The sequence below is a fragment of the Peromyscus maniculatus genome, chromosome X (genome assembly GCF_049852395.1).
Source record: "Peromyscus maniculatus bairdii isolate BWxNUB_F1_BW_parent chromosome X, HU_Pman_BW_mat_3.1, whole genome shotgun sequence".
NCBI lineage: Eukaryota > Metazoa > Chordata > Mammalia > Rodentia > Cricetidae > Peromyscus > Peromyscus maniculatus.
This window is the reverse complement of record NC_134875.1, coordinates 107474747-107535694: the sequence shown is the minus strand read 5'-3', so window position 1 is coordinate 107535694 and position 60948 is coordinate 107474747. Positions and strand designations below refer to the sequence as shown.

The 60948-nt window shown below is 39.4% G+C and overlaps 2 pseudogenes across 1 annotated transcript; one reads left to right on the top strand and one right to left on the bottom strand.

Annotated features, from left to right (window-relative positions):
- Positions 1-6632: 6632 nt before the first annotated feature.
- Positions 6633-10967, bottom strand: LOC102912347 (claudin-34 pseudogene; annotated as a pseudogene). Its single transcript, XR_013047931.1, has 2 exons — positions 10850-10967; positions 6633-7549 (listed from the first exon to the last, which is right to left on the bottom strand). The product of XR_013047931.1 is annotated as a claudin-34 pseudogene (transcript).
- A 798-nt stretch (positions 10968-11765) lies between these two features.
- On the top strand, positions 11766-13137 carry LOC102912663 (ribonucleoside-diphosphate reductase subunit M2 pseudogene; annotated as a pseudogene).
- Positions 13138-60948: the final 47811 nt, after the last annotated feature.

Here is a 60948-nt window from a genome sequence, read left to right as displayed (position 1 = left end):
TCACCCTTATCCAAGAAAGAGAACATGCAAGAAAATCGAAAGAAAAACTTATGATTGCTTTGTCACTGAGCGTCAGTGAGGCTGATGATTTTCTTACTACCTTTTTGTCCATTGTGAAGTGTATACCAGGGAGAAGACCCTTGGTTTCACAAAAAAAATTATAGAAATTTGTCAATAATCTACTCAAGCTCAGAGGTGGGCCACTAGGTATCTTCTATAATCAACTCAGGAAGAACACTAAGATGTAACATTAACATAGATATCCCTTCTTTGATGTTTTTAAAAATTTCATATACTTGATCATTTTCTTATAACTCCCCAACTTCTCACATAACCTCCCCCACCTTCCTAATTATCCATATTTCTGTTGTCTCCCCGACCCCTCAAGAAAAAAAAAAGCAACCAAACAAAAACCAGCACCCTGGCCAGGGAACCAGGCAGGCTAACTGCAGATCTTCACCTTTTCCTCTGCTCCTCCAAATCCAAATTCTCAGTCACCTCCCCAGATATGGAGACTACCCACTGTGCCCTCTCTCCTACCTGTCACCATCTCCAGTGGCTCATGCAGATCTTCCCATCCTTAGTTTCCTGCCTCCACTCATTACTTTATTTCAGCCCTCAACTCAAGTTGGCATAACCTAGGAATCCTCAGATCTCCCTGGCAAGGTAGGCAGTTAGGTTGACTGCAGATCTGGACCTTTCCCTCCTCTCCTTGAAATCTAATTCCCTACTTTCATGATCAGCTCTGTAGCAAATTATCTGTTGTGGCCTCTCCTCACTCTCTGCCTAAATTCCCAGGAAACTAAACAAATCCTAGTGGACCACCTTGCTTTCTTCCCTCCTGGGAACCCCCTCAGCTCTACTACTAGCCTATCCCCATTCCTCAATATCAGCTCCCAATACCCAGAAACATATTTTACCTGAAACCCCAGGGGCCACACCTATTGAGACTCCAGAAGAATTTCATAACAGGCAACACACAGCCACCATACTCTACTAAGAACAAGAGAGAAAACAGAAACAAAGAAACAAAACACCCACCCACCAAAGACAAGACCAGACATCAGCATCTAGAATTACAATCTTTCCAATCCTAGATGTCCAGATGTCAGCATAAAAACACAATCAATAATAGCCAGGACAAAATATCTCCACTAGGGACCAGCAGTCTTAATACAGCAGGCCCTGGATATTTCAACACAGTTGAATCACAAGGAGAAGACCTTGAAATAGCCTTTGTGAATGTGATAGAGGTCCTTAAAGAAGAAATAAATCCCTTAAAGAAATTCATGAAAACACAAACAGTGAAAAAAAATCAGTGAAAGGATTCAAGTCACCTGTGTGACTGACTGTATGTGGGAGATGTGTCAGAAGCACAGCTATGTCAAAACACATATGTGTAGGGAGAGAATACTTGGTGGGAGTTAGTTCTCTCCTTCCACCATATAGGTTCCAGGGATCAAACACAGGTTGTGCAGCTTTGTGGAAAACATGGTAGATGTGAGTATTATTATTATCAATATTACTAGATAATGCCAAGTTCTTTTCTAATAACTCTGTACCTAGTTACTGTTGCAATGCAAACTAAAAAAGTTTCTGTGCTTTACTTCTTCTGTCTTTGGTCTAGAAAAATGGATCAGCACTCGTTCCTCTTGCAGAGGGCATGGATCTGGTTCTCAGTACTCATATGGCAGCTTATAACCATTTCAGTTCCAGGGGATGAAAACCTCTGTGGGCGCCAAGCATGCTTTTGGTGCACATACATACATGAAATAAAATGATTCATATAATTTTTTTATTTTTTACTGTATTATCAGTTGAAGTAGTTCATCCTGGAGTGAGGCTCTTATAATTTTTAATTTTTATTTCTCCACCTGTTATAAATATATAAACATTCATATGAGAAAATAATTTTAATTGATAATAAATATTTCATACAATATATCCTGATTTTTCTTTCTCTCCTTTGACTCCTCTCAGTTCCTCCCCAGCTTCCCCTCCTGTCCAGATGAGCCCACTTTATTTCTCTCAATAAAAAACAAACAAGCATCAAAGGGATAATAACAAAATAAGATAAAACAAAAACATAAAAATAAGAATAGGATAAATAAAATAGAAGAAACCAAGAAAAGATACACAAAAAACAGACAGACATAGAGACCCACTTGTTTGCATACTCAGAAATATCATAAAATCACAAAACTGGAAATAATAATATTCAAAAGACCTGCAAAAAATAAAAATAAAACACAAAAATGAAAAAGAGAGAAAGGAATGAAGGAAGGAAAGGGAGGGAGGGAGGGAGGGAAGGAGGGAGGGAGGGAAAAAAAAGTTCGAGCCCTGACTTGACATTATGAGACAAGAAGCCTCCAAAGATGCAGATGAATTCATTTTCTATTGGCCATCTACTGCTGGACATGTGATATACTCTTAAAAGTACTGTTTCCCTCATGGGGACTCCCTTGACAAAAACTAGATTTTCATTTGCAAGCTGTTATCAGTAGGAAGTAACTTCTATGTTAGTGATGGGGACATGAATCATTTCTCCTTTCAGCTCTAGGACTCCACCTAGTGTAGACCTGTGCAGACCCTTTGCATGCTCAGTCCATGAGCTTACGTGTGTGTTGATTCTGTTGTGTTTAGAAGGCCTTGATTTCTTGGTGTCCTTCATCCCCTCTGGCTATTACACTTTCTTTTTCCTCTTCTGTAGGGTTCCCTGAGCCCTAAAGTGAGGGATTTGATGGAGACATCTCATTTAGGGCTGAGTAATCTGATATCTCTCACTCTGGCTTTTGTCAGATGTAAGTTTCTCTATTTCTACCCATCTGCTGCAGGAGGAAGCTTTCTGATGATGACTGATCAAGGAATTGATCTATGAGCATAACGGAATGTAATTTTACTGCTAAGTTCCTTTTGTAGAACAGTAATATTTGGTTTTTCCCTTGGTCCCTAGACTATGTAGACTCAGATTCTTGGTCATTCAAGGAGTGTCAGATATAATTGCCACCTCATGAGTGTGGCTTAAATCAAACCAGATATTGCTTGGTTACTCCCATAGGCTTTATGCCAACATTGCATTGCTGTATTTTGCTGGCTGGACTCCATTGTAGAACAAAGGCTTCTAATTCAGTTGGTGTTTATGTCCCTCCTTTGGTAATATGCAGAGTGCCTTCCAGTAGCATTAACAATAGCCTGTAGGTGTAAAGGTTCTGTGTATGCACTAGCTCTACTTTTGTAATCATATAAGTGCAGCATCAGGTAATGATCAGGTATTCACACAGAAATAATGAAAACAAAAATCAAGAAAAAAAAAACAAATACAATTTACTAGACAAGGTGATGGAGCTTGAAACATTATGAGGTTTTGATGTCAAAGAAAAATTTCTAGGGGGCTAGAGAAATGTCTCTGTGTTTAAGAGCCCTTGTTACTATTGCAGAGGACCCAGGTTTTATAGCCACACTCAAAGGGTAGCTAACAACTCTATGTAACTACAGTCCCAAAAGATCTATTACTATCTTCTGGCCTATACTTATAAAGGATGTAAGTAGTGCAAATACATATCTCATGCAGTGTTCCTATACTTACAAAATAATTATACAAATCTTTTAAAAGGATGATTGTTACATTTTATTTTATTTTATTTTATTTTATTTATTTTTTTTTTTTGGTTTTTCGAGACAGGGTTTCTCTGTGTAGCTTTGCGCCTTTCCTGGAGCTCACTTGGTAGCCCAGGCTGGCCTCGAACTCACAGAGATCCGCCTGGCTCTGCCTCCCGAGTGCTGGGATTAAAGGCGTGCGCCACCACCGCCCGGCGATTGTTACATTTTAAAGGTATAGTATAAATAGAAAATGCCTCCTCTTTTTATAAGCTGAACAATGTATCAGAGTTCAAAAAAAATACACAATGCACGCAATGTGTAATATGGCAACTGTATAGAATGGAGATGAGAAGGAGGAAAAAAAACATGCCTTTTCAGATAAGCTTGCATTGAGGTCAGCCACATGATAGCATGCAGCCACATGGTATGATGGAGGAGATTTAGAGAAAGACTCAGGAAGCCTAAAAGTACCAGGGAGCACAAAGCATCTTTAGGCTCAGGAAAACATCCAAAAGAAAAGTAAAAAGATTACGTCTTTGAATCCAGAAAAGCTGGTAGAGCCACTGAACCTCATGGTGGCTCATAGGGACTACAGTGGGCACTAGGTATTCTGAGAAGGAAAAGCACCTTATCTCCAGGTGAACCTGCTCCTCTATAAATGGTCCCTTAACCATGTGCTTGACCTGCCCACCTAGAGAAACTATTCAGAGGAAAAAAAAGCATGCCTCCACCTAGAGTTAGAGTCTATTTTTTTCCTATGAGAGTCCTTTATCTAAAGAGGTGACCTTAAAATTATTTAGAACATGGAATAAAACTAGAGATTAGATACAACTCATTTATACCCTGAAAATCTAGTGACCCAATTCCAATGATCATCAAAACAGGTCAAAGTCTGAACTGAATTTTAACCCTACTCTCACTTACAGCCCTTAGACAAGGAGGTGACAAGAAACTAGAGTTCCCTTCTGGCAATTGCAGGGCTGAGAACCAGGCACATTTCTGGAACTGCAGATTTTAGATTCCTTCCCCTGAGCTGCCTGTCTTATGTCTATCTCATGTCCTAAACATTCCCTGGTTCTCAAGAGGTAACCCCAACTGCCATTAAGGGACTTAGGGCAATGACTGAAGATGATGTCTTACTGATTAGTGGAGTAATCGATGTGGTAGGGTTACCCATTCAGTAGTCCTTAGTAGAAGCCCCATAATTACATTAGCAGTTCCATTTGTATAATAGCCAGGTGTAAGAGGTAAAGGATATTCATAGCCTATGTGTAGACACAGAGGTGAGATGTCATGGTAATAGTTATTAGAATAATAAGCTGTAGGCATGGAAGACAGAACAGAAGGTTGTTTTAATGTTCAAATCAAATTATTAGAATTTCATTGAGGTCACAAGAACATCCATCCAGCATATTTTTCTATGTTTTTTCCCTTTGATCTTTAAGTTTAGACTAGAGAGCAATGAACCCAGGATATGCTTTCAAAAACATTGATAATTGTTGGAGAAGTTACAATCTCAGTTTGAAGGACCCATTGAGCAGTTTCTCCAATAAACCCCAGGATGTGTCCCAATGTGATGCTATCTTGCAGCACAGGAACAGATTATTTTCTTCTTTCATTACAGAAATAAAAAAAAAGAAAAGGAGTGTTTTAGAGTACTGTCCCACCCATTCAGTGGTCCTTATTGGAGGACCAAAAATTACATCAACAGTTCCATTTGTAAAACAGCAAGGTGTAAGAGTGAAAGGATATTTGAAGTCCATATGTAAACACAGAGGTGAGGTAGATGTCATGGTAATGGTTATTAGAAGAGAAGTTGTAGGCATGGAAGCCAGAAAACAACATATTTTTAATGTTCAAATCAAACTCTATTAGAATTTCCTTGATCTCACAAGAGTCTCTGATGGATTCTTCTCCATTTTTTCTTTGATCTTTAAGTTTGGACTTGAAAGTAATGAATCTAGGATATGCCTTGAAAAACAGTGATAGTTATTGGAGAAGTTACAATCTCAGTTTGAAAGACCTCTTTGGCAATTTCTTCAATAAACCCCAGGGTGGCTTCCAATGTGATACTGTCTAGCAGTTCAGGGACAGGTCATTTTTTCCTCTCATTACTGAAATAAAAGACAGAAAATGAAGTATTATTGGGAATCATGGAGTGTCCCAGTGGAGCCAACATACGTCACCATGGAAATTCCCCCTTGTGGATTTTAGACTCATTAGTAAAATAAATGAAGGTTAGTCTCAAATTAAAACTCAACGACAAATAACTATAGTTCAGAACATTATACGGGTATAGGCAAGGTATAAATCTGGGAGCTGTCCAGAGGAGGAGAGTGAAGAAGAGAAGGGAACAAAATAAAATATGCCGTTTGAGGTGAGACTACCGCAGTCAAAGGGCAGCAGGCAGTGACAGTGAAGGGGGGAACTTCAGAGAGTAAGGAGTCCACAGTACTATGGGGGTGAAAGCATATGTAGGCTGGGGTCAGCGTCCCAAAGAAGGTGACAGAAGAGAAGGACAAAGAATTGTTCCACCCTTCTGAACCACGACTCAAGAAGACACTTGCTCAAACAAGTTCACTGTTGCTCTATTCATAATATCCATTCATTGGGAATAACCTAGATGTCTGTCAATGAGTGAGTGGAAAAAGAAAATGTGGAAAAAAACTTATAGAATGGGATATTACTTGGCTGTTAAAAAATGAAATGATTAAATTTTCAGGTAAATGGATGGAACTAGAAAATAATCAATGTAAGGTGACCCAGTCACAGAAAGACTAACATTTTATGAATGAGTGTATTTGCTTATGTAGATATTAGCTGTTAATTCTTTATTAAGAAGGCTACAATCCATAGAACCACAAAGGTTAGCTACAGAGTGTTGGACCAGGAAGGAGGGATGAATTTCCCTAGGAAAGAGACTTAGAGTAGACAGATATAGATGGATAAAGGGAAGGGGGAATCAGTCTAGGTTCTGTTTTGAGCCTTGGATTCAAGAGCAATGTGAGAGATTAATGTACTCTGACACTCACTTCAATATGGATTAAATTTATTATTTACTTTTGTTGACAGTAATAAAACACAGATTTTATATGACAATTCAAATGAGATTTTATTTAATGAAAGCCCATAATCCAAATAATGAATTAAGGAAACAAAAAAAGACAAAAAAAAAGATGAGAAGGTCAACTTGAACATTCTCCCCTGCCACACACACACACAGGCCACATTTGCCATCATTTTGAGTATCTTTGCTGGAGTTTCAAGGTGGTATAAGATAGCAATTTACTTTTAAATTTTGGAACGGGGTGTCTTGCCTATGGCTAAATTTGAAGAAAGGAAAATTGTGCCACTGAAGAGAAATAAAACAACAGATATAATTGCCAGAGCCATGGCACTGCCCATCTTCTGAGTGTCAGGGTGGGAAGGCATATTGAAAGATGGTGGAAAGGCAACCCCCCATTTGCGAATGGTGGATATGTAATTTAATAAAACGGCAAAGTAAATAAAGCTGCTAGCGTTGATATTCAGAATCCCTGAAAGGCTGAATGGATTGCAGATGGAATTCCGCCATACTCTTCCCATAAACATGGTCCAAAGAGCAATAATAGTGGTGATTTTCCCAAAGAGCCCAAGCAAGCTAGACACCAGCAGCAGGTGCTGGTTTATTCGAATATACAGTGGAACAAAGGAGTCATGGTAGTTGTATTGATGACATATTCTGATGTTGCTGGAATTGTTGCCATTGTGGAGAACACAGGCTCTCCATATGCCCACAAAAGCTACTGTAGGCTTGAAAGTCATAGGATCTTCATAGTGCCATATTTGCCACTGAGGGAGCCTCATGGAGATGCAGCAAAGTATCCAGGCCATGATGGTCAAAGCAAAACCTCCCATTTGGCGATTGTAGTTTCTCATCAACATGATGATGACAGCAAATACTCGAGAACTGCAAAGATATACAGGACAAGATAAAGACAGTTATTCAAGACTATGACAGTGTACTTGAGTTTACAGCACTTGGAGAAAAGCATTATGTTTGACAGAATGGGCCTTGGCCTGAACATCTGCTCACTTGGATGTGGTATGAGAAAAGGAGAAATTGATCATGAGCCACGAACAAGACAAAGAACAGCTAATTCAGAAGCTTACTTGTGAAAAACATGAAGCTATTCAAACTGCGCTAGATGAATTTAAATTGGAGGGAGAACTTGTTGACAAAGAGTTATTAGAAAAAATTAAACATCTTGAGAATCAAATAGCCAAAAGTCCTGCCTTTGAATCATCCAGAGAAGATTCCTCAAGCTTAGTTGCTGAACTTCAAGAGAAGCTTCAGTAAGAAAAAGCTAAGGTTTTAGAACAGCTTGAAGAATAAGAAAAAAGAAAGAATGAAGAAATGCAAAATGTTCAAACATCTTTGATTGCTGAACAACAGACCAGTTTTAACAGTTTTAACAAGAGAGAAAATGAGGAAAGAAAACATTATAAATGATCTTAGTGATACGTTTAAAAGTACAAAGCAACAACAAGAGCATGATAAAGACTTGATAGAGTCGCTTTCTGAAGATTGAGCTCATTTGCTTGAAGAAAAGGAAAAAAAAACTTGAAGAAGTGAGTAAACTGCGTGCTAGTTTTATTCCTTTGGCACCTCTGGTTGCAGCCCCAGAGCTTTATGGAGCTCGTGCACCTGAGCTCCTACGTGAGACAGGGAGATCAGCCGTAGGAACAGCAGATGAAGGAAAAGTGGACTTGGCAATGGAGACAAGCATGACGTCTGTCCAAGAAAACCTGCTATCTGAAGAAAAACAGAGGATCATGCCTCTAGAACGGACATTGCAGTTGAAAGAAGAAGAAAACAAGCGGTTAAATCAAAGACTGATGTCTCAGAGCATGTCTTCAGTGTCTTCATGGCATTCTGAAAAAAATAGTCATTCGAGATTTTCAGGTGGGAGATTTGGTTCTCATCCTAGATGAGCAGCATGACAATTATGTGTTGTTAGTCCTACTTTGTATTATCTGCATTCAGAGTCTCTTCCTGCCCTGGACCTCAAACCAGGAGAGGGAGCTTCACGTGCACCTAAAAGACCATGGGTACTTGGAAAAGTAATGGAAAAGGAATATTGTCAAGCCAAAAAGGCACAAAACAGATTTAAAGTTCCTTTGGGGACAAAGTTTTACAGAGTGAAAACTGTTCTGGAATAAAAAAGTATAGTCAGAGAAGAAATCTATATCTGATACCATTTTTCTGATTTGTCCTCTAGTGCTAATAAATCACTCCAAAACAACATCCTTTTTACAAAAGTCAACATGACAGTACACTTCATTGGTGGACTGAACTTACCTTTTAAGTGGATACGTCTTAGGAACAATAAATTCATCAAAATTCTTGACTGAATCGAAATGTTTTTCTTTCCTCCCAAATAACTAGAAATGTGGAACAAACTAGTTAATGTTCTTTAAGGGCAAAGCCTGCACTGTGCTTGTGACTAGCCTCATTACTTGCCTGTTAATAAATATTAGCTGAATAGATACCAGTGTTTAATGAATTCTTAATTCATGGTTGAGCTTCAAAAAAGATATTCATTGTACATTAACTTTTAGAGGTCATTAAAATAATAAAATAGTGTACTTTAAAGGACCTGTACAATTTTAAGACAATAAAGAATTAAAAATGTAAATATGTGTGCCTTTTGAAGGTTACATTTTTTAATCTATTTGCATGATTGCTGGGAAGGGTGAAAAAATTGTTCTGTATCAAAGAGAAACATGTTTATTACAAAAATGTTGTTTGTATCCTATGTAACAGTGAAGTGGTGTTCTGTGGAAGAGAACCATGTAAACTCAGACTTTAGAAGCTGGCACTGAGCAAATGTGCTGGAGTAGCTACTTAATTGGAAATACCAGACACATGGTTTTGGATTTAGAGTCAAGAGAGATACAGGAAAGGGGTTGTGGAATCTCCCACACGGTTAAAAAAAGCCAGCAAAGCATGTTCTGTGGCAGGAGTATCCCTGCATGGAGCTCCAGAGGGGCCACTTTGTGAAGCTGTGAAAGTGAAACCTGGCATGCACTGAAGACCCCAAAATGTTGGAGATGAAAAGCCATGTGATACCTGCCAAGAACTGCAGACAAGCTAGGAAACCAGCCCAAGACAGAGACCTGAGTTGCAGACAATAAGGCTGGAAAGGAAGAGTCATCTATATCCTCTGCCATAGGACATAGAGAGACATGACTTGGAATTATCCTGATGATTTTTTTGTCTTGGATTGGTCCAGTATTTCCCCACTAGGCCCTTTTTCTTCTAATTTGGAATAGTAATACATATTCTATGCCACTGTATATTGGAATTATGTGATTTAATTTTTGATTTTTATATGTGGTTTCAGTTAAGAAATTGCCTTGAGTCTCAGGAGAAACTTTGCTCTTTGAGACAGTATTGAGCCTAGGGAAGGACTACAGGAACTTTGGAAGCTGAATGGAATGCATTTTGCATTTTGAGAATGCTACAAATCCTATGGAGGCCAGGGAATTAGTGTACTAATGTGAAACAGAAGTACCCTCTTATGTTCATATGTATGAATGCTTCATCACTAGATAGTAGAATTGTTTGAGAAGGATTAGAAGGTGTGACCTTGTTGAAGGCAGTGTGTCACTGTGGTGGACTTTGAGATTTTAAAAACTCATACAAGGCCCAGGCTCCCTTTCTCTCCCTTTCCCTCTCTCTTTTTCTCTCTTTTGCTCATTCATTCTCTCTCTCTCCCTTTCCCTCTTTCCTTGCAATTTGTGGATCAGGTGTGAGTTCTCAGCTATGGATTCATTGCTTGCTACCATGATATTACAGAGCAATCCTCTAAAACTGTAGGCAAGTCTCCAATTAAATGCTTACATTCATAAGAGTTGCCTTGACCAATATATCTCCACAGTAATAGAACAGTAAATAAGACAGAAGTTATCTCAAATACCATGGGATTCTGCTAAGGAAGTCTAGGGGGTTCAACCCCACAGAGTCAAAAAACGTAATGATGGTTGCTAGGGCCCAGAGCATGGAGAAATAAGAGGTGACATTTGATAATTATAGAATTTAGCTAGAGAAGATAGAAAGTTTTGAAGGTTTCCCAACACAGCCGTGTATGATCTTTCTGTTGTGGAACTATACACTCAAAATGGTCAGTGGTGAATTTTGATAGGAATAAATTTTTAACCTCATTATTTAGAGTACACAATAAAGATAGATGGAAGTTCTACTAACCAGAGATGCTGCCGTCAAGTGAACTGATGGTAGGTGATGTAACAGGACAGCCAGCTTTAGAGACCAGTGGAGCTGACAAGGAATCTGCTCCTCTCATGTGTCTTCTGAGGCTTCTTGCTGACTTCACAGTGAGCTCTGGGCTCTTGGCCTTTTATTGGCTACTTCTAGTTCTAAGAATTCTATTGTGTCATCAAATTCCAAGCCTCACTTGATCTCACCTACCTGTTTTCTGTCACTAATGTTTGAGTCTTGACACTGTTGGTGGGGTGGGGGGAGACTGTGGCATTGTCTGTGCTCTCTTTTGTGATGTACTTTCTTGTCAACATTTGCAGGATTTGCTGTTTACCAATGGGATTCCCTCTTCGTGGTCTTTATATACCTGACTGATTCAGACCTATCATCAGTTGCTTTCCCTTTCTCCCTCTTTGAAGAATAGTTTCTATCCTCTGTCATTGGAGGAGATGATACTTTAGAAAATTCATTGCCACTTAGAGATGCATTTTATGTTGGAAGTATGTGGTTTGCTTTTTGAATGTACATTGGGTTACACTTAGGAGATTATCTTGAGAATTGGGAAAGACTATGATCTTTGAGACCTTGTTGAGATTGTAAAGATATCCAGGGACTTTTGAAGTTGGATGAAATGCATTAAGCCTCATTATATTGTTGCAAAGCTCATGGAAGTCAGGGAGTGGAATGTAGTGGTGTGAATGAGAATGGCCACCATAGGCTCATGTGTAGAAATGCTTTGTCCCTAGTTATTGGAATAACAGATTTGGTATCAATGTTCAAAGAAGTACCCAGCTAATACATCAGAGATGTGTAGAAAGGTCCAGGTGAATTTTACAGTCAATGAGAATATAGCTGCAATGAAAGGGAAAAACTCCTCAAATATATTTACAAATTACAATGAATAAACAATTATAGTTTGTGGTATAGAGTATTATAGAGCAACTTTGCATTGCATTGAAATATACTGGGGCCCCAGGTTCCAGCTGCCTCACTCTCCTCTCCTTGCCTCAGCCTCTGCTCTTTCTTGCCATGCTCTCCATCCATGTCTTGCTCGCCACCATCACAAACCAGCAGCAGCTGAAGGTGTTGCCATTGAAGCAACTCAGCCTGGCTGACAAGGAGAACATGCCCCTGATCCTCAGTGCGACCCGTGTCCTGGCCAGCAAGGAAGTGAGGAGAATCTTATCGGACCAGGCCGAACTGAAAAGTAAAGTATCTACTAACCCCAGCGTTGAGGATGAAACGTTGGAAGAAAACCCCCACTGCTTTGTCATCTTTCCCATCAAATACCATGATATCTGGCAGATGTACAAGAAAGATGAGGCCTCCTTTTGGACGGCTGAGGAGGTGGACCTTTCCAAGGATATTCAGTACTGGGAAGCTCTGAAACCCAGTGAGAGACATGTTATACCTCATGTTCGGGCTTTCTTTGCAGCAAGTGACAGCATAGTCAATGAGAACTTGGTGAAACTATTCAGCCAAGAAGTTCAAGTCACAGAGGTCCGCTGTTTCTATGGCTTCCAAATTGGCATAGAAAATATACATTCTGAAATGTACAGTCTCCTTATTGACACATTAAAGATTCCAAGGAGAGGGAGTATCTCTTCAATGCTATTGAAAAGATGCCTTGCGTTGCACTGGGGACAAAGGGGCTACATATGGAGAATGTGTTGTGGCCTTTGCCGCCGTGGAAGGCATCTTCTTTTCTGGTTCTTTTGCATCAATATTCTGGCTGAAGAAGCGGGGACTTATGCCCGGCCTTACATTTTCCAATGAGCTTATCAGCAGAGATGAGGGCTTACATTGTGACTTTGCCTGCCTGATGTTCAAGCACCTGGTACACAAGCCATAGGAGCAGAGAGTAAGTAAAATAATTATGAATGCCATGAGGATAGAGCAGGAGTTCCTCACGGAGGCCTTGCCTGTGAAGCTTATCGGGATGAACCGCAATCTGATGAAGCAGTACATTGAATTTGTGGTGGACAGGCTGATGCTGGAGCTGGGGTTTAACAAGATTTTCAAAGTAGAAAATTCATTTGACTTCATGGAAAATATTTCACTAGAACGAAAGACAAACTTCTTTGAGAAGCCAGTGGGCGAGTACCAATGGGGGCGATATCGAATTCAACAGAGAATTCTTTTACCTTGGATACTGATTTCTAAGTAAACTGACTGTGCTCTTTGCTGATTTTCCTCCCCATGTCATAAAAAAAATCAGCAAAAAGACAATCAACTGGCTATACCATAAACTGTCATTAAATTTGTTAACCGGTCAGTGTCCAAAAACTGTGTGGCTACCTCAGTCGGTGCTTTTTTTGCTAGTTGGGTCACTAGAAGAAGAAAGGAAGTTTAACAACAAAAGGTACTTGATTTCTTATGGGAGATCCTGCCCTTGGTCACTTTTGGCCTCAAAGCACCACCAGCATTGATCTAGGCTTTATGAGAGGCCACCCTCCAGCAAGTAGGATTTAAACATTTAGTTGGCACAAGGCCATTTAAAGATGTCAGCCACATTCACTGCTTCCTGAGGACTCCATAGAGTTTACTTAAGTTTGTAAATAAAACCGGCATTTTGCACACAGTCAAGGAGGAAAGCCTGGTTTATTTCGTTTCTAGACCAAGCACCAAGTGTTCTATTTACCACTGATGGCAGCTGATTAAAAAGTGACTAAGGGGCTGGAGAGATGGCTCAGAGGTTAAGAGCACCAACTGCTCTTCCAGAGGTCCTGAGTTCAATTCCCAGCAACCACATGGTGGCTCACAACCATCTGTAATGAGATCTGGTGCCCTCTTCTGGTCATACATGCTGTATACAAAATAAAATATCTTAAAAAAAAAAGTGACTAAGAAGTTAGTGTTGGGTAAGCATGTCATTTCCAAGCTTTGTATTCTTCAGTGACTTCAAATGCTTTTTCATCATCTTTGAAGTCAATCCTGTGCAATCTAGGCATTAGCCTGCTGGTGCTAGTCATGTACAGGGTGTATGTTACCCCAGAGACCAGGATATCTGCTTCATATAACTTTCAACTTTGAGTCACTAGAAACTTAGGTGTGATTTGGGACACTTGCTGGTGTCTTGTACCAGTCTTCCTTTGTGTGAAAAACAGTATCTTTCTTTTTCCAAGTAATACTTTGCCCCATTTCTATTTAGTGTGGAGTCCTGAAAGGGCTTCCTAGGTAGTATTTTCAATAGTGACACACACACACACTCTTGATTTTTGTCAGTAGTAAAGCTGTGGATGAAATCAGCTATCCTAAAAGATCCAGGAGACTTTTGATTGTGCGAACAGGTACTGTTAAAATTTAATCCACTTATTAACTGACTAGGCCTGGAACTTGCTGTGTAGACCAGGTTAGTCTGTTAAACTTGCCGATGTTTCCCAAACACTGGGTTTACCTGGTGAATTCCTAAACACCAGAAACCAGTAATACATGGGCTGTTAATGTGTGTTCCACTCAGATTGTCAGACTGAAATGCAGACCAGTAGATGCAGCTAACAGCTAGTGCAAATTAATCTGCTTTTATGTGCATTGATCTGCTTTGTGTTTAGGAATAATCTAGAATTCACCTAGTGAGTTTGAGAGGCTGGTTAGGGGTACATAAGTGTAATTGTCATACATCAAAACAGCACAAGCAAGTGTGTTTGTTAACTGGTGTGTATCAGCTGTTTGATCCCTGGTCCCATTTCTTTATTGTTTTGTACTATGAGATAGTTTCTGTTTTAAATTATTGTTACTTGAAATTAATAAAAAAAAGTTTCAAAATTAAAAAAAAAGAAATATACTGAAAGAAAGTTTTTCATATTGCTTAGTGAAATGTAGATATTCAAAATGTGTCTATTTGGGGCTGGAGAGATAGCTTAGAAATTAGGAGCATTTGCCTCTCTTCTAGAGGATTTGATTTTAGTTCTAAACTCCCATGTCACACAGCTCACAACTACCTCTAACTCCTGCTCTTGGATATCCAACTCTCTCCTCAGGTCTCTGAAAGTATATCCACATACATGGCATATACCCACATCAACACACATACCTACACATAACTTTAAAAATTTAGGGGCTAGAGAAATATCTTAGAAGTTAATAGCATCTGCTTTCCTTGGTATCTGGTTTCAATTCCTAACACTGACAAGGCATCTATACCAATATCTGTATCTCCATTTCAAAGGGATCCTTTTGGGATAATCTTTTTGCACATTGTGAAGATGTGTCTCTGTTTTGCCTCACCTGCCTAAGATTCCAATTGGTTCAATAAAGAGCTGAATGGCCAATAGCTAGGCAGGAAGAGGATAGGTAGAACTTCTGAACAGAGATAGGAACTCGGGGAGAGAATCTGAGGAGGGGAGTTTTGCCAGCCAGACGCCAAGGAAGTTGGACATATGATACTGAAGAGAGGTAATGAGCCACATGACAGAACATAGATTAATATAAATGGGTTAATTAAAGTTTTAAGAGCTTGATGGGAAGAATACTAAACTAAAACTAAGATTTAATAATAAAAAATCTCTGTCATTACTTGGGAGCTGGCAGTCCTAAGAAAGTCCGAGTATATGATCCAATGCCCTCCTCTGGCCTTCAGGGGTGTCTGGATAAGTGGTGCACAGATACGCATACAGTCAACATAACAATGCAAAGAAAAATATATTTTTAAATGTTATTCTTTAAAAAAACGTCACATTAGTATAGCCATGTTTTTAATTCTACCATAAAGAAGAGATGTACATAGAAAATGATGTAAAGGTTGAAATAAAGTGATGGATTAAATAGCAATATAATTTTTTATTTGTCTTTGTTCATGATTTTTGAGGCAATCTCACCATATAGCTTGAGGATGTGACATTCCTTACTCCCCTCTAGAAGGTAGGGATTTTAGGCATGTCCCATCATATTCTTTTTTTAAATTTATTTAATTTTAAAGAAGTATTTTTTTTCATTTTACATACCAACCCCACTTTCCCCTCCTTTCCCTTTCCTGTCCCCCCATCTGTAGCTGGAGTTTTCCTGTGTCCCACCTGGTCCACAGCCGCTCAGACCTAAATAAACACACAGAGGCTTATATTAATTAAAACTGCTCAGGCCTACTACTGACTAGCTCTTACATTTAAACTAACCCATAATTCTTATTTATGCTTAGCCACATGGTTTGGTACATTTTTTCAGTTCTGCCTTCACATCTTGCTTCCTTTGTGTGTGGCTGGCAACTCCTGACTCAGCCTTCCTGTTCCCAGAATTTTCCTCTCTGCTTATCCCGCCTATACTATACTTCCTGCATGGCTACTGGCCAATCAGCATTTTATTTATCAACCAAATCAGAGCAACACACATTCACAGCATATAGAAAGACATCCCGAGCACCCATCTCTCCCCATCACCCCCATTCACTCCCCAGAGAGGGTAAGGCCTGCCTTGGAGAGTCACCAAAGTCTGGCATTCTAAATTGAGGAAGGACCAAGCCCCTCCCCCATGCATCAAGGCTGAGCAAGGTATCCCACTCTAGGGAATGTGTTCCCAAAAGGCATTTCATGCACCTAGGATAAGTCCTGGTCTCACTCCCAGGGGCTTTCCAAGAAGATCTAGCCACATAACTGTCACCCACATTCAGAGAGCCTAGTTTGAGACCATGCATGTTCCCCAGCTGACAGGCCACTTGGCCCTCCACTCCACTTGGCCATCTCAGTCCTTCCTTTTCCCAACCCCCTTCCCCTCCCTTATCCCCCACCCTCCCAGTAAATCTATAGTAGAACTTCAAGTCAGGGATCCACCATAACTTTTTTCAACATTCGTAAGTATTTAACGTTTTATTGTGATATTAATCACCATTGTATTTGTTTTTAAATATTCTATAATATATTGACCTATATTTTGGTCATGACTATTCAGTACCAATAAGAATAGAAAGAATAACACTGACATATGAATATTCCTCCTACATTTGAAATACTATGTGAGGTTTGCAGTAGTCATTGTATCCTAGACTGCATGCTTGTAAACAAGGGAACATCTGTACCTACAGATTAGATTCGCTGTCTTTATCAGGCTGTGGTTCCAAGACATTAACCCATTCACTCTTTTAACTACAGTTTATCTCCAATTATAAAGATGACACAGGCACGCAGGAGTACAAATTCATTTGCAAAATACATACAGCTAGAAAGTGAAAGGGGCCTTTCCTAATATTTTCTAGGATTTTGACTGGTTTTCATTTGGCCAAGTTACATGCTGCAGGCAACTAAAATCAGTAAGTGTAACATGACTAAAGTTATGACAAGTTGCCGGGTGGTGGTGGCGCACGCCTTTAATCCCAGCACTCGGGAGGCAGAGGCAGGCGGATCTCTGTGAGTTCGAGGCCAGCCTGGGCTACCAAGTGAGTCCCAGGAAAGGCGCAAAGCTACACAGAGAAACCCTGTCTCGAAAAATCAAAAAAAAAGTTATGACAAGTCACAATGATTTTATTTACTCATTTACTACAGATTCCATCAACTTAATAGTATGTTCATGAGTGATTGGCCTTCATGTATGTATGTGCACCATGTACATAACTTCTTTCTGCTTAGGTCAGAAGAAAGTGTCAGATCTTCTGGAACTGGAGTTACAGATGGCTGTGAGTCATCATGTGGGTGCTGGGAACTGAATTCAGGTCTTCAAGGGCCAAAAGCACTCTTTTTTTCTTTTTTTTTTTTTCGAGACAGGGTTTCTCTGTGTAGCTTTGCGCCTTTCCTGGAACTCACTTTGGAGACCAGGCTGGCCTCGAACTCACAGAGATCCACCTGACTCTGCCTCCTGAGTGCTGGGATTAAAGGCATGCGCTACCACCGCCCGGCGGGAAGCACTCTTAAATGCTGAGCTATCTCTTCAGCCCTGCAAGGCATATTCTTGAATCATTTTTTTCTGTTTTTACCATAAAATATTTTTAAAAAATTGTACAAACTAAGCAAGTTATATTCAGAAAAATATATGCATACACATACACATATAAGCATGTAACAACTAATAGTTCAAAAAGAGGCCATGAATTTGAAAGACAGTGGAGACAGGTATATGGGAAGGTTTAGAGGGAGGAAAGGGAAGGGGAAATTTTTGTAATTATATCATAATTTCAATATTAATATTAAAAATGTTACTTATACATTTGTCATTAATAGCAAGTTATCACTTTAAAACATACAGAGAAAGAAGTAACATATTTCAGTGCATTATTTTAAGCTATTGAAGTTTCTAAACATCATGATTATTTTAAGTACTTCATGCCTGGGCCTTTAAAGTGAGCATTTCTAATAATATGCCCTGTCCTTCTGTCACATGTTGAGTGAATGCCAAGGCAGTGCTTGACAAGCACTAGTTTAGCTTTTGGAGTTTCTATTAATGCTACTTACTGCATGTGTTTATTTGAACAGCATCTTGGGTTATCATTTAAACAGAAAAAAAATATGTTCAAAATAAAAATAATCTTAAAAATGTTATCTGACATGTCAACAGTAACAATGGCACCTGACTATTTCTGACATCATTTGAGTGGATCTATTGTCAGTGAACATTGGGCATCCATCAATGAAGCTGATGTCCCTTTGGAGTTTTAACTTTAACATAGTAAAGTTACATATAATAGAAGAGTTATCAAACAAGAATTACAATTACAATATCTAGTCTATTTGTATTTGGCAAAATTAAAGAAGATATCCTATCTATCTTATATTTGTGACTCTAATGTTTCTTTCTACCTTATTTCTTATCATAACCAAGGAAAAGTATAACTATCTAGTCTTCAACTACATCAAAGACCTCAGAAGGATATAATATTATCCAAGTAAATAGGAAGAGCATTGTAAGCAACTTCCAAAATTCTGAAAACGACAGAGACAGCTGGCTGCCTGGGCAGTCACCCAAAGTTCCTCTGCAACATTGGGGCATCTATCTTCAACCCATAGGCCTAGTTTCTCAGTCATTTTTTTCTCGGTGTCCTGTAGAATGTCTGGCAGTCTCCTCTGTAAAGCAGGAACCTGAAGGACCATTTCGCCTTTCAAAGTTCAGTGGTCACCTTCCTATGGGTCCTGCATGTCCAGTTTATACAACATTTTATCAATCAGTCGATGCAAGGACACTTTTTCCCCCCCAGTGGCTAACTTTTGCCACAAAGAAAGCAAACTCTGTAATGAATATCTTCAATGCCCATTATCTTCTCTAAAGTATATTGGTGCTGCCAGGAGCAGACATGTTTCAATGTCCAGAAAGTCAAAGTTCTTATAGCAAAGTTCTTTAAATGCCATATTCTGTAGGTCTTTGAAGTGTTTGAGGATTACCTACTTAATTGAAATATATCTATGTATATCTAGAAAACTTAACTAACATGACTACAAGTTTGATTATCATAGATGATTAACTATTAATCTGTATTTCTTAATTATCCATCACAATTTAAATAAGTTACATAAACATAATACCTTAAACAAGAGTATATATATATATATATATATATATTAACAAAATCAACTCTAAATTTGTATCAATAAACTAAAATCTATTGCAATGCAAAATATTTATCTTATATTTCTATATCATATCTCACTTTCTTCTTTTAGAAAGAGGTTGACTATGACCAACAACAATTTGTTACCAACAATCTAAACAAAGACAAACATCCATAATCCATAGTTTGGGGATGTAGGGGTAGTGTTTTAGGCTACTTCCTGCTGACAGAGGGTGCTGGTAATCTTATGAGGACACAAAGAAAACTTTAGGATTATGGTCAAGTCCTTACTGGAGTAGTCTGTGATGCTGTATTCTCTGAGTCAGTTGCCTTTAAGTTGATTTTGGATGTTGGATGTTCTGGGCCATGGTGTCATTGGAGACATTTCAGGAGGTCTTGGCTGATCAAACATGATGTACCTTAATCTGGAACAAATCTATAGCCTCTTGCTTCCTGGAAGCAGAGCCTCCTTTCCAAAGCAATGTATCCTTAGATCCAAATTTTGAAGTCAAGATACTTTTAAAACATACATATTGGTTTAGTTCAGCAGCTTTTACAATCAAATGTCTTTCTGTAGTTAAAAATCCCAAAGACAATATAATCCAGATTCTCTGTGTAATATCCATCTTTATGGGGCTTATTTTTTGTACTACCTTTACTGTCTCTTTAAAGACTTTATTTTTTAAAACTATGTCTTTATATAACTGTCTATATTCATTTTCTTTTCTCTTCCAAGCCTACATACATTTTACATACACTGTAAACCATTTAAAGTCTTATTCCATCTGAATCTGCCTTACTGTGAATCTATTGCTTTAAATTGTAGTGGTTAGTACAGAAGTAGCAGCCTTGGCTGCTGACTCTGCCCATCTCAGCTTTTCAATATAGTGGAGATAATTCACTGCCAGCTCTGGGAGCCATGCTCTCCACTGATTCTGGGGAGGCAATGGGTCTATGCTTCTATCAAAGCAGCAGGTTGCACAGGAACCTCTTTTTTTTGGGGGGGTCTGTACTAGCAAAGGCTAAATCCACCAAGCAGCATAATGTGTGGCTTGGAGATGCCACTGTGTACAGTGGCAGGAATCCACCACGCTGCACTCAAGCCCATACACTGGGAACCTGCCATACTGTAGCTCAAGTCAGCATGCCACAGCATCTCTATACCTTGGCATCTCTATATCTTGACCCACATGAGACATGAAGTAGAAAACTATTTTTAGCTCCATCATTGTGTGTTTAGAAAACCTTTTTAAACTCTTTTAGGCCTTATGGAAATCTTAGAGCCCTGCATTGGTGTGCCAAATGTAACTGGAAGTTTTCCTATGTCCCACCTAGTCCACAGCCACTCAGACACAAGTAAACACACAGAGGCTTATATTGATTAAAACTGCTCGGCCATAAGCTCAGTCCTATCATTGACTATCCCTTACATTTAAACTCAGCCCATTTCTGTTAATCTATGTGTTGCCACATGTTCCATGGTTTTACCTGTGTGCCATTATATGCTGCTCCCTGAACTATGGGCTGGCATCTCCTCACTCAGCCTTCTTCTTCCCAGAATTCTCCTTGTCTGCTTATCCCATCTATCCTTCCTGCCTGGTTAATGGCCAAAAATCAGCATTTTATTAAATCAGTGTAAAAAAGCATTATCCTACTGCACTTACTTGTGTGTGTTATGAATTCAAATGTAAGCCATTAAGCTAACATAGCATGCAGTTTGTTTATTAAACCATCTTCCAGCCCCTCTTTTTGATTTCTATTTATTTATCTTTGAATTTTCAAAAGGATTTTCCTATGTATCTCAGACTGCCCTTGAACTCCCTCTGTAACCCAGGCAGGCCTCAAATGATTGATTCTGTTGCCTGAGCCTCCCAAGAAGTCAAGATTACAGTGATGCAGTACTATACTCAGTACAGTTCCTCCTTATTTTAAAATATATATAAATTTTTGAGATAGGATGTGACTATCTACCTATGGCTGGCATGGAACTGCACATATAGCCCAGGATAGCCTCAAATGAGTGAAAGTCTTCTTTCTTCAGCCACCTAAGCCCTAGGATTTCAGACATTAACCAGCACACACAGCTAAATATTTTTTTTGTTAGTTTTCTCCTTTAAAATGAATGCTTATGGGCTTGGGAGGTGGCTCACTGAGTAGAATCCTTGTTTTGCATGTGTAAAGATTTGAATTCAGATTTTTAGCATGCAGGTAATTTCTGCTGAGTTGTAGAGGCCTGACTGTAATCCCAGGACTCAGAAGAGAGAGAGACGGGGAAATCTCCAGAGAAAGCTGGCTGGTAGACTACCCAACTTGGCAAGATCCGAGTTCAAGAAAGATACTGCATTAATTTCTAAGGTGGAGAGTGAACAAGAAGACCTGATCAATCATTGGTCTTGACATATATTATCAACCCACACACACACACTCACACAAATACCATACTTCAACAAAAAATTGAACCAGGTACGTGGCAGGAAGTGGAAGCCTATAATCCTAGCATTCAATTTGAACCAGAAGGTTCACATTTTCTCAGCAGGCCTGTGCCACATAGCCAGAACCTGTTTTAGTAACAAAAAACAGAGACAAAAATCAGTGTTTTAGAGCTATAGCTCAGTGGTAGAGGTTTAGATCTGTGGGAATGGCCCTAGGTTTGATCCTTATAACCACAAACACAAAAATAATAATAAAATAAAACTTAGTCTTCAGCTAATTGGAAGGCTCAGAAGGTAAAAAGCATGTGTTTCTCTTATTGACTAGGTTTGACTCCCAGGACTCACAGGGTGGTTCACTATGCCTGTAACTTCAGGATCTTCTTGATTGGTCCCACCTCCTACCATATCCTCCCAGCTACTGTCCCCACTCCCTGCCATTAGCAGTTTGTAACAGTCGCAGTAATTTATATAAAAGAGTTCCAAAGTCTTGTGGGGCAGGATGACACTTCTAAGAGCAAGACCCAGCCCTACTAAAAGAGGTCCATTGCTGTTTTCCTAATAATCCTAAGTTCATACAACCCTCCTTCAATCCCTCTCTCAGAGATGGACACTGGCTCCTTTGGGTGTGTGTGCAAATAAAGCTCTGTCCTCATACTGCTGAGCCTGAGTGGTGCATTAGCATGGACTATCCCTGAGAGGGGACCCCAAACAGGTAGGTCTTTAGGGCTGATCCAGAGGATACTTATCTAACAATAGATTTAGGGCACCTGATGTCCCTTCAATAATAGTGTGCTGTGTGGTTGAGGTAACATCTATAGCACACGAAGACTTAGAATAACCATAACCCCTATTGTAAACACAGATAAAATAAAATTGGAGCTACTTTGTACTTACTAGAGAAAGAGAACGCACAAGAAAATCATCCCCCAAACCTGTGCCTGCTTTGTCATATGTGTCAGTGAGGATGATGATTTCCATGTCATTTTTGTTCATTGCAAAATGTACACTGGAGAAAGCTCCTGGTTTTTGCAAGTAACTGAGAAGTTTCTCATACATCAACCCAAGTTCAGAAGTGGATCACTGTTGTATGATATTGTTTGTATTCTGACAAATATAGGTCGCCTGGAGATCAGAGGCAGGAACTAGCCACTAGTTAACTATAGAGGCCAGACAGTTATTGTACACACCTTTAATCCCAGCACGTGGGAGGAAGAAGCAGGAAGATCAGGAGTTCAAGGTCACCTGGGCTCTGGGAAATTGAACCACTCTAAAAGAGAAACAAAGCTGGGGGCTAGTGGTGCACACTTTTAATTCCAGGACTGGGGAAGATCATGCCCTTGATCCCAGCACATGGGAGGCTCAGACCTTTCATCCCAGCACTAGGGAGGTAGAGACAAGAATATAAGGTGGGTGGACACAAGACCTCAGCCCCATTTAGTCTGAGGATTTGTAGAAACAGAATACCCCAGTTTGGTCTTAGATTTCATGGAGGTAAGAAGTGTCTGGTGATTGGATGTTCTGCTTCTCTGATCTTTCAGCTTTCACCCTCTATATCTGAATCTAGGTTTTTATTGTTAAGACTAATTAGAATCTCACTTCAGATCACTGGGTCCCTTCTATAACCAACTCATGGAAAACATTATGATATTATGTTAATGGATATGTCTCTTCTTTTATTTTTATTTTTGAAAATTTCATGTATTTTGTTTATATTATTTCAAATCTCCCAAAATTTTCTACATCCTCTATAATCTACATGTTCATGTAGCATCCTGTTCTTTCTCTATCTTAAAACAACAAACACAAAAAAAAAAACACATACACAATTTAAAAGCTTAAAAAACATTGTCTTTGAATTTTCTTGGCCAACTACTCCTGAGCATGGGGCCTACCCTTGAGTATAGTTGATAGACCCAATGCTTCTCCATTGAAGAAAGTTATTTTCCCTTTCTCAAGACCTATCAATTGCAAATAGCTTCCTGGATAGGAGTGGAACTTTATGTCACTTTGTCCATTCTGGGATTTTGCGTGCCTTGAGCTTCTGTAGTTCTTGTGTATGCTGTCACAGACTGAGTTCATATGTGCACCTGCCTTGTCACATCAGGAAAACATTTTCCTTGAGGCTGTCTACCTACTCTGGCACTAATAATCTTCCTACCTCTGCTCTAGCATTGATTCCTTAGTCTTGCAGGAGGTGATAATAATATCCTATTTCAGGCCAAATGCTACAAGTTATCTCAGTCTGCACATCATCCAGTTGTGGGTCTTTCTATGACTGATCATATACTGCAAGAATAAGCTTCTCTGATGAGGATTGAGCAATGAACTGGTCTATGTGTAGAACAATACATCATTAGGGATTTTGCTATGTTCATTTATCAGAAAAACAGTAATATGTTTTACTCTTGGCCCTATGATCTGTTTAACCTCAGATTATTAAACTCTTTAACAATGTCATTTATAGGCAGTATCTCAAGGAACAGACCTTAAATCCAATTCTAAAAAATGTAATAATGGGCATATCTTGAAGGTAGGTCTTTATTATAGCTCTCAGGATTTGTAGCTGGGTGAGACTGATAATCAGTTTTCTCTACTGGCAGTTTTTGTAGCAATTTTTATTACTACAAAAATTAGTCTGTAGGGATGAAACATATAGCCAAGTTCTAGCTTCATTGTTTCATATTCTGTGACATAAGTATATGGCATCTTCAGCAGTAGGATAGCCAATAGGATTGGCAGTATCCTCTAATCTATAGGGGGCTTATTGGATTCCTTTGTTCAACAACTCAAAAAGATATAACCAATTCCTGGTAATGTAGATCTTGCTCAATCAGATCTTCAAGATAATATTGTTCTAGGAACTCTTGGAACATAGATGGATTCACCAGGTCACTCTTAGCAGTTGAATTTGTCTAATAGAGAGTTACGTGTGTGTGTGTGTGTGTGTGTGTGTGTGTGTGTGTGTGTGTGTGTGTGTGTGTGTCTGTGTGTCTGTGTGTCTATGTGTGCCTTTGTGTCTGTGTCTGTGTCTGTGTCTGTGTCTGTGTCAGTGTCTGTGTCTGTGTCTGTGTGTGCGTGCCATAGATGCAGGCCAAGAACTTTGGGGGACAGTGTTCTATCTTAAAATAAAGTTTACATAGCTGACTGGATGTGGACTTTACTATCTCAGTCATTCTAGGCTAGGAGCACTTATCATACAAATGTCAGTTCAGGCATGAATCTGATGACTTATTTTTAATGCAGGTATCTCATAAAGGACAGAAAGGAATGCTTTTATTGGGGTTCAGGCCAAGATAGGAGAACATTCCTGAGAAAGATTCCCCTTTTAACAGGTGCAAGGCATTTCAGAATGAGAGGCTTTTCCAAAGAATGATGGATAAGGTGATGAAATGGTACATGCTGTTTACCATGTACTGGAATATAGACCTTAACAGCACCTATATCAGTGGTAGTTCAATAGATAACACTCTTATCTGCTTATTCCTGGGAATCTGGCTGGACCAACTCTGGATTCCAGGAAGGACTTTGGATTCTACAAGATACCTTTCATTTTGCAAGAAATAAATCCCTATAGCAGAATTCCTATGTAGGAAACTCAAAGTGGCAGTTAATTGTATAAGGTCCAGCTTATGATGCAGCAGAGAATATTTCTACTGACAGAGCTGCCAAGAAGAAGGGACAGGAGTAGAACAAGTATAGATATATGAGACAATCTAACTATCTCTCACATGAATAGTAGTTTGAGGGCTTTCAGTGGCTCACAAGACTAGGACTCAGCTGTTGAAGAGATGTTGTCCTAATCTGTATGTGATGAAAACTGAGCTTAACTCTGGTATGATAAATTCATGACAGCTATTTTGATGGCCATTGTTGTAGATAGAATGACAAGATTTCAGACCCATTAAATTGGGATTCAGGGTGGGATCTACTTGAGAATACTGATCAGGACTGGATCTCCTGAACAAAATTGGGGAGGCCCCATCTCTCTCCCTTCAGAAGCTCCCAGACAAAACTCTGAGAGGATTTGGTGGAACCTGGCTATAAGTGTGAAGGCAGGTACCAGCTACATAGTATTGGAGTCATGCAGCAGACCTCTGGAAAACAAAATCACAAAAGGAGTTAATGCCAAAAGCCCCTAGGTATTCCTGAACTGTACCAAAGCTAATTGAAATAATTATGTTCAGAGACTTTAGTCCTCCTGCTTCAATTTAGTGGGGTGTCTTTTGAGTAGACCATGTATTTTTTCTGCCTCCATTTGTAAAAAACAACCAAATTTCCTGTGGTAGTCCAGATCAATCACCCCTACAAACACTATTATTATTTCCTTAGCCTGTTGGCTTAGGGCCATCAGAATCCCCAACTTGCCAGGTGGCGGCTGAGCTTCCAGTTCAATGGAATGTTTGTTGTGCCTATTAGTAGGAACACTATCACATCTGGAACCAAAACTTCTAGTACATCATAACAAAAGGTGGTGTGAATGGGAAACATAGTTTCCTACTGGGTCACTAGAGATTGTAGTGAACAGCTCCACCCTTAGATTTCTGTATCAGTGAATAGGAAATGGGAGAAACTATACAATATATTGTCACCAATTCACAGCATGTATCACCTTCTGGAGAACTTTTTCTCAGCCTTCTAGGAGTAGTCCATGACTGTAGGCCAACTGTCTCATTTCTCTGGATGTGACATGAACTCTTTGGTCAGAAGTAATGCTATGTGGAACACTATAACATTGAATAAGACATTCTGAAAGTCCATGAAAGGTAGTTTTGGCATAATCATTGTGTACAGGAAAAGCAAATCCATAACTAGAATAAATATCTACTCCAATAAGAACAAAGAATGGTCTTTACAGAAAAGAAGTGGCACATTGTAGTTAACATGCCACTAGTTTGCTGACTGCTCACACAGGGGAGCAGTGCAAAATCAAGGGCACAGTGTTGGTCTCTGCAGTTGCATATTTGTCTGTCAGCAATATCTGTACTGAGGTCAGCCTTGGTGAATAGAAATCCATATCACTGAGTTTAGGTATAACCTCCATCTCTGCCACCATAGCCACGTTGCTTATGGGTCCATTAGGCAATTATAGTGACTCTTTACCTATCAGTTCTTCTTATGTAATTAACTATTGAAGTCCTCCACTGATGAATTCATCTTGTGATGAGCAATTACATGGGACACATCATTGCCCATTAGGAGATATATATCTACTTATTTATTTCTCAGATGTATTTCTCACCAATTTAAAATGATGTTCTTTCTAAGCCCCTGACCATCCAGCCAATATATTCCTTATTGTAAATAAATCAGTGAAGTATTGCACAGATGAACATTTCAACTTAGAAACAATATGTGAGTAGCAGTCTAGTCATCTTTGTTTTACATCTAGTATCCTTCTATGAGTGAGTACATACCATGTCAGGGAGGCTACCTAGAAAACAGGACCCCAAGAAAGACACAGGGATCACCCAATGACAGAGAAATGGATGAGATCTACATCACCTGGATGTGAGTGGGAGTAATGAAGAGCAAGGATCAAGGGAAAGAGAGCTTAGGGGAGCAGGAGATCCCAGCTGGATCAAGAACAGAGAGGGAGAACAAGGAATAGGAGACTATGATAAATGAAGACCACATGAGAATAGGAAGAAGCAAAGTGCTAGAGAGGTCCACAGTAATCCACAAAGATACCTCCACAATAGACTACTGGCAATGGTTGAGAGAAAGCCCGAACTGACCTACTTTGGTGATAGGATGGCCAAACACCCTAACTGTTGTGCTAGAAATCTCATCCAATGACTGAGGGAAACAGATGCAGAGAAACAATAGCTGAGGAGCCCCCAACTGGATCAGGCCCTCTGGATAAGTGAGACAGTTGATTAGCTTGATCTGCTTGGGAGGCATCCAGGCAGTGAGTGGGACCGGGTCCTGTGCTCATTGCATGAGTTGGCTGTTTGGAACCTGGGGCTTATGCAGGAACACTTGGCTCAGCCTGGGAGGAGGAGATTGGACCTGCCTGGACTGAATCTACCAGATTGAACTCAATCCCCACGGAAGTCTTTGCCCTGGAGGAGATGGGAATGGGGGGTGGGCTGGGGGGAAGGTAGGAAATGGGAGGGGGAGGACAAGGGAAAAAAATAATGATCTTGCATGACATGCATTCCTGTGTTTCTTTTTCCCTCCTTTCAGTCCTTTGATACTTTCACACTCTCCTTTCTGTGGGAAATGCTAATTCTACAGTTGGAACTGTTGTCCCAGAAAAGCAGGGTAATCATAGGCGGTTAGGAAGAAATCTTCTCAAGGAATTTATTTGATCTACAAGATAGCCTGGTTCAGAGACATGCACAGGCAGGCTTCATGACCAAGGCCAGGGCCTGTTCAGCATCACAGCAGACCAGAACCTGAAGCATCTGGCCCCTTCTATCTGCTCCACTAAGATAAAGCACATAGCCAACCACAATTTAGGGTATATTTTGCCACCTATTATCTGTTCTTTCCTGGGCAGAACCTCCTTTGAAAGTGATAATAAAAAATATGTGACATGTTTTAAACTCCCAAGAGATTTCACGATGTCTCAAAAGGAGTAGATGTTCAAGTTTATTTACTGTTCTAAATTTAGTTTGAAATATTTGTCTTTGCTCCCAAGCATCCCAGACTATTCATTGGCATGGACCAGTCCTGTAAGGACCTTGGACAAATAAAAGCATCCCCTCTTTAAAAAAAAGAAAAAAGAAAGAAACAATATATGTAGAGTCAGAAGTTCTTTTCTTTTAGTATTGTTGTAGAAAGGGGTTGTAATTCTACAGTTGTGCACTTTTAGGTGGTTCTTGCATAACATTCAGAATGATCAGTAAACAAGTCTCTAGTCTTCTCTTCTTAAGTTAAGTGATCATAGGGCAGACAATAGAGATTTTATTGCATGCTTGGTGGTAGAAGGCATTGTAATGGATGCATGGGCAACACAATGCACTTTTATAAGTGGGAACCTCATTCATGTAACTTGATCATGCCCTCAGGAACTGCTTGGGCCCAATCACCTATATACTAATCCATTTGATAATGGATTGCTGCTGTGGTAGCCCAACTTATGATATTTTTGGTCACATAATTCCCAGCTCATTATAGGCAACTCATTTCACATAGTAACTTTGTGGTCCATTTTTAAACACTTCATTTCCACTAAGGCCTAAACAATCCAAGATATGTCTCACAATGAGATAATAATTGTCTGCAGATGATGGTAGAGTCTTGCTCCAAAATTCCAATGGTATCTTCTATGATTCACCTATAGGGGCCCTGAAACATTTCCCAAACAGCATCACTCTCAGCCAGTGATACCTCAATTACCATTAGGTCTTCTAGATCATATGGTTCATGTGGTAAAGAAGCCTGTACAGAATTCTGGACATGTTGAAGAGCTTTCTTCTGTTCCAGTGTCCTTTAAAAGTTCACAGCTCCCAAGTTGCTTGTAATACGGTCCTGAGTAATACACTCAAGTGATGAATGTGCTGTCTCCAGAATCCAAACAATGGTGGGAGAGGCCAGGTGTACTTATTTATTCTTCAACTTTGAAGGGATATCACTGCATGACACACCACTGGACTCATAAATCTCACTGAGGTAGCAGGCCCTTAATATATGATCAGATTCATTCCCTATACTTTGATGCACCTGTGATACCCACAAATCCAATGTGGTTAGTATTTATAGTACACTTGATCCAATCAGCATAATATTGTGAACCAATGTGACATTTTGTGAAAGATACAAAGACATCCAAGATCCCTTTAAACTAAGTTATGCTATATGGCTGGAGAGTTAATATACCCTTGAGCTATATTGTGAAACTACAGTTCTGAGAGTGCCACATGAAAATAATTTGCTTTTGATTATCCTTATGGACAGTTATGGAGAAAAATATTTTTCCAGATCAATACCTACTTACCATAAACCATTAGAGGTGTTCATCTGCTCAAGTAAGGACATGATATCTGGTACAGCAGCTACATTTGTTGTCACTAATTGATTAAGTTTTCAATAAACAAGTGTTATTCTCCACTATCCATCTGTATTTTTCACAGGCCAAATAGGAGAATTTAAATGAGGTATGGTGGGAAACACCACGCTCACATTTTTTCAGGACTTTAATGATGGCACTAATTTCTATAATTCCTCAAGATATTCAGTATTGGTTAGGGTTCACTATTTTCTCTCTTAGAGGCAACTTCAATAGTTTCCATTTGGCATATTTCCAAACCAAAATAGCCCTCAATTCACAGGTTGGGGAACCAATGTGGTAACTGCCAAATTCTAAGTCTATCTGGATAAATAACAGCAAGATGAGTTCCAGGGAACAATGGACTCTGTGTGTTGAATGTCAGCCAAAACTCCATTAATCACCTGACCTCTATAAGCCCTATTTTTCTGGAAGACAACAGTTCTGCTTGAAATATACTGGAAGCATTGTTGATTCAGAATGAGTACCCAATATACTGTTAGAAGTCTGATTGTTTTCTTTCTGCCAAGGCACCCTTGTAAAAGACCACAAATGTCTCTGGGGAATGATAGGAGAAAGGAAAACAGTAAAACGTCAAAATTTTAGAAAGGTCTTTTTTAAAAGACTATCTGACTATTCCTTCATTCGGGTGTTTCTGGCTTTATTAACTAGCTCAAGTCTGTAAATTTATCCCATATTCCTAATATTCCATGTAGTCTTTCTTCAATTTTTTAAGGATTTTTTGTGCTATGTTGTTCAAACAAAAACATAGTAGGCCTCTTCTCTATCCCTTTCTAGAAACACCAAGACTGCTTAGACAATAACTAGGGTCCTTAAAAGTCATGCCACTATAAAATCGTTTTGTGCTTCCAATGATGGCTTATGCCATTATGGACGTGGCTTTGCCTGTGTTGCCTACTGTGATAACTAGATTCACTTTGCCATTGATGAATTCAGTGCATCCACTTGACTTCTGCTACTCTGAGACCCAATTAAGCCCACTGCATTTAATTCATCCAACTGAACAACAGCATCTATAAACTGAAGATCTGGCACAAGGGAAAGAGTAAGGAGAAAGCTCTTCAAAGTACAGGTGCAAATCTCAGCATTTTGCATCTTTTAGAATTTGTGGCCAGGTGGTGGTGATACATGTGATACAGTGCTTTCATCCCAGCACTCAGGAGGGAGAGGTAGGTGGATTTCTGAGTTCAAGTCCAGCATGATCTACAGAGCAAGTTCCAGGACAGCCAGGGCTCCACAGAGAAGCCCTGTCTCAAAAAAAATTATGAAAAGCCTGATTGTTAGGCCATCAAAATGTGTAAGATTAGGTTTTACACAGCATATGCTCTGTAGCAATACAATTTCTATGAATCTTATAATCCATTCATTAACACTAAGCAAAGGGATATCAGGCATCTCCATATGCTTTTCAGGAGTCCTTATTTTAATAAATGCTTCAGTGTACCAATCAAACAAAATAGTTGACATTGATTTTAAACTGCATTAGCTTCCACTTTAAACCTAAATTCTCCACTCTATTCACCCCTATCAACAAACTCATAACTATGCAGTTTTATGTACCTTCTCTTATTATCTCACACTGTTAAAACCCATTCCCACAGATAACCACAGAATTCTGCTTGAATGAAATAGAAAACTCATTAAGCTCTTTGGTGGTATGACATACATCCTCGTGAACTTAGAGACCAGCCCCCAGCTCCCATCCTGCCCCAGACCTCCCACCTGGACAAGAGAGACTCCAGCCATTTCCTGAGACTTAGAGACCAGCCCCCAGTTCTTATCCTGTCCCGAAGCTCCCATCTGGACAAGAGAGCTTTCATTTGGACAAGAGAGAGGATTCGTGAATCTGTCAGCTCTGTCTGGACCAAGAGCGCTGATAAGACCAAGAACAAACCCATGAGGAGATGGGCAGACATCAAGGCAGAAGTACATGCAACAAAATAAAGAGCAATACAGCATCACCAAAACCTAGCCCTCCTCCAACAGCTAGACATGAACATCACAAAATGGAAGAAGAAGAAAGCAACCTTAAGAACAACATCATGAAGATGCTAGAAACTTATAAAGAAGAAATCGAAAATGAAATAAATGAACAGACAAACAGAAAATGGGAAGAATGCTATAAAAAAAAACTAGAGGAAAAGACAAATAAAGCAGAAGAAAACAATAAATCCCTGAAAGAAAACCATGAAAAAGCAATGAAAGAGATGAGGGAAACAGTCCAAGACCTGAAAAGGGAAATAGAAAAAATGAAGAAGACACAAACAAAGGGAATGCTGGAAATAGAAAATCTGAGTTAACGAACAGGAACTTCAGGTGCGAGTATAACAAACAGAATGCAAGAGATGGAAGAAAGGATCTCTGGCATTGAAGATACAGTAGAACAAATAGATTCATCAGTCAAAGAAAACACCAAAGCCAACAAAGTCATGACCCAAAATGTCTAGGAAATTTGGGACACCATGAAAAGACCAAACTTATGAATAAGAGGGATAGAAGAAGGGGAAGAATACCAACTGAAAGGCACAGAAAATATTTTCAACAAGATCATAGAAGAAAATTTTCCCAACTTAAAGAAGGAAATGCCAATGAAGATACAAGAAGCTTATAGAACACCAAACAGAATAGACCCCCAAAACGTCCCCTTGCCACATAATAATTAAACAACTAAACATACAGAATAAAGAAAGAATATTAAGAGCAGCAAGGAAAAATGGCCAAGTGACTTATAAAGGCAAACCCATCAGAATTACACCTGATTTCTCAATGGAGACTTTGAAAGCCAGAAGGACCTGGACAGATGTAAGGCAGACACTAAGAGACCATGGATGCCAGCCTAGACCAATATACCCAGCAAAACTTTCTATCATCATAGATGGAGTGAACAAGACATTCCAAGACAAAGCCATATTTAAACAATATTTATCCACAAACACAGCCCTACAGAAAGCACTAGAAGGAAAATTCCAACCTAAGGAATTCAGATACACCCTCGAAAACACAGGGAATAGATAACATCACAGCAGTAAACCCCAAAGAAGAGAAGTACACACACACAATACCACCAAAAAAAAAAATAACAGGAATGAACAATCACTGCTCATTAATATCCCTTAATATCAATGGACTTAATTCACCTATAAAAATACACAGGCTAACAGAATGGATAAAAAAGCAGTACCCATCTTTCTGCTGCATACAAGAAACACCTCAAATTCAAAGATAGACACTACCTAAGAATAAAAGGCTGGGCAAAGTCTTTCCAATCAAATGGTCTTAAGAAGCAAGCAGGAGTAGCCATCCTAATATCCAGGAAAATAGACTTCAAACTAAAATCAATCAAAAGAGATCAAGAAGGACATTACATACTCATCACAAGAAAGATCCACCAATATGGTTTCAATTCTGAACATATATGCCCCAAACACAAAGGCACCCACATAAGTAAAAGAAACATAACTAAAGCTTAAATCACATATAAAACCCCACACATTAATAGTGGGTGACTTCAACATCCCATTTTCACCACTGGACAGATCTCCCACATTGAAACTTAACAAAGAAATAAAGGACTTAACGGATGCTATGACTCAAATGGACTTAATAAACATCTACAGAACATTCCATCCTATCAAAAAAGAATATACCTTCTTCTCAGCACCCCATGGAACCTTCTCTAAAATCGACCACATACTTGGCCACAAAGCAAATCTCAACAGATACAAAACAATTGGAATAACCTCAAGCATTCTATCAGACCACCATGGTTTAAAGTTAGACTTCAACAACAACAAAAATTACAGAAAACCTACAATCTCATGAAAACTGAATAATGCTCAACTGAATCACCAATTGGTTAAGGAAGAAATAAAGAAAGAAATTAAAGACTTCCTAGAGATCAATGAAAATGAATACACAACATACCCAAACTTATGGGATACTATGAAAGCAGTGCTAAGAGAGAAATTCAAAGCACTAAATGCCCACATAAAGAAGCTCTAGAACAAGAAGAAGCAAGGTCAGCCAGGAGGAACAGATGCCAGGAAATTATCAAATTGAGAGCTGAAATCAATAAAATAGAAACAAAGAAAACACAAAAAAATGAAACAAAGAGTTGGTTCTTTGACAAAATCAACAAGATAGACAAGCCCTTATCCAAACTAACCAAAAGACAGAAAGAGAGCATGCAAATTAACAAAATCAGAAAGGAAAAGGGAGACATAACAACTAACACTGAGGAAATCCAGAAAATCATCAGGTCATACTTCAAAAAACTCTACTTCACAAAACTGGAAAATATAAAAGAAATGGATAATTTTCTGGATAGGTACCACATACCTAAGTTAAATCAAGACCAGATAAACTATTTAAATAGTCCAATAACCCCTAAGGAAACAGAATCTGTCATTAAAAGTCTCCCAACCAAAAAAAAAGCCCAGGACCAGATGGTTTCAGTGCAGAATTCTACCAGATCTTCAAAAAAGAGTTAATACCAATATTTTTTAAATTGTTCCACACAATAGAAGCAGAAGGAACATTACCAAACTCCTTCTATGAGGCTACAATTACCCTGATTCCTAAACCAAACAAGGATACAACAAACAAAGAAAGAGAACTACAGACCAATCTCCCTCATGAACATTGATGCAAAAATACTCAATAAAATACTGGCAAACAGACTCCAAGAACAGATCAAAAGAATTATCCACCATGATCAAGTAGGCTTCATCCCAGGGATGCAAGGGTGGTTCAACATACAAAAGTCTATCAATGTAATACACCATATAAACAAACTCAAAGAAAAAAACCACATGAATATCTCACTAGATGCAGAAAAGGCATTTGAGAAAATCCAACACCCCTTCATGATAAAGGTTTTAGAGTGAACAGGAATACAGGGAACATACCTAAACATAATAAAGGCAATTTACAACAAGCCAACAGCCAATATCAAATTAAATGGTGAGAAACTAAAAGCGATTCCACAAAAATCTGGAACAAAGCAAGGCTGTCTGCTTTCCCCATACCTATTCAATATAGTACTTGAAGTTCTAGCCAGAGCAATAAGGTAACATAAGGAGATTAAGGGGATACAAATTGAAAAGGAAGAAGTCAAGCTTTTGCTATTTACAGATGACATGATAGTATACATGAGTGACCCCAAAAATTCAACCAAGGAACTGATACAGCTCATAAACACCTTCAGCAACATAGCAGGATACAAGATGAACTCAAAAAAATCAGTAGCCCTCCTATATACAAATGACAAACAGGCTGAGAAGGAAATCAGTGATTCATCACCCTTTACAATAGTCACAAATAATATAAAATACCTTGGGGTAACTCTAACTAAACAAGTGAAAGACCTATATGACAAGAACTTCAAGTCCCTGAAAAAAAAGAAATTGAAGAAGATGTCAGAAAATGGGAAGATTTCCCATGCTCATGGATAGGCAGAATTAACATAGTAAAGATGGCAATCTTACCAAAAGCAATCTACGAAAAGCAATCTTACCAAAATCAATGCAATCCCCATCAAAAAACCAACACAATTCTCCAGACCTAGAAAGAATAATACTCAACTTCATATGGAAAAACAAAAAACCCAAGATAGCCAAAAGAATCCTGTACAATAAAATAACCTCTGGAGGCATCACAATCCCTGACCTCAAGCTCTACTATATGGTTACAGCAAGATAAACAGCTTGGTACTGGCATAAAAATTGACATGTGTACAATTGGAATCAAATTCAAGACCCTGACATTAATCCGCACATCTCTGAACATAAAATTTTTGACAAAGAAGCCAAAACTGTATAATGGAAAAAAGAAAGCATCTTCAACAAATGGTGCTGGCATAACTGGATGTCAACATATAGAAGGCTGCAAATAGATCCATACCTGGAACCGTGCACAAAACTTAAGTCCAAGTGGATGAAAGACCTCAACATAAATCTAGTTACTTGGAACCTGATAGAAGAGAAAGTAGGAAGTTGTCTTGAATGCATTGGCACAGGAGACAACTTCCTAAATATAACACCAGTAGCACAGACACTGAGAATGACAATTAATAAATGGGACCTCCTGAAACTGAGAAGCTTTTGTAGAGCAAAGGACACGGTTAACAAGACAAAGCAACAGCCTACAGAATGGGAAAAGGTCTTCATTAATCCCACATCTGACAGAGGTCTGATATCCAGAATATATAAAGAACTCAAGAAATTAGACATCAAATTGCCCAACAGTCCAATTGAAAAATGGGCTATAGAACTAAACAGAGAATTCTCAACAGAGGAAGTTCAAATGGCTGAAAGACATTTAAGGAATTGCTCAGCATCCCTAATCAGAGAAATGCAAATCAAAACGACTCTGAGATATCACCTTATACCTGTCAGAATGGCTAAGATCAAAAACACTGAAGACACTTTATGCTGGAGAGGATGTGGAACTAGGGGAACTTTCCTCCACTGTTGGTGGGAGTGCAGACCTGTACAACCACTTTGGAAATCAATATGGCACTTTCTCAGAAAATTGGGAATCATTCTCCCCCAAGACCCAGTTACAATACTCTTGGGCAAATACCCAAGCAATGCTCAATCATACCACAAGGGCACTTGCTCAGTTATGTTCATATCAGCATTGTTTTTAATATCCAGAACCTGGAAACAACCTAGATGCCCTTCAACTGAAGAATGGATAAATAAAATGTGTTACATATACACAATGGAGTAATACTCAGCAGAGAAAAAACAGTGACATTATGAGGTTTGCAGGCAAATGAATGGATCTAGAAAAATCATCCTGAGTGAGGTAACCCAGACTCAGAAAGACAAACATGGTATGTACTCACTCATAGGAGGATACTAGATGTAAAACAAAGATGACTAGACTGCTACTCACAACTCCAGAGAGACTACCTAGAAAATAGGACCCTAGGAAAGACACAGGGATCGCCCAATGACAGAGAAATGGATGAGATCTACATGAATAACCTGGACGTGAGGGGGGGTAATGAAGGGCAAATTTTGAGGGAAAGAGAGCTTAGGGGAGCAGGGGATCCCAGCTGGATCAAGAACAGAGAGGGAGAACAAGGAATAGGAGACCATGATAAATGAAGACCACAGGGAAATAGGAAGAAGCAAAGTGCTAGACAAGTTCCCAGAAACCCACAAAGATACCTCTACAATAGAATACTGGCAATGATGTAAAGAAAGCCTGAACTGACCTACTTTGGTGATAGGATGGCCAAACACCCTAACTGTTGTGCTGGAAATCTCATCCAATGACTGAGGGAAGCAGATGCAGAGATTCACAGCCAGGCCCCAGGTGGAACTCCAGGAGTCCAATTGGCAAGAAAGAGGAGGGATTGTATGAGCGAGAATTGTTGAGAACAAGCTTGAAAAAGCACAGGGACAAATAGCCAAACTAATGGAATCACATGAACTATGAACCAAAGGCTGAGGGGCCCCCAACTGCATCAGGCCCTCTGGATAAGTGAGACAGTTGATTAGCTTGAACTGTTTGGGAGGCACCCAGGCAATGGGACTGGGACCTGTCCTTAGTGCATGAGCTGGCTGTTTGGAAGCTGGGGCTTATGCAGGGACACTTTGCTCAGCCTGGGAGGAGGGGACCTGACCTGCCTGGACTGAATCTACCAGGTTGATTCAGTGTTTTCCCTGGAGGAGGTGGGAATGGGAGGTGTGCTTGTGGGAAGGGGAAGTAGAAGGGGGGAGGACAGTGGAATCCATGGCTGATATGTAAAATTAAATTATAAAAATTTTTAAAATGTAGATAAAAGTTTTTATTTGTTTTATTTGTTTGCTTCAAATATGTTTTTTGATGGATGGTCCTTCAAGGCACATTACAGAGCATCCCTACTGCATTGATTTGTGTGTGTGTGTGTGTGTGTGTGTGTGTGTGTGTGTGTGTGTGTGTGTGTATGTGGTGTGTGTCTGTATGTAGTGTATATGTGTGTATGTGGTGTGTGTGTAAGTGGGGTGGGGTGTATGTATGTAGTGTTTTTGTGTGTGTTTGTGTGTGGTGTGTGTGCCTATACACACTCAGTAGTGCCGGAGACGGCATATGAAAAGCCTGGCATATTGCCAGTGGAATCTGTGCTGGAGATACCCGAGAATGAGGACATTCTACTAAGCCTGCCTTCTGTAGGCCAGGGAGAAAACAATCCTTGTGTCCTGAGGGCAGACTTTATGGCATATGCATGTCATTTTCTCACCTATCCAACTGTTACTGGTTCTTGTAATGCTCCTACTCTATTTGCTCTATATAATTTTCTTTCTCCCTCCTGCGGTGGTTCCCATGAAATTAGAAATCATATTCAGATTGTGACAGTGGCAGGAGTTAAAGCTGTTATGCAGGTCATGGGAGAAACCCAGAATGCTGGTGGCAGAAAACTGCAGATGGAGTGACATATAGATGGGACAGAAGACAAGAGTTGCCCAGAACTAGTTAGAAGACAACTTGACAAATTACATAGTGATGAAGAAGGACTTAAGTTGAGAGGAAGCTGGCAGTCTGGTACCTTAAACCATTGCTTGTATTTCTGTGCTTTCAGAGAAACCACAGGTAGATGGCCTCTGAGGTGACAACCTCAGATGTTCTGATAAGTATTAACCTGCAAAAGAATAAGCTGGTATGCTTTGGCTTTCTTCCTGGGAACTTCTATGTGCAACCAAGGGGCTCGGGGTACACTTTGCTGATTTCCAAAAAGAACTTTTGAAAGTATTGTGAAGACCCTAATCACCTGTTGAATTTTCTCATCCCCTATTTCCTTGTATTATTACAACAGAAGACTGGAGTTGAGTCAGATCAGAGAAGGCGGAGAAGACACACATCTCCAGATCTGACAAGACTTTTCAGCTTGCACCAAAAAAAAAAAAAAGAAATATTTTTTTCTATGAGCTTGTGCTTTTCCTTTTGCATTTTACCAAGAGTTTTTACCAGTCAGCCATCATTATTTTCCTAACTCATGCACAAACTGTCAAAAGTTTCATATATAGGTCTCTTATCTTTGCAGCAAACTCATCAATTATTTCTTACAATGGGCATTCAGTGTTCTCTATATAACCAGGGCAGTCTTTGGCAACTATAGATATGAGTAAATTGCCAACAGTGTTCCGGATACTAAAAAAAATTCATTTCTATAATTCTGTCACTCTGGCATCACTCCTGGTACTGAAATCTATATCACTCCTGGTTCTCTAGAAGAACAGTAGTAAAAGAATGAATCTACATATACTAAGAGAGAATTTTATTAGAGTGGCTCATGGGCTGCCTTCTTGCTAGTCCAACAATGGCTGTCTCCTAATGTAAAGGTCAGAATCAAGTAGTTGTTCAGTACCCTAGCTGGATGCTTCAGTTAATCTTCAGTCTATGTTGGAATCCCAAAAAGTAGGTTCCAATATCAATGGAGCAATGCTTCAGTAGCAGGATAGATGGACTTGCCGGTGAGAATGGGGAAAAAACAGGTAAGCAGCAAAAGCTTCCTTCTTCTAAATCCTATTATTTGGGTTGTCAAATTTTCCAATCTTCTCTTGTATGTCCCTCCCACTGTTACATGCCAGAGGGAAGCAGATGACTATTAAAGAAATTAGTCTTTTGTCAGACTTCACATCCCCTAACTATTTGGCTCATAGTTTCTGATATTCCTTTCCCTATAAACATCCTTTTAACCAGTTAAATAGAATTTTACATTTTCAAGTGATACATTTGATGGGGAAATTTTCAAAGTTTACAGTGTAGAAACTGAAGAAGCCACAGATTGTAATAGTCTATTTGTCAACCCTGACTTAGCCTCTTTCAAATATAGTATAATAGGGACTTTAATGGGATACAGGGTATCTTCCCACAGAACAGGATACTTTCTTTCCATCTTAAATCCTACAACATTGAAGCACTATCTACTAAGTGGTCACTTAAAACTATTAGGTCTTGGAGCTCTGGTGTTTCTAATATCATTACTAGGTATGTGAATCAAGAATGGAGTACTTGAGCCTTTTCCTGACAGATCTTATATTACCTTTAAACTAGGAAGTTGAAGAGGGTTAAGTTCTTCAGGAAATTTTCCCTTTGGATGCCACACAAAATAATAAGTATTCTTCACATTGGAGTAAGGTCGTACAAAGAATTGACTAGTCTGTGAGATCTTGGGCTAAGGCTAATCCAAATAAATGATGGCTATATCTGAATCTATGTAGATAGGTCACGTAAACAGCTTGTCCTTTTTCAGTTGGATCTTCAAAGGGGCCACAGACTCGTTTATTAGTAAGAGGTTCTGCATGAACCTCCATTTGTTATGTCCTTCTGAACTCTAAAAATAGAAGTATAGGGACTGGACCATTTTGTGAGGAATCCCCACATTTTTAGGGAAAGAATAATAGGCTTTATGATTTTAAGTTTGAGTAGGTAATATTTTTGATGGGAAAAATATGAAGGACCCTTTAAATATATCAGGAATTGTGGGGCAGTTGTAGCCCAGACTATAGTTTCTCCATCTTACTGCATGAATGGGTGTACATCAGTCCCCAAGAGACATAACTTACACCCTGTGCAGTACCACCTAGATCAGGTATTAGTAAAGAATAGCTCTCCAGAGCAGATGGACACGAGTCTCTGGTAATTTGAGGAATGAGTGTTGGAAGAGGAAGCTCCCATATTGGTGGGCAAGATGTTACACAACATTTGGAGGATAGTCTGATGTGGACTGTAAGGTTGTGGTATGGCTGGACCTTAGGTCAATAGAAAAATAGAATATAGAGAATCAGGTACCAGGATTGACAAAGAAATTGAAAATATGGCATCCTATTTGTAGGGTCATCCAGGGTTCATAGAATTGAACTGATATTTAAGGAGCCTGTAGAGGAAGCCCTGTGAACAGTTAATATACTGGAGATTGAGATGATTTCAGGCCTTTAAAAATCCGGAAACATCTGTCCTTCCAGTGATTAACTCTGCAACTAATCAAAGGCTTGTGTGGGGACAAAGGGACATTTCATGGTGAACCTCTACTTCTAGGGTAATTCTTTATGAAAGTGCTCCTCCAGTGATGTGGAACAGAAGAAAATCAAAATTAAGGGACTATTCTATTGTCACTAATCTCATAGTCCTTTGGCTTTATTTTGACTCTTTAGAACATTTCTTAAGGTATTAATATTACCTCAAATTTTATAAGAATATATTTTACATATATATTTCCTATTGTAATATTAATGGCCACATAGAGTACTAACTAGTTCTAGAAATAAGCATTATCCAGCTTTCTGTACATGATTTTGGGCTTGAGTCTGAAATAGGTAACTAGGAATTAAGTTTGCGTACCCCAGATATACTTAATAGATTGTGGTCCTTTAACCTCTCCATGATCTGTTGCATATAACATTTAAAATGTTTAAGTTTTTGCAGTGAACTATAACCATTCCTAGCATCAACCTTTGAAATCTCAAAAAAATGATAGGTTCGCACAACACTTAGATTTTGATAATGCCATTATAAGCTGACAAACACCATCCAAAGATCAGCTTTGGACTACAAACTGCATAGGACAATGTCAAAGCTGTTAGCTGAGAGGACTTTACCATTATCTCAGTTTTCTCAGGGTCCCCTAAAGATATCTTCACCCTCAGACAACAGGAGGTAACTTGTTTTTCATTTTTCTTTATTAAGAAATTTTCTACTCACTCTACATACCACCCTCAGATCCCACCTCCTCCCTCCTCCCACCTCCCAGCCTTTCTTCCCAAGTCATCCCACATCCCCACATCCCCCAAATCAAGGTCTCCCATGGGGAGTCAGCAGAGCCCAGCAAACTGAGCCTAGGCAAGTCCAAGCCCTTCCCACTGCACCAAGGCTGCGCAAGGTATCACACCACAGGCATCAGATCCCCAAAAGTCTGCCCATGCACCAGGGACAGATCCTGATCCCCAACAGGAGGTAACTTTAAGAACACAATGCCCACATTCCCAAGAGGTGAGGTAGGTGATTTTTGGTCATTCATTGAGTTATAATTGTTTGCCATCATTTAGCAGGATTATTTGCAAGTTGTTATTGGTCATGGTCAGGGAGTAAACTAAACAAAGGAGATTAAACTCAGGGATCTTGTTCTGAAAAGAAAAAGGGAATATAGGAATGATAAGATAAAAAGGCAGATTATTGAATCTACTTTTAAACCAAAAAAAGCAACTATTGGTCTTAAATATTTTACATTAGTATGGATTTTGGTATATTGATAAAAGTTAAATATTATTTTTGTTATGCTGTATATGTTTTTATTCTCACTTAAGGTATTGTACCTATGCAGCTCATTTAAAAATGTAAAGTTTTAGTTATTGAAAGTTATTTAGGATAATAAAAAAGAACAGGTTAGTAGTTAGTCATCTATAACAATCAAACTTATAGTCATGTTAGGTATGTTTTCAAGGTCAAACAGAGACATATTTTAAATAAATAGATGGTCTTAAAATACTTCAATTATTTACAGAATATAACATTCAAAATGTTTTAATAACAAGGCTTTTCATGGCAGTGAGACATGTCTACTACTGACAGCACCAATTTGCTTCAGAAAAGTATGATGGGAATCAAAGAATCTTCATACAGAGTTTGCTTTTATTGTGGCAAAGTTAGCCATTTGGGCAAGAAACTGCCTTTGCCTCAACTGCTGACAGTATGCTGTCCAAATTGGACAAGCAGGACACAAAATATCTGCTTAATTTTGACAAGACAAGGTAGGGCAGTCCTTCAAAATTCCTGCTTCAGAGAAAAGTCAGTTAGATATTCTAGGCCTATAGGCCAAAGACAGATGTCCCAACATTACAGAGGAACCTTGAATGACTGTTCATGTTGCCAGATGTCTCTGTCATTTCTATAGTTTTGGAAGTTATGACAGAAAGTGGTTGAAGTATAAAACTTTGAACTCACTAAGACTGGATAGACAATAGATTAGTTTCCCCAAATTTGCCAAATACATATGGACTGGACATTATAAATGTAGTTCTTACCTGTTATTTTTCTTATTGTATATAGTTTTACTATGTTAGAGTTAAAACTTTCTTTTTTAATTAGACAAAAAAGCAGAAATGTTGCATAATATTTGTTTACACTGTAAAGGTGTGTCTCTGCCTAAGGTGCCTTCTGATTGGTTAAATAACAAGCTGAATGGCCAGTAGTTATGCAAGAAGAGGTGAGGCAGAACTTCTGGGGACAGAGATGACTCTGGGAAGAAGAATGGCAGAGACAACAACAGGACATAGAGGGAGTTGGAATGAAAGAAAGGTAAAAAGTCGTGTGACAAAATGTAGATTAATAGAAACAGGTTAATTTGTTATAAGAGCTAGTGGGACAAGCCTAAGCTAAGGCCAAGCTTTCATAATTAATAATAAGTCTCCATGCTATTATTGGGGAGCTGGCAGTTCCAATGAGAAAGGATTGCATCACTCCATCCCAGCTGTTTACCAAGGAAATATTTCTTGGAGGACCCTCTCAGGAGAGTCTCTCTGAGTGACTCTCATAATGGCCAGTTAGGTCATGATGATATTTGTTCATTTTTCTTTTCTTTTTTAGGTTTCAGTTATAATGCATCAAGGTGGTTGTCAGACCAATTGATCCAATTTCTTGCCTGGTTCATCCACAAGCTCTTACAGTTTTCTGATGATATCCAGGGCAGAGTGAGTTAGGAATTTATCTCTTGTGTAGACCTCTACCACCAAAGCCCCTGGGACCACATGAGTGTGATTCCTGATTGCATCCTTAAGTCTCTGGAGGAAAATAAGGAGGGGTTCCTACTTCCTATGGAAACAGCAGAAAGCTGGAAATAGTTGAAGGCCTTCATTCTTCTCCATCATTGGACCTATAATATATAATAGATAAAATGATTTCTATTCTGTGCCTCTACCTGATCTGAGTTATTCCAAGAAGGTCTAACTTAGTATACTAATTATGCAACAGCAGGGTTTATTGCATTGGGATTTTTTTCCCAAGGAAGTCTTAACCTATCGCAATTGCTTTTTCTATTGCCATCTGTTTCTCCACTGAGGTTGAAGTATAGTCTATAATTAGCATAACATCTCTCCACGTTAGTCATAGAGGGTGTTTCGTTGTTGGGAAGCCTATAAATAATAGTTCAGATTTTCAGTAAAGCTCCAAACCTATTTCCTTTTCATGTTTTTTTTTTTTAGATAGCAAGAAACCCTAAAAACAAAGTTGTGGCCTTCCATTCCTGTCCTAATACCCTACAAAGTGTTTTTGTTCTTCAGAAGGGAATATAAGAGCTTCTAGTATACAGCTTATTAAGCATTAAAGTTAGGATATGAACCTGGTCTTAGTAACTAAAGCAGTGACCATAGAAGAATGCTACTTATCTGGTCTTCAGGCTCTCATCCATCTACTTTTCTTATACCTCCCTCCAGCAGTGTAGCCAGGTACCACTACCCACTTTAGTCTGAGCTCTCCAAAGTCAGTCATTAATGAAGAAAGTGCCTGGTCAATCTCATGGGAAACATTTTTTCAATTGAAGTTCATTCTACACATATCTTACTAGCTTGTGTTAAGGGGAAAAACAACCATTCCTCTTTTTGCAACAATGTCTGGTAGCACCATCCATCATGACAAAAGATTTTCTGATTTTTCAGAAAAAAAAGACTACAGGTGGTAATAGAAGGTAATAAATACTAATCTGGCAGAAAATTGCCTGGAGAAAGAGAAAGTTAGGTAAGTCTCTGGCCCCTGAGCTTTCCAGTTGGAAAAGAAATTTCCATGTTCCAAGAGCCTATCAGAAACAACTGTTTCCACTCAGCTCTAATGAATACCTGCTAGAGTTTTATCAGATACTGTAATAACCCCATGATGTCGTCATTCTTTTGGTTGCACTGAAAAGAAGTAAGGCTGGTGAAAGATGTGGAGGCCTAAATGAAAAAGAAACAATCTAGAAAAGGATTAGCTGATAATGGGGAATGATCCAAGAGTATAAGGAACTGCAGCAAGAGCAATTGTGAGGGTTTGGTGGGGTACTCAATTTTCAACAAAAGAGTTGTACATCGTTCATGGACTTTGCCCATGCTTTCATAAAGAAAGTTGGCAATCATCATGGAGAAAAATAGGTCAGCCATGCATTTTAGGGCTAGGATAAAAACTGATCTACCTGAGGGTATGGCCTTTTTTCAAGGACAGGAGGCAATGTCTCTTTTCTTGGGAATGGTAGTGTAGCTGGAGAGTTTTTCTCTGGGTCCCATCAAGCCCCGGCAGTCCGACAGCCCACTTATAAAATAAACACACAGACACTTATATTATTTAAACTGTTTAGCCTAATGGCTCAGGCTTCTAGCTATCTAGTTCTTACATCTTAAATTCATCCATTTCTATAAATCTATACCTTGCTGTAGCTAGAGTTTTCCTGCCTTGCCCACAGTCAGGACAAATCTTTGTCACCTGCCAGTCCCACAGCCGCTCAGACCTAACCAAGTAAACACAGAGACTTATATTGCTTCAAACTGTATGGCCGTGGCAGGCTTCTTACTAACTGTTCTTATATCTTAAATTAACCCATTTCTATAAATCTATACCTTGCCACATTGCTTGTGGCTTACCGGCATCTTTACATGTTGCTTATCCTGGTGGTGGCTGCAGTGTCTCTCCTCCCTTCTTCCTGTTTCCCCAATTCTCCTCTCTCCTTGTCCCGCCTATACTTCCTGTCTGGTCACTGGCCATCAGTGTTTTATTTATATAGAGCGATATCCACAGCACTTCCCCTTTTCTTTGTTTTTAAAAAGGAAGGTTTTAACTTTAACATGGTAAAATTACATATAACAAAACAATTATCGAGCAAGAATTACAGTTACAATATTAAAGAAGATGTCCTATCTATCTTATATTTGTGAGTTTAAGGTTTTATATCTAACTTATCTTTTATCATAACTGAGGAAATTACAACTGTCTAGTCTTCAACCACATCAAAGACCTGAGAAGGAACATAATGGTACCTGAGAAATGGTAGATGGATGCAAGCAACTTTCGGGAATCTTGCAAGAGTAGACCAAGACAGCTGGCAGCCTGGACAGTCACCCAATGTTTCTCAGCATTGTTGGTGCATACAAATTGGCTACAGGCCTAGAGTATCTGACAGACCATTTTCAGAAGCAGGAATTCTGAAAGACCATCTTACCCTGTCTTGGCAGAGTACAGTGGTCGCTTTCCTTGTGTCCCACTTGTCCAGAAAGGACAGCATTGCATTTGTACTGTCAGCCATCAAGGCAAGGGCAGTTCTTTGCCCAGTAGGCCATTTTGTGCCAAGAAGACAAACTTCCAAATGCAAATGTCTTAGAAGCCCAACATTCTCTCAGGATCAATTGGTGCAGCCAGGAGCAATTGTGTCTCACATCAACAGAATTTTAAGTTATTTAAATGCCATATTCTCTAGGTCTATGAAGTGTTTGAAGATTACCTATCTATCTGAAATATATCTATGTATACCTAGAAGACTTAACTAACATGGCTACAAATATGATTATCATAGATGACTGATTATTAATCTATTTTTAATTATCCATTACAATTTTAAATGAGTTAAACATAATACCTCAAACAAGAATAGAAATATATATATACAGTATAACAAAATTAACTTCAAGTTTGTATCAACTAACTAAAATTTATACCAATGTAAAACATTTTAAACAAGTTGTTCTTTAAAAGTAGGTTCATTAATCTACGCTTTTATCTTATCATCTCTATATCCTCCTATATATCTATATCATATCCCCTTTTCTTTTTTAGAAAGAGATCACATTTATAATCAACCTGTTTTAAATAAAAATATTGGTTTTTCTCTGTCCCACACCAGAGGGCTCTTCTGATTTGGGACACAAGAATCTCTTAACCATTTTTTTTAAAAGCAATATGTCTGGGTTTAGAGGGGGAGTGAGCCACCTTGCCATGTGGCTTGTGGCTTACCAGCATCTTCACATGCTACTTGTCATGGTGGCGGCTAGCAGTGTCTCTTTCTGCCTTCCTGTTCTCTCAATTACTCTCTGTTATTCCCACCTATACTTCCTGCCTAGCCATGGGCCAATCAGTGTTTTATTTATTGACCAATCAGAGCAACACGTTTGACATACTGACCATCACACAGCATGGTAGTATAAACAACCCCCATCGTAGTTTCAGCCTGATTATTGGAAGGAAATATTCATTTGCCTGTGTGAGGTCAAAGCCACTTGTTCCCAAATATTACAGCCCATATTCTTCATAGGTGCCCCTTTAAAACAAGTTGTCAGGAGGCTGTCTGGGAAGTCAGCTATTCTAATTGCAACTTGAGGTTTCCCTCACTCTAGGACAGCAGTTCTCAGCCTGTGGGTTCACAACCTTTTTGAAGGTCACAGTTCAGATATCCTGCATGTCAGATATTTACATTACAATTCATAACAGTAGCAAAATTACACTTATGAAGTTGCAATGAAATAAATTTATGGTTGGAGGTCACCCCAACATGAGGAACTCTATTAAATGGTCACAGCAACTGCATTAAATGGGTGCAGCATTAGGAAGTTTGAGGACCACTGCTCTAGGAGGTTTCTTGGGTCACCAGAAGATCACTTTCATTCCCAAGTCCTCCATAAAGATTTTCAGTCAATCTTAAATGGTAATTTTCAAGTCCTAGTGAGCAGTGTTCAAATCCTATTGAAGGAGACTTCACATCCCATAAATACTCTCATCAATGTTAAAGGAGTCTGGAGTGAGGATGGTAATCTAGGTAATCCACTGAGATCATTCAGTGAAACTGACAAAAGATTGGATGTCAGGGAAAGGAAAAGGTCTGAAACTGTAGGCACTAAGAACATGAAAATGACAGGTGGGTGCATGAAGGCATCGGACCCAGAGAATGTGAAAGTTCTAGCCTCAGATAGAGTGGCAAAGAATGAAAGCCAGACACTTACCAGAAGAGTCAAACAGCTCTCATCAAGACAATAACACCAGGTCTAAGAGGAGCAGAGAGGGAGAGGTAAAAAATTGCATTTAGCCTACCAGCTTCTTGGCCACTGTGATGGCTATTGGTTGTTGACTTGACTACATCTGGAATAAACTACAACTCAGAAATGGAGGGCATACCTGTGAGAGATTTTTGCTTGGTTTGAAATATATATATATATATATATATATATATATATATATATATATATGGTTTATATATGTATATATAGTATATATGTATCTCCAATATATATATTCAGTCTATATGTTCAGTTACTCTGACTAATAAAGCCACAGTATCAAACCTGTCTTAGTTGGTGTTCTATTGCTGTGAAGAGACAACATGACCAAGGCAACTCTTATAAAGAAAAGAATGTAATTAGGGCTTGCTTACAGTTTCAGAAATTTAGTCTATTATTATCATGGCAGGGAGTATAGTGGCACATAGCTGGAGAAATAGCTGAGAGTTTTACATTCTGATGCACAGGCAGTGGGAAGAGCAAGACACTGGGCCTGCCTTGAGCTTCTGAAACCTCAAAGCCCACACCCAGTATCACACTTCCTCTAAACTATGGAGTAACTATACCTATTCCATCAAAGCCACACCTTCTAATCCTTTTCAAGTAGTACTACTCCCTGATGACTAAGAATTCAAATATATAAGCCTATGGCAGTCACTTTTATTCAAACCACCACATGCCTGAAAACAGTTAATGAGATGGTGAAATAGTTCTTTCCTTCTGAAACCTCATAACCCTGGCTTCCAATGTCTATGTTTCTCAGCATTCCTGTCTTCTAAGATCCCACCAGAATGGCTCATTAAGCTCTCTTTCCAACCTTTATCAGCCTCCCTAGCCCAAAGTACCAAAGTATTCCAAATTCTATTTTTTAAAAAACACAGTTCCAAAGTCCTAAGATCCACATTGTAGGCTTATCATCACAATGGTCCTACTTCATTCCAACTATTTCTATATTAATTTTGTGTGATTTGATAAAATACTCAGTCCAATGCAAATTAAGGGAGAAAGGATTTATTTAGGACTACAATTCAAGGTACAATTCCTTACATCAAGGAAGTAATAGAGACAGGAGCTTGAAGTAGTCATTCACATTAAGTTCACCCTCACAGGGAGAGGACTTAGCGCAGGTGGGAACAAGAGCAGGAGGGATCAGGTGGGGGTAGAGATGGAAGGAGAGAGTGCAGAGAAAGACAATTGAAATTGGGTGGGGCATTTGGGTGTCAATGTGGAAACCGATTGAAGTAGAAACTTCCTGAAATCTGTGAGAGTGACTCTAGTGAAGACCCCTAGTAATGAAGAATACAGAGTCTGAACTGACAATATTTTGTAGCTAGGCTAGGCTTCCAGTGGTGGGCAGGCATTGTGCTAGGTTGAGTTGTTGGTTGAAAGGGTCCTATGGAGATCTCCAAACAACTCATGCTGATGCTAGAACAGAGGGTTATCCCCCAAAAACTGACAGGGGGCCCCATTGACAAGGACAACTTCCAGACAGCCCATTGAATCTAGAAAGGTCGAGGTGGTGCCTGCATGTAGCCTTCACCCCTAAATTCTAGTTTCTTTGGTGTGGGAAGATACTCTACACACTACCAAAAGAGGAACCTGGACATCAATCCAGCCATAAAACTTTTGACCTACAATCTGTCCTCCCTGCAAGATGTGCTGGAGCAATGGTAGTACAGAACTTGGAATGGCCAACCAATGACTGGTTTAAATTGAGGCCATGCCACAAGAGGGAATCCAGGCCTTATGTCACTGTCTGGATGGCCAGGAACTAGAGACTGGATAGCCAAGAGACCTATGGTAGAACTAAACACAAATAGTGAGGAGAGAGAGAGAGAGAGAGAGAGAGAGAGAGAGAGAGAGAGAGAGAGAGAGAGAGAGAGAGAGAGAGAATCAATTAAATGATTACTAATGATACTCTGCTATGTTCATAGATCAGTGTCTTGTCCAGTTGTCATTAGACCCAACTCCTCTAGCAGCAGATGAGAGTGAGTTCAGAGGCCCACAGCCAGACATGGAGAGAGAGAGAGAGAGAGTCTAAATTAGAGGTCTCCATTGGGTCCCTCCCCTCTGACCTTGTGGAAGAGGGTGAGGAAAGATTGTAGGAGACAGAGGACATGGAGAACACCAGCAGAACATGCCCACTGAATCAACTAAGCAGGGATCACATGAGCTCACAGACTGAAGAAGCCAACATGGGGCCTGCATGGGTCTGCACCAGGTTCTCTGTGCATATGTTGTGACTGCTAGCTCTGTGTTTTTGTGGGACTCCTACAGTAGGAGCGGGTATATCTCTGACTCTTTTGCCTGCTCTTGAGACACTTTTCCTCCTATTGGGTTGCCTTGTCCAGCCTCAATATGAGGGCCTTTGTCTTGTCTTACTTTGTCTTGTTTTGTTATGTTTGGTTGTTGTTTCTTGGAGACCTGCTTCTTCCTGAAGGGAAACAGGGGAGTAGTGGATCTGGGGTACAGGGGAGCTGGGAGTGGTATCTGTGAGGAATGGAGGGAGGGAAAACTGTGGTTGGGATGTACTGCATGAGAGAAGCATGTATTTCCAACAAAAAGAAATAAAAATATATGAAAAGTATGTGAAATAAAAACAAAGACTCATGGAAGAAAAATAAGAGAGTAATGAATATATGTATGCTACTACCTATGTTGCTCTCTCCATTTTATATTGTTTAGTATTCCCTGCCTATAAAAAGATGCCATTCATGTTGTGCAGCTGTAATGGATAGTTTTATGTCAACTTGCCATAAGCTAGAGGAAACCTCAGTTGAGGAAAATCCCTATCTAATTGGCCTATGTTCAAGCCAATGGTGCATTTTTTGATTAATTGCTGATATGGGAGGGTCCACGCTATTGTGGTTGAATCCACATTGAGATTGCTTGTCTTAGGTCCTATAAAAAATCAAGCTAAGCAAGCCATGGGGAGCAAACAGTAATCAGTATTCCTCCATTGCCTCTGCATCATTTCTAGCCTCTGAGTTTCTGCCCTGCTTGAGTACCTTCCCTGACTTCCCTGGATGATGGACTACATACAACCTATAAGATGAAATAAACCCCGTTCTCTCCAACTTGCTTTTGGCCATAATATTTTCTCATAGCAAATAGAAGCCTAAGATAATGGGTCTTATCACTTCAATTGATATAATAAGGTAATCCCCTACACAGATAATCAAAGATCTATCTTCAAGGGGATTCTAGATTTTGCCAAACTGAAAGTTAACACTAATCATCACAGCCCATGTCCCCTAAGGGCCCAAGCTGTCCTAAATCCCCTTGTTGAAAATTACTGATACAGAAAATGAGGGAAAAATTCAACGTTTCTTCCATCCCTTCATGCTTCAAAGCACTTAGAAAGGGAGAGTTTTCATGTAAAACAGTCAAGAGGGTTATTGCTTTTGAGTGATCTCTTCCTTCCTTCCTTCTTTCTGATACCCATTTGTACCTTGAAGGTCAGCAAAAATGTTTATGCCAAAAACTCTGACAGAAATCACATGAAGTAATGTCTATTTTTCTTTTGTTTTGATAAAATATGTATATCATCGTAGATGGCCTTTTGAAATACATTAAAGCTGTGAATATTGGAAAATACCTATAATCCCAACACCCAGGAGAATGACACATGAAAATCACTATGAGTCCAAGATCATGGGCAATGATATGGTTTAAGACCATCCTGGCCTACTACTTGAGACACTATTTCAGCTCTCCACACATAAAAAACATATTTAAAAGGAATGAGAAAATCCTGAGATCCTAGATTTATGAAACATCCCCTGACGGTCTTATATTTAGGTTAAAATTGATTTTAATGCATTGCTAAAACACATGTAACCTACGGGTGCCTAAAAATAGTACAGTTAGAAATATATTCAGTTCATGAAAATGGGATCATGATGTCACAAAACTCTAACCTGTCACTGGAGCTGTGGTTGGTCTTCTATATATGTTAGCATGGCTATCCTTTACCCCATCATTTGAAACTGAATCATAGCTCCAGAGGAAAACGCTGAAAGCTGCATCTATGGAAAGCAGATCAGGAAGAGACAAACATACAGCACACTGTCACAGGGCAATATGTTAGTTGTTTTCCTGGATAAGTAAGGTAGATTTGTCCATTAGCTTCTATGGGTAAAACTTAGGTGAAGAGACATGAAAGGTTTCTATAGCATATGTCTGCATGTGGCAGTACTTAGAGGCATTTTCTTGTAGGTCTTCAGGTTGTATTCCCTGGTTTGAACTTCATGGTTTAAATCTCAATATATGAGCCCTAATGCTGACTCCCAGCACTTTGACATCCATGAGGTTGCTCAAGTCAATCTGATAAGGTCTATTTTTATCTGGTTCTTAACTAGTTGAATGGTTCATTCTTTCTAGGCTTTTAGAAGGACCCAGTCCCTGGGGTCTATGATCTTTGTTGCTTCATACTTTAGATTGGGTATAATCTTATATCCATATTCCTGTAGGGGTAGCTGTACATGATCTAGATTTATTATGTATTAAGTAGCCTAATGGTCTTGGTGTCTAAGATGAGATCTAGTGTGAGGAATGTCCTTCCAAATAATAATTCATAGAGCCTGTGCGAGTGTTACAGCTCTGGAGGGAAAGGTATCCTGGCTTGTCATGAAGTCAGGCTGTACCTGGAGCTGCAACAGGACAGCTCTGGAGGGTGGAGCTGTAACAGGACAGCTCTGGAGGGAAAGGTATCCTGACTTATTGAAAAGTCGGGCTATACCTGAATCTGGGGTGTGGTGGGGAATGGTCTCCCCTCAAGATATGGCAATCCTGCTCTTCTCCTAGGGAGAGTCGTTACAGCTGAGCTTTGTATTGTAATGCAAACAGTAATAGGTCCAGCCTATATTGTTTGCTCCCAGGGTCTGCGGAAGAGTCTACCAACCAGCTGAGGATTCTAATCTGAGGGATATTCAATGAATCTATGCACACTGAGTTCTTTAGTCCATTCACTTTATTCTTCCATGGCGATTTTATCTACACAGCTTCTTTTCTGTTCTCTTACTTAGCTCCTCTCAGTCCCTCCTTCTCTCAGTCCCTTCTGCTGTTCTCTCATCATTCTCCCTAGTTCTTTCCCTCTCTGTCCTCATCTTTGTTCTTCTCCATCCATCCTCCCAGGGCTCTCAGAGAATCAGTATATATACCCACACAGTAATTCTTTGGTAAAGCAATGTGAGGCTTGAAGTTTTCAGAGTCTCAGAGGGAGGTGATAAGGGCCCACACATAAAGCAATTAATTGTCAGCTTCCAATTACAACCATAAAGGGGAGTTCTCTGGTAGGGTCAACTAAAGGCTAAGATCAATTAGGGAATTTACGTGCTCAAACTATAATCTAGAAATGGCTAGGTAGAATGTTAGTGGTCAATAAGTCACAAGAAAGTAAACTGTCTTTGGCACTGCTTTTCCCACTTGTCCTGGTTGCAGCTGCTTTCTGATAGGGAGAGAAACATATGCTAGGTGGCTAAGCAACCTATGTCAGAGCATGTAGTATTTGGTTAGTAAAAGCACTTTCGCTCAGAGTAATTGCTGAAGAGAAAATCTAGGAATAGCACCTGGCTGAGAAGGAATAAAAACTTAATTTGCACAAGAAAGAAGCTTGGCACCTATTGCCTGTCTGGCCTTGTAGGCAATCTCCTTGGGTCAGTGGGAAGTAACTGTCTTAACTCAGTATCTAGCAAATGGCTAAAACTTCATCCCAGGAATGTGAGCAGTAAATCTCTTAAATTAGGGTCTTGTGTAAATAACCTGGGGTGAAGGTAAGGGGCTGAGGATTTAATTGTTAGTGGTTCTTTTCTCTATCTGTGAGTGAGATGAGCTAATGTTTATATATGTGCAGTTTTGTCCTTGGAAAAAAAGGTATCTTTGCTAAAATACTTTTGTCTGGAGAATGGCCCTGGACAGATATATGTTAATGAAAAATAAACACAGCTGGGGACAGTTGCCCAATTACCCCAAATGTATAGGGAAAGTTGTGCCCAAGATTGAGATGTAATAGTGAGATTACATCAACACATAACATGGAAATGCATGGTAAATGGGGAGAATCATATCTGTTATTGCATAAGAAGTTTACAACAAGAGACAGCCAGTTCATTCAAAAGGCAGTAGTTCCATAACACCTTGCGAGATGGTTTCCTCTAACAGAACCCTTAGTTCTGATAGGTTGGCCTTATGAACTCTAGTTGTCACTGCTGTATACTCCATGGACTTTCACTACCAGCTGCTCTCAATAGTTCTGCCTCCTTCCCTGTCCCTGCTTAAGGGGGCCCAAGATGTTGCTTCCTCTGCTTCACTCTGCTAAAGAGGAAACCCCTGCAGAAATATAGTTATCTCCTCTGGCTCCAGCATAAAGTTGTTACTTTTTTCTGCTCAGTTCCCCTAAGGAAACACCCCAATAAGGTTGTTTGGGGGGTTTTGTTTTTGTTTTTTCTGCTTAGTTCCACTAAGGTAACATCTCAGCAAAGGTTCTTCTGTTCTGCACCTATGAAAGATCTTCACCCACAACTCTTTTAAGGAAGATATTTATTTGGGAAGAAGGAGTCGAGGAGTATGGCTGTCTCTGCAGGGTGGGAAAGATCAGCCCACAATTGAACAGGCAGAGGGGCTTATATAGAGCTTCTTAGGAGCAGAGTTTCTTCAGGGAGATTTTCTGCTCAGGAATGGGTTAGTTTTCCTGCTCAGAGATTGATTGGGTTTGTTGGTCAGGGGCAGAGTTGGCTCTGTTTCAGGGCCAAATTGAGTTTCTTTCACTGGCCCTTTTTAGCTTTTTGACTCTAATTTCAGGGCTAGGGCATATTTCTTTCACTGACCCTGGTTTTAGAGCCAAAGTGTTTCTTTGTCACTGGTTTCAGGGTGAGGGTGTGTCTCTTAGGTTCTGTGTTCAGGGCTAAAGTGTTTCTTTCACTGCCTTGGGTTGCAGGGACAGGGTGGGTTTCTTTCACTACCTATGGTTTCAGGGCCAGGGTGGGTTTCTTTGACTGGCCGTTTTACCCTACAGGCTGAACTTGATGCTAAACTTTTTAAAATCTATTTTAGTTCTAATAAAGACAATGAATTATTATCCACTTTTTAGGGGTTTCCTGGCACAGTTTTGCTACAATTTGTTTACTGGTTTAGATAATTCTTTCCATTTTCTATGAAGATTGTGTGCTCAAAACCAAGTGCAAATATTTTATCCCTAGGTTATTAGACATAGACTGACTGGGTCACAAGTATTATAAAAGGATGGTGTGGCAGACTAAATGAGTGTCTACCATAGGTGTAGATATTTTAATATTTAGTCTATAGCTGTTGGTGATATTTGAATAGGTTTATGAGGCATTGCCTTGATGGAAAAATATGTCACTCAAAATGGTCTTTGAGCTTACTAAGCTATAAGCCATTCTCAATTCTCTCTCTCTCTCTCTCTCTCTCTCTCTCTCTCTCTCTCTCTCTCTCTCTCTCTCTCTCTCTCCTCTCTCCTTTGCATTTACAATTCAGGATATGACTTCTCAAGTTTCTATTCTAATCACTATGCATGCTGGTATGCTGCCACTTACCCAACATGGTGGACTTCAATCCGTCTTGAACTGAAAGCCCAAATAAAGCTTTCCTTCTATAACGTCCTTTGGCCATGATGTTTATCATAGCAATAGAAAAGTAATTAAGACAGATAGTCCATTTTCCCTGTGCAATGAATATAGGAGGCCAATTTATGGGTTAGTTTCTTTTAGGAGGGCCTTTGACACTTGTGGCCTTTTCAGTCATGGTATGGAAAGCTTCTCTCCAGCCACTGAAGATGGTCACAAAAACCTTTTAAAGTTGTCACAATAAAGCATTAGTAAAGCATATTTAACAGCATTTACATAAATTAGTACCTGGCTAGTTAGTATTGTCAACCTGTCATAGCCTTATTATTGAAAAAAGTCTCACTTGGGTAGATGTACTCATCAGATTTGTCTATCAGCATATCTGTGATGAACTGCCTTGAGTATTAATTGATGCACAACAGCCTAGCCCACTGTGGGTGACACTTTCCCTAGGCAGGTTGTTCTGGGCTGTAAGGATGAGATAATAAGCCAGAAAGGAACCAAGCAAGCAATGTTTCTCGATGGCTCCTACCTTGAGTTCCTGCCCTGACCTCTCTCAGTGATGGACTATGACCAGAAAGTGTAAGCCAAAAAAACTCTTTCATCTCCAAGTTGTTTTTGGTGTTTTATCAAAACAAAGGAAACTGATAGCAAGAAAATGAGGATGTTGCTGTGATGGACCTACATTATTGGTGTTTATGTGTTATTACCTATTTTCTTGGAGGATTGTAGAGAATCTGGGATATTTGAGGTAAAAAGCTGTTGAATGCTCAGGGCTTCATGAGTTGTTGTTGGAATTTGGAAGGTAAGAATGCTAAGTTAATGATAACCTGCATGTCAGTCACCCAGTCCACCACCCTGTCTGGTACTGACACCATATGGATTTTACCCCAGAACTCCTGGTGTGTCACCAAGACACATTCCCATGCCTTCCTGATTATCAGTCACCCCTTCCATCCCCCCTACCTTGCACTGGCATTTACAGGCTATTGTCAATAACCTTGGTTACATTCTAGAACTTGACAGTAAGACTGTATTGCTGAAGACAACACATATTGGAGTCCTAGAACATGGAGAAATAAAGCTGGTGCTCTCTGAGAAGTGTCATCCTTTAAAGTGCAATCCTTATCAGTCTTATCAGTTAAAACCCAGAGTCACATATTGAGGGTGAAAGCTGAAAGATCAGAGAAGTAGAGCATCTAGCCACCTAGAGACTTCTTATCTCTATGAAATCTTAGACCAAATGGGTGAGATCCTGTCTCTACAAATCTTCAGATTGAATCAGAGAGGTCCTGTCTCTAAGAATCCTCAGATTAAATGGGCCCAGGGGTCTGTCTTCACCAACCTTATATTCCTGTCTCCATCCATAGTGCTAGGATTAAAGGCATATGCCACCACTGCCAGGCTCTGTTTATCTTTTAGACAGGTTCAATCTAATGGAGCCAAGGGTGGCCTTGAACTCATGATTTTCCTTCTTCCTCCTCCCAAGTGCTGGGATTAAAGGTGTGTCCCACCACTGACTGGCTCTGTTTCTCTTTTAGACTGGTTCAATCTCATGTAGCCAAGGGTGGCCTTTAACTCATGATTTTCCTGCTTCCTCCTCCCAAGTGCTAGGATTAAAGGTGATACCACCACTGCCTAGCTTCTATGGTTAACTAGTGGCTAGCTCCACCCTCTGATCTCCAGGCAAGCTTTATTTGTCAAAACACAAACAAAATAGCATACAACATTTCCCCCTTTTATCTGAACAAATGTGAAGGTTTTAACTAACATAAAAAACTATATAAAATAAGTGCAATAACTATACACAAATATATACAGCAATAATTATATTGACAATGTCTAGTCCATTAGCATTTGACAAATTCAAAGAAAATATTCCATTATCTATCCTATCTTTGTGAGTCCAAAGTGTTGTACTTAATTCACTTTTTATCTTAACTTGCATTACCAACCCAAAACTATCTTTTTATGTCTCTCAACTTTATATACTTTACACCTCTTTTGTGAGTTTCTTTTCTAAATTTGTTATAAAGGAAAACTATAACCATAAAGTCTTCAATTCCATCAGAGCCCTGAGAAGGATATAATATTATCTGAGTAAACAGGAAGTATAGAGTGAACAACTTCCAAAATTAAGAAATGAAGGAAACAGCTGGCTGCCTGGAGAGTCACCCAAGATTCCACTGCAACTTTGGGGCATCTATCTATGGCCTACAGTCCTAGAATATCCAGACTTACCTGTGAAGGAGAATTTTCGAAGTACTGTGCCACCTTGTCTTGGCAAAGTTTGGCAGTCACTTTCTTTTCTGTCCTACTTGTCCAATTTGAACAGCATACTGTCAGCAATTGAGGCAAGGGCACTTTCCTACCCAGTGGCTAACTTTTCCACAAAGAAAGTGAACTCCATATGGAAATTCTTCAATGCCCATCACCTTCACTGAAGCAGATTGGTGACACCAGGAGTATGCATGTCTCATTATCATAAAATTTAAGAAACTTTGTTATTAAAACATTTCCAATGCCATATTCTGTAGGTCTCTAAAATGTTTGAAAACCACATTTCTATATAAAATATTTTTTCTGTTTGATCTTAAAAATATACCTAACCTGACTATAAGTTTGATTGTAATAGGTGACTAACTATTAACCTGCATTTCTTTATTATCCTAAATAGTTTGTAATAATAACTTTCAAGGACTAGAAATTTACCTTACATTGTTAGATGAGCTATATACCTAAAATACCTTGAACAAGAGTAGAAATGTATGTACAGTATATTCTAATGAAAATAACCTCAAATTTGCATCAACATACAAGGATACATATCAATGTAAAATGTTTAAAACTAGTAGATGCTTTTTTAGTCTAAAAGTAGATTTAATAATCTACCTTTTTATCCTATCATTTCTGTATCAGATACACAGTATAACAAAACAACCTTAAATATGTATCAATATACAAAATTCCAAACCAATGTAAAATATATAAGACTAGTAGTTGCTTTTTTGGTTTAAAAGTAGATTCAATGATCTACTCTTCTGTCGTGTCTATATAACTTGCTTTTTCTTCTTAGAATGAGATCCCTGAATCTAATCTCCTTTGTTCAGCTTGTTTTCCTGGACACTACCAATAATAACTTATAACAAACCACCCTAAATGATGACAAATATCTATAACCCACTGAACAACCAAAAAACCATCCACTATGCCCCTTGGAACTATGGGCATCATGTTCTTAAAACTACTTCCTACTCTCTGGGGGCAACAGCATCTTTAGGGGACCCTGAAAAAAGAATAGTTATAATTGTCATATCCTGGGAGAGCTGGCTATATCATTAGTTGTTAGTCTCTGTGTAATGGGAAAGTACAGGGCTTGTCTTATGTCTGTGAGGTTGGATCATGTCAGTCAGCCACCTTGAAATTGCCCTCGTTTGTCAGCTTAGTGCCATTTCCATAGTCCAGGTAGAATCATCATTGTGGGTCCCATCATCTTTTTTGGAGACATCAGAGATCACATTAGGTCAGATATTCCTTTTCTTGGTAATTTTTTTCTGGGTCATTCTCCCTTATTTGGATGCTTATTTGTGCAAAGGTTTTTAAATTCCTCAAGATGGTTGTTTTATTTTCCTGAAAAGACAAAAACAAAACCCTGCCTCAAGTCTAACTTCAGGGAGTTTCCCTTTGGGCAAGTTATATCTGACCAATGAAAAACATTTGTTAGTTTCATAAGTTAGTTTAGATTGAGTGATCACACTGTTTGATCAACTATCATCTCTTCTAATCAAGAGGTCTCTCTTGTTCATATCCAATCTTTATTAATTTTGATTTATGGCTTCTCCTGAAATTGTTTTACTTTCTAAAGCTATTCTATCATCTAGAGCTGTATGGATTTTTACAACCAGCATTAAGTCCTTTAATTGCTCTGTGAAGGAGTTTCCCCATTGTATCTGTAAATGACTGAACCAAATTTGATATGGAGACCTGTGAGAGGCCCCCTAAGATGTTTCCTGATGGCAAAGAGTTACCTTTTCTATCCTTTGTTCATCTGCATTCATTTGTCCAGTGACAGCCTTTGCCACACTTTCTGCATACTCCAGAAGGGAGGGGCCTTCTTTTTGCATTATTCCTAGAAAAAACATTGTTTCTGGGAATGCCATATACAATCCTTTTGTTGTTGTTGTTGTTTGGGGTTTTTTTTTGTTGTTGTTGTTTTGTTTTTGCTTTTTCAAGACAGGGTTTCTCTGTGTAGTTTTGATGCCTGTCCTGGATCTCATTCTGTAGACCAGGCTGGCCTCAAACTCATAGAGATCCACCTGGCTCTGCCTCCCAAGTGTTGAGATTAAAGGCGTGTGCCACCACCACCCAGCTACAATCTCTTTTTATGTGACATTATTTGCCACAATTAAAATACCTGATGTTGTTGAGTTCTAATGGTTTTCTCAGGGGAGAGGGTGAGAAGGCATGGTGCCAAAGACACAGACACCTGGAGTCAGGCAAAAGGCAAACAGCAGACTTGTTTATTCATTAACAGGGAAAGCCTTATATACGCTTCTTCCAGCACCCAGGCTGTGTCTGGAACTGGTGGCATTGCATGATCGTTCCTCATTGGCTAGACATAATCAGGACTTCTGACAGTGATCCAATGACATTGCGTGGTCTCCCCTCATTGGCTAGGCCCAAACAGGACATCTTACAGCACCTGATCTGTTGATGTTATGTGGTGGCCCCAATTGGTTGGGCACGATCAGTACCTCTGACAGTGTCTGTTGCTAGGCCCTCTGTCAGACTCCAGATTGGCTCATAAGGAAGTATGTTATGTGCATGCCTTGGCAACTGGTTTGAGACTTATCTTCCCTGCTTATCTACCCTTTTTATTTATTACATTGATGCTCAGTGGGAGTTAGAGTTCTTTGCCCTGGATCTTGTTGACCCCACCTCAGAAGGGCAAATCAGCAACTGGATTGAGCCTGTCTTAGGAAGGCTTGCCTAACAAGCTCTTACCCATCATTGACTACCAGCCCTTGAAGAACATCCATTCCTGGAGAGCCACCCAGGTGGAAATGATTAGGAAGTAGCCTTTGAATTTCAGAGAACCAGCCATTACCACCTGAAGAGTCACCTTAGTTGCTGCCCACTGCTGTTGATTATGCTGCAGGAGACATTTAAAAAGAATAAGAATTAACAACAGTATCATCCCACCAATCAAAGCACATGCAAGCATCTAGGATGGATCAAATAGCCTTTTAAAGTTGTCCCAGACCTTAGTTAAAAAATCTGTCTCCAATAACATCAACAGGTCCCTGGTTATAATGGGACAGGATATTTGTTCCTGGAGTAGAATGGAGTAATTAAGGGGGTGAAGCAAATTGCCTTGAAGTGTGGAGTGGAGGCTAGTAGGGATATGTCTCTTACTAATTCTATTATTAGGCATAGGACAAGAAAAAGAAAAGAAAAGAAAAAGAGGGGTAAAACAAAGGGCTTCCTCCAAATACCAGGCACCTTCCAATTTTTTGGTGGTCAGCACCAGGTTCATGGCATGCCTAGGGAAGAGTTAGTGGTAAATATTACAGAGGAAACAGGGGAGTTAATTGC